Source organism: Zingiber officinale, chromosome 9B (genome assembly GCF_018446385.1).
Source record: "Zingiber officinale cultivar Zhangliang chromosome 9B, Zo_v1.1, whole genome shotgun sequence".
Lineage (NCBI taxonomy): Eukaryota > Viridiplantae > Streptophyta > Magnoliopsida > Zingiberales > Zingiberaceae > Zingiber > Zingiber officinale.
Window position 1 is genome coordinate 59541641 of NC_056003.1, and position 72089 is coordinate 59613729.

The 72089-nt window shown below is 36.4% G+C and overlaps 2 protein-coding genes across 2 annotated transcripts; one reads left to right on the forward strand and one right to left on the reverse strand.

Moving 5' to 3' along the window:
* Window positions 1–3388: 3388 nt before the first annotated feature.
* LOC122024601 (RNA pseudouridine synthase 6, chloroplastic-like) lies at window positions 3389–46556 on the forward strand. Its single transcript, XM_042583258.1, has 10 exons — window positions 3389–3529; window positions 4040–4372; window positions 13690–13818; window positions 15623–15877; window positions 16033–16114; window positions 36417–36532; window positions 36617–36671; window positions 37263–37374; window positions 44144–44313; window positions 46028–46556. The coding sequence occupies exons 2-10, from the start codon at window positions 4116–4118 to the stop codon at window positions 46301–46303; spliced, it is 1452 nt and encodes a 483-aa protein (XP_042439192.1). The 5' UTR covers window positions 3389–3529; window positions 4040–4115; the 3' UTR covers window positions 46304–46556.
* Window positions 46557–52759: 6203 nt separating this feature from the next.
* Window positions 52760–57814, reverse strand: LOC122022527. Its single transcript, XM_042580551.1, has 5 exons — window positions 56903–57814; window positions 56402–56492; window positions 55300–56315; window positions 53051–53155; window positions 52760–52973 (listed from the first exon to the last, which is right to left on the reverse strand). The coding sequence occupies exons 1-5, from the start codon at window positions 57785–57787 to the stop codon at window positions 52881–52883; spliced, it is 2190 nt and encodes a 729-aa protein (XP_042436485.1). The 5' UTR covers window positions 57788–57814; the 3' UTR covers window positions 52760–52880.
* Window positions 57815–72089: the final 14275 nt, after the last annotated feature.

A 72089-nucleotide genomic window follows, 5' to 3' on the forward strand; every position in this document is an offset into this window, starting at 1 on the left:
CTGTAAAACCCTTTAACATGCTAAACATATATTTATCAGAATCCAACACCTATCGATCCCAATTGGGTTCACACAACACTCACTGGTTGTTGTTGTATGTTAATGTCGTGTTTTCCCCAGGAATCATTGTCCTTCCATTCTTTCGATGTGGCATTCCTTTGGGGATAGATATCCTTAGGTTTACAAGGGGCATCCTAACTCAAGAATCCCATGAGGTTGACATGGTGATAGAACATCTTTTGTTTGGTAATTTAGTTGTCTATATTTTTCTCAACTAATCCTGAAGGTAGACAATTTTTCCATGGTTCGGTTCACCAATTGGGTAAATCCAGAGCACAACTTATCCACACTTAGAAGCATATTTTAGGATATTGTTCCATTTGGAATTCTAAGTTTGGTCCTCTTATTGTTCCTTTGAGTACTTCACCACAACACCACACCCCATGGGGGACAGTATAACATCTTTTGTTGCCATCACTTAAAGTTGATATAAGAGAATTCTCCATCTTTTACTAGAATGGTGATGGGACTGGATGTCTTGACTCAAGTTTGGGTCTTAGATTTGCTTTATGGGTCGATGACGACTAACTAATTGCAAAATTTGTCAAATAGAGTAATGCCTCTCTAATGGTTGGTTGATTCAAGGACTGAGAGAAAGCTCATCTACAATGAGGAGGTGATCTCGTAAAGAACTCCCAAGAATCATAATCTTGAGGATCATACTCGTCATTAATATGAGCAAATGATCTTGGGTGCCATGATCCATAAAAGATCGATCCTCATCAAGAGACAAGGATGGAATTAATTGAATAGAGGTGAGAAGAAGATGCAGTCATCCTTCTATTGTGTTGGCGGAACAACAATTATCTTCCAAGATGCAATCGGCTCCTCCCATAGTAGTTCATCCCTTGGAACACACTATGGTAGTTAAAAAGAGAGGAGAAGAGAGAACTCAAGAAAGAAAGAATGCTTGAGATCTAGAATGGGAGATCTCAATAATGTATTAACATTATTGTATTTATTATATTTGTTTATTTGTAAGAGATTTCTCCACCTTTAATGAGGTCTGGGGTTCGAATCTCGACAAAGTCGAGGTAAATACCTCCCTTATGTGCTAGTCACTATTACAAAGGCTAGTAGCCGCCCGTGATTAACCTCCTCCGTGTTGGCTTTGGGACGGGTTGGCGGGGGCGCTGGGAGTGAGTGTATTCGCCTTTTTTTTGCCACAAAGAACAAGAAAAATATTATTATATTTATGGTCACTTGCACTAATGGTTAGTAGTCACCCGTGATTTACGTCCTCCGTGTTGGCCTAGGGACGAGTTGATGGGAGCGCTGGAGGCGAGCGAATCACTTTTTTTTTTTACCACATAAGAATGAGGAAATATAGAGGTTCTTGAGAATGATCCATTTGATGGATCATAGGCCATGAAGTAAAAGCTTGGAAATTGTCGAACTACGTAAAATTATGTAAACACCCGCGTTTGTCTTTTTGTTTGTGTTCTTGTTATTTTTGCTGCATACTTTATTTTTGTGGAACGCTAACATTGTAGGAAGTAGTACTCACCCCTCTACCATATTAATCACATCGACACTTGATGATTTTTCGAAAGTGATGATAGCCATGCTAAAAGAAGACTAAAGAATTGAAGGCTAACGTTCCCAATGATATTCTAAGCGATTCTAAGCCCCTCTATAATCTTGATTTAAGCTTTTTATTGTGTTCCATTATAAATCTCCCAAGAGTTTATCAGAGGTTTCTCCATCTCTGAAAGAGTTCTCTAAAGGAGAAAGAATAGTGTCGGTTTAGGGATGATCCACTTGAAAGAATGATAGGTTGCCGAACCATGCTACATCTTAGGGTATTTATTTATATTCTTCTCTTTATTATTTTCATTGCTTTTGATTAAATAATCAAACTAAGATCTTGAGTAAGCATTGTGAAATCTTAAAGATAAGTGATGTTCGTTATTCACCCCTCTAACTTAGCCACATGATCTTTGTAAGATCTTCTCTTCCAGACGAGGGTTGTTGATGCCTCAACATTGAAGATGTTACAATGTTGCGTCATGTTATGCTAACACTATAAGCCTTCAAGGTTGCTTCACTTCCATCATATAATAGAAATTTTTTCTTATAAAATTCTTGTTGTCTTTCTATTGTGGTATTCAAAGCTATCGCAATAGGAAAAAAGTGAAAGAGAGTTTAAATGAAACTTAGGTCATTTAGATAATTAAAATTTATTTTCTTATTTGTTTAAGTGTAGAACCAAATACTTAATTTCTTTCTTTTTGAGATTGTGCACTCTCTTTAGGGTAACAATTAATGGGACACCATTTTTCAAAAATTAATTAATATAACGTTCCAATATATTTTTTGTTTAGAAAATATTCTTACTCTAGTGATGTTATATAGGTATGACATAGTTATTATAACGTGTTAAAATAAATCAACTCAATATTTTTTAATTCAACTTATCAAAAAAAAAAAAAAAAAAACTGTGCATAGGATGCAGGCCAATATAGAAAGATCTAATTTTCAAATGATTATAATTTTTTGATTCAGATATCAAATCGAAACTCTATTTGCTCTCACACGTAGCTCTTTCATACATTTATATTTGTTACCGAGTAAAGCTCATAACCATCAAATTTCAGTCCAAAAATATCTTTGAGGACCTGAACATAATTTTTACTATTTTTAATAATTTTTTATGATATTTATAATACTTTTTGACAATTTTACATATTATATTATGAGTCAAAGAACTATCAATATAAATATCTATTTAGTTGTTTGAGTAATTCTCCTTTTTATTGAATAAATTTTTTTTTATAAAATCTAAAGAACAATTTTTATCTTTTTCTTAAATTTTCTTCATCGTTAATATAATTATTATTCTATCCGACATTAATATAGAACATTTTTATATCAAAATATTGTTTATTATTTATATCAATATTACTTAAACTCATTTTTATTTATTCAATTGTGGCATGACCACTTCAAAACTATTATAACAACTTATTATATAACTGTTATAATATTGTAATAACTAAATCATAACTTCTACTAAATGTTGAAGTAATTTTAACTAAGGTAAACGATTTTAATTAATTTTGAATAATTTTAATAAAGTTAGTAAAAATTATTTTAATATAATAATATTTTTATACAATAATTTTGATTAATTTAAATTAGTTTATTTTCATCTATTTTAATAGTTATTATTTAAGTTAAATTGATATATTTTAATAAATTATAGTGGCTATAATAATATTAATTAAAATAAAAATATTTTTGAAATAAAAAATACAATAAAGTGCTGTTTTAATTTTTAATTTTAATTTTAAAAGGAGCAGCATTTTAAGGGCGCCTGCCTGCAAATATCCGAGTCACGCAAAAGATGGGTTCACTATCCTTTTAGATTCACTTGCTCCCGCCGTCGCCGCCACAGCCGCAGCCGCTGTCGCCGCCACAGCCGCAGCCGCTGTCGCCGCCACAGCCGCCGTCGCCGTCGCTTCCGTTGGTAGTCGTCTTCATCCCTTATTAAAATGTCTACCTCTGCCTCAAATCGATCCCTCGCTCAAGTGTTTTGTTTTTGACATTCAATAATCCATCTATGAGAAACCAAAACTAGAGGCAAAGAGTAGACTTTTTTTTTTATCTAGTTGACTTCTTCATGGCTAAATTGACTGTTGAACAACTAGTTTGAACATGTAGCAAATAGTGCCTTTGTTCTTTTATTATCTGTTCCTCAATATGAAGCTTCCTCTTGAATGGAAACTTTGAGACAAATCCCAGAGATCTATAATCAACATAAGTAAAAAAAAAGCAATAATCTGCTTACAATTATATATAACAAACTGCCTTTAATTGCTTGTGGTGGTAATTATATCATGTTAATTATTAGGTTAAGAATATTTTCAAATAATTTATTTTTTCATACCAAATTTTACCTTCTTGTCTAGATTCTTACATGACACAATTAAGTTGTCGAGGATTACATCATCTATATGACTAATCTCTTTTATTTCAGGTGAATGAAGCATATTCTAGCACCTCATTTCAGAGCAGGGTGGAAACAAGAACAGCATTAGGCAAAATAGAAGAGAATGATTGCTTCCTCATCTGGTTTTAATTTGATTCTTTCCAGCACATTGATCTCATCTATATGGAGGTCAAGTAGTCGTTGTTGCAGAGCTCTACATTCTCAAATGACTCTTGCTAACTCACTGAATGCGGGCTCTAACCACAAGTGCCATCACAGTCCTACAGAGCAACAACATTGGGTTTTGCAAAAGAAAACCTACATTGCACAGTCGACATTAGTGAAGGCATCTACCCTTGAAAGTGTCTGTTTAACTAATGGGTAATGCTTTTCTCCCTATTTGGTTGTATTTTCTTGATCTTGTGTTAGCAGGTGGTTTTGAATTTATTTATTTATTTTTTGGTTAGCCCTTATAGGATAATAAATGTGGTTGAACTCATCCATGAAGATCTAGAAGCTTCTCCTTAAGAAGAGAAGAACCATAGAAATAGATCTAAGGTGGCATATAATAAATGTAACCTTAGCTAGTTCAACTCGTAGTAAGGTGTCATGATTATATCGCCTTTCAAGTATTATGAGCACCTACTTCGAATATGTGATGCCAAAAGAGATGTTTGATGGCTCCACTTGGGATATAATATTACATGTATCATCCACGGTCAACTTGCCAAGTTAGAAGTTAATTTACTATGGGCATTGTTGGATGCTGAGTGGTTTCTCAACACTAACTAGTTAATGTGGTTGTCATCAGTTATCTATACGGAATCAACAATGGTTTATCTGATCTTTTTCAGGAAATCAGACATCTCATGAAGATTTAAGTTTAAAAAAACCTTAGAGAATTAAAAATTAATTAGAAATGTGTTAGATCTCACCAGAAAATGAACAACATTAATTGACTGTTAGTCAAATTAAGAATGCAAATGGATGATATTATTTGAAATTTGGTAAACCCAATTAATATAGCACTTTTAACTAATTTCAACTTGAATCCTAGAAAACTCACATGGAAGAAAGAAAGAGAAACTTGGTATCTCACTTGAATCTCTTATGTTATCAAAGCTTGACATATATTGCTCACTTGAACCTCTCATATAACCAAAGTTTTGAGACTTATTGCAAATTCAAGCATCACTTGTCAATCTTATGGCAACTTGCCAAACATGCCTCATCCATCTTTCTCAATCACTATGGATTCGGTGGGGTAAGTTTGTTGTTGACTAAAGTGAATACATTAATCTCTCTTGATTGTAGTAGCCTACAACTTTTCACTAAATAAAACTTGCTTCAAATGTAACTATCAAGTAAGTAATAAGAAAATTTTATCAAAATAATTTAATAATGTAGTGCAATTTGGGTATTCTTTTTTTTTTAATAAATTTGATATTAGATTCATTATGTTCTTATTTTTATTATTTACAAATGCTATATTAAGGAATCTGATCTATTATTTATTTATATGTAATAGATATATCATGGTTTGTGATACCGAGTGCGGAATTTGTTATTTCACATGTTGGCCGGTACTGGATGGAGCCATGAGGCAGCAACGATCTTGTGATGGCCACATGGAGACCTCTACAAGGCCGCGAGGCCACTGTGACCTCATGGCGACAGGACAAAGACCTTTGAGAGGTCGTGAGGCTGCTATGACCTTGCAGTAGCCACACAAAGGTCTCCATATAGTACCACTTGTTATTTTGCTTATTTTATTTTTCTTTTTTGTTTCCTCTTTCATTTTCTTATTTTTTTACAATTAATTCCTTTCTTTTCAATAATTTCTTTCCCTCTTTCATCTATTTTTCCCCTTCCTTTTAAGGATGAAAATAGAGACAAATTATTAAGAAAAGTATCTATGACAATTAAATATTAATAAAATATTTTTTATATTTTAAGAAGTATTGAAACAATTTCGGTATGGCACAATACAATACCAAAATTGTATTCTTCCGATCATAAATAGAAACTCCAACATAGCTTGAAATTTTAAACCTTGAGATATATCATGTAAAGTGTAATATGATTCTATTAGATAATGATATGATATTATTAGTATGATATTATTGATATTAGTTTAAATATTTTGTGCAATGATATGATACTGTTAATATGATATTACTGATATTAGCATAAATATATTGTGCAATTAATCTATTTTTATTATTGAGATTATGTATTATTAATAAATAATGATACATGCATCCTTAAAATATTAGAACATCTTTTGTAATACAATATATAAAATAAATAAACTTTATCTCTTTTTGTCTTTTTGTTGCTGTTAACCATTGCTTGGATTTTTTTTTATCTTACTCCAAGACTAATACTGATTTTGACAAGTCTTTAGTCTTTAGTTGAATTTGGAATGTCTCAACTACTAATCGTCCTGCTATGTTTGTTCTCCATATGAAAAAAATTGTATTGGCCATTGATACGGGTTATGGCGAGTGGGTTTAGGAGATGACGTGGAGGTCAAAGCAAGATGAGGTGGCGGTCAAAGTAGAGATAGAGTGGTATTCGTTATTTGGTTCTGCTGATCACTTAGCCTCGGAATCCTTAAATCTCGTCCGTGTAGTTCCAAAGCAGAACGCTCGTATAGGGTCAATCAGTTACAAGCCTGGGAAGATATAAGAACTCTAAGGCCTTATGATGAAAATAAGAAATAGGGCGCTGGGTCAGTTAATAGTCGGTTGGACTTAGAAGAATTCGGCCGGATGAAAGGTCGCTTAGGCTCTATGTATTTAAGCCTTATATAAAGCTCTTAACATATGATCGAGCGGGCAAAGGCCGATCGAATGTAAGACTTTCTATGGGCGCTCGACCGGGCAAAGCTCGGGCGGGCCTAAAGGTAATTAACCCTATAAAACTCTTAATATACGATCGGCCGGGCAAAAACTGATCGAACATAAGGTTCTTTATAAACACCCGACCGGGAAAGGCCCGAGCGGATCCAGACATACTTAACCTTATATATATATATATATATATATATATATATAGCTCTCGATATGCGTTCAGCCGCGTAAAGGTTGAACAAACATAAGGTTATCTATGAATACCTGGTCGGGCAAGACCCGAGCGGATCCAGAGATACTTAACTTTATATATATAGCTCTCGATACGCGTTCGGCCGGGTAAAGGCTGAACGAACATAAGCTTCTCTGTGAACTCGGCCGGGCAAGGCCTGGGTGGACCCAGAGATACTTAACCTTATATATATAGTTCTCGATACGCGTTCGGCTGGGTAAAGGCGGAACAGACATAAGGTTCTCTAAACACTCGGCCTGGCAAGGCTTGGGCAGACCCAGAGGTACTTAACCTTATATATATATATATCTCGATACACGTTCGATAGTGTAAAGGTTGAACGGATATAAGGTTCTCTGTGAACACCTGGCCATGCAAGGCTTGGACAGACTTAATAACATTTTGTCTCATAAAATTCTTTATACATACACTATCATTCGGATGAGGATAGATTGGACATATGACTCTCTGTATATGCCTGACCTATTAAAGGTTGGACGGGTTTAAATTATCTGAAGGTATAGTACTCCTAAAATATAGTTCTAACATACATGCTTTATGACCCCAAGTAAACTTATGGTATAATAAGGGTATTATATTAGTTTCTGAACAAGTTTTTGCAATATTTAATGTATGATTGAGCAGATTAATACAATGACAAGTAAGATAGCCTGCCTGGTGGAGCGGCTAAGATGTGTTGGCAAACAGCATACAACATTTTGACAGTCTGTCATAATTGTCGGGGAATATTCCCTTGAAATCTCCTTTGAAAACTAATTGGTTTCCCATTAATGAGTTAGTTATAATTCTCCTTCAACAACTTCAGTAATGATATAGAGCATAAACGACAAAAGAGGTACATTTGTGGGTAGAAAAAAAATTTCTCAAAACTATCATGAAACACCCAAGTTGTACTTTCTTCTATTACCTAACAAACTCTATCAAACCGGGGACCACTTCACGATTGCGGAGGTTATGTGAGGTGGTATAAAAAGGAGAATTCTCTCCGCTGGCAAGGTACGCAAACATTTACATATGAAGTCTTACTTTCTTGCACTTTCGTTACTGTTCGTCTTCCACTTTTCAAGAGAGGAGACTGACTTGAGCGTCGGAGAGCCTAGCTAGGGGTTCCATCTCGGTCTTAGGTCACTAACGCTTTGTTGGCTCGTCTGATTGTGCGCAGGATCGTTGAGGAGTTCATTCAGATCTCGAGACGCTCATTATTCTTCAACCAACCACCTATCAGAGCCAGCGCACCATCTCATAGCCTTCAGACAGGATCAAGTTTGGCGTCGTCTGTGGGAATCTTCGCCTGAATCTGAAGCTTTGCGATGGAGGCTGGAAAACTCAATATCGTCACCTTAACACAGGAAGATCTGGAGTTGTTCATCAACGCCAGAGCGCAGAGGAGGTTTGGATTGAACAATCAGTTATCAAATTCTTATGACAACATATTATTTGCAGATTTGGTATCCCACATAAGCTGGTTTCTGATAATAGAAGGAAATTCTAAGGCAGAAAAATTCAAGAATGGTGTTTGGAATATGGTATTACCCAAACCTTCACCTCTGTGGCTTATCCACAGAGTAATGGGCAAGCTGAGGTAACAAACAGGAAAATTGGCTCAAAACTATATTAGATCATGTTAGAAGAAGTTGGGTGGACAAATTACCTAGTGTTATGGGCATATTGCACAACTCCCCGAGAATCGGGTATAACTCTTTTTCATTTGGTTTATGGCAGTGAGGTCGTAATCCCGATCGAAATTGACGTGGAATCCGATCAAAGGCGCTTATATGACGAAAATAATGTTGATCGGCGTCTTATGAAACTCGACTTGATAGAAGAAGTACGGGACTAGGCAGCAGCTTGGCTTATATTATATCGTTAAAGAATGAGATAAATTATAACAAAAGGGTTATTCTTATATTCTTTCAGGTGGGCGATCTAGTCTAGAAACATATCAAGCCGGTAAGATATGTTAATAAGCTGGAGCCACAATGGGGAGGACCCTATAGGATGGTACAAAAGCTCATCTCTGGTTATTACTATTTAGAAGATGTTGAAGGCCAGAGATTAGATGGACCTTGGAGTGTCAATCATTTACAACCTTATAGAGCTTGACAAGTATGCCTATAACTTACTTTGTATTTTGCTTAATATATTTAATGAAAAGTATAGGCGAAATTATAACAGTCAATCAGTTGTGATAAACAGACGACTGGAGACTTTAAACCTCACAGTCGATCGGTCGCATCAAACAGACGGTCAGAGATTAGTCGATTGGTCGCTTCAAACAGATGGCTGGAGACTTTCAACCCTACATCGATCAATCATGATAAACAGACGATCAGAGACTTTAAACCTTCCAGCCGACCGTCACATAAATAGACGGCTGGAGATTTTAAACCTTACAGTCGATCGATTGCGTTAAACAGATGACGGGAGACTTTACATTAAACAGACGGTTGGAGATTTTAAACCTTACAGTCGATCGATGGCGTTAAACAGACAACGGGAGACTTTAAACCTTACAGTCGATCGATTGCGTTAAACAGACGATCGGAGACTTTAAACCTTACAGTCGATCGGTGGTATCAAACAGACGGCCGGAGACTTTAAACATTATAGTTGATCGGTCGCGTTAAACAGACGGTCGGAGACTTTAAACCTTATAATCGATCGGTCGCGTCAAATAGATGGCCGGAGACTTTAAACCTTACAGTCAATTGATCGTATTAAATAGATGGCTGGAGACTTTAAACCTTACAGTCAATCGGTTGCGTTAAACGGACAGTCGGAGACTTTAAACCTTCCAGTCGGTCGCATTAAACAAACGACCGAAGACTTTAAACCTTACCGTTGATGGTCGTGTTAAACAGATGATCGGAGATTTTAAACCTTCCAGTCGATCGGTCGCAATAAATAGACGATCGGAGACTTTAAACCCTATAGTGGATCAGCCGCTTTAAACAGATGACCAAAGACTTTAAACTCTACATAGTTAAGCTCGACTTTAAATTTCATAAAGTTGAACTATGACTTTAAATCATATTCATTCCAAATATCATCAAAGATATAAATATCCGATCGGTTTACTTCGCTCGGCATCATAGATCCGACCGGTCTATTATTCAGTCCGGGAATTCATCATGAAATATTTACAAATATCTGATCTATTTATTTCGTTCGGCATCAGAGAGCCGACCGATTTATTATTCAGTCCAAGAATTCATCATGAAATGTTTACAAATATTCGATCTATTTATTTCGTTCGGCATCACAGATCTGACCGACTTATTATTCAGTCCTGGAATTCATTATGGAGATTGTTTGCATCTCTTTCGACTAAGACTTGAAGAAGAGGCTAGTGATATGGGTTATGACAAGTGGATTTAGGAGATGACGTGGAGGCCAAATCAAGATGAGGTGGTGATTAAAGTGGAGATAGAGTGGTATTCGTTATTTGCAAGTCTGTTGATCGCTTAACCGCGAAATCTTTAAATCTCGCCCTCGTAGTTCCAAAGCAGAATGCTCGTATAGGGCCGACCAGTTGCAAGCCTTATGATGAAAATAAGAAATAGGGCGCTGAGTCAGTTAATGGTCGGTCGGACTTAGAAGAATTTGGTCATATGAAAGGTCGCTCAGGCTCTATGTATTTAAGCCTCTTAACATATGATTAGCCGGGCGAAGGCCGATCGATCGTAAGACTTTCTATGGGCGCTCTACCAGGCAAAGCTCGGGCTGGCCTAAAGATAATTAACCCTATAAAACTCTTAACATACGATCGGCGGGGCAAAGGTCGATCGATAAGGTTCTTTGTGAACACCCGGCCGGGAAAGGCCCAGGCGGATTAGAGATAGTTAACCTTATATATATATAGCTCTCGATAAGCGTTCGGCCGGGTAAAAGGTGAACGAACATAAGGTTCTCTGTGAACACTCGGCCAGGCAAGGCCCTGACGGACCTAGAGATACTTAACGTTATATATAGCTCTCGATACGCGTTCGGCCGGGTAACGGCTGAACGAACATAAGGTTCTCTGAGAACACCCCATCGGGCAAGGCCCGGGCAGACCCAGAGATACTTAGCTTTATATATATATAGCCCTCGATATGCGTTCAGCTGGGTAAAGGCTGAACGAACATAAGGTTCTCTATGAACACCCGGTCGGACAAGGCTCGGGTGGACCCAGAGATACTTAACCTTATATATATAGCTCTCGATATGCGTTCGGCCGGGTAAAGGCTGAACGGACATAAGGTTCTTTGTGAACACCCGACCAGACAAGGCCTGGGCGGACCCAGAGGTACTTAACCTTATATATATAGCTCTCGATATGCGTTTAGCCGGGGAAAAATTCTCTGTGAACACCCGACCGAGCAAGGCTCGGACGGACTTAATAACATTTCGTCTCATAAAATTCTTTATACATACACTATTGTTCGGATGAGGATAGATTAAACATATGACTCTTTGTATATGACTGGTCTATTAAAGGTTGGACAGGTTTAAATTATCTGAAGGTGTAGTACTCCTAAAATATAGTTCTAACATACATGCTTTATTACTCCTCAAGTAAACTTATGGCATAATAAGGATATTATATTAGTTTCTGAACAAGTTTTTGCAGTATTTAATGTATGGTTGAGCAGATTAATACAATAACAAGTAAGATAGCCAGTCTGGTGGAGCGGCTAAGATGTGTTCAGCAAGCAACAGCAGACAATATTTTGACAACGTGTGATAATTATCGGACAATATTCCCTTGAAATCTCCTTTGAAAACTAATTAGTTTCCATTAATAAGTTAGTTACAGCAGCGTTCTCCTTTAACAACTAATGATGTGGAGCATAAACCACAAAAGAGTTATGGGTAGAAAAAAGATTCCTCGGAACTATCATGAAACAGCAGGTTGTACTTTCTTCTATCACCTAACAAACTCTAACAAATCGAGGGTCACCTCACGATTGCGGAGGTTATGTGAAGTGGTATAAAAGGAGAATCTTCTCCGCTAGCAAGGTACGCAAACATTTGCATTTGAAATCCTACTTTCTTGCACTTTCATTACTGTTCTTCTTCCACTTTTCAAGAGAAGAGACTGACTTGAGCGTCGGAGGGCCTAGCTAAGGATTCCCACCCCGATCTTAGGTCACTAACATTTTGTTGGCTCGTCTGATTGTGCGCAGGATCGTTGAGGAGTTCATTTAGATCTTGAGAAGCTCATTATTCTTCAACCAACCACCCATTGGAGCCAACACACCATCTCATAGCCTTCAGACAGGATCAACCATCATAAAATTTAACCCCATTTGTCATGACCCGTCTCCCAATCCTAACATGTGAGGTGGAATTCACTTGTCATCAAGACTATTCCATTAACATCTTATGTGTTGGATATGACAAGACATCATAAGGTGCATTCATATGATACAACCCAAAGTTAAGTATCAATGATTAAACATGTGTAAGCATGTAAAATATGCTTGATTTTACAAGTGAAAATGTCTAAAAATACTAAAAAAAAAAGGGTACATAAAAGAACTCGTAAATAACTGAAGTAATTAAAAAGGTAAACGACAAACCCTCACGGGGCAGCGAATAATTTCTGAAAAGTCTGAGAACAGATTGTGTCCCAGAGCAACCTAAGGTCTTAGTTTGACACTTGCTTTGGTATATGCTGAGTAAAGACAAGAAAATATGTTAGCTAGGGAAGTAGCTAGTAGGAATGCTACATATTTCACATATAATAGTAGGAAAATGAAAAATATATATATATTACAATATGTATGAAAGCTAGCAAGGTAAAGTGTGTGGTATTGTCTGATTAAGCTAACAACACTATTTAGTAGTTGATGAGCTCAACTATCAAAATAGTTATCCTTATAATTTAAACATCTAATATGTAAAAAAATATTATTACTCAGATTTTTTGAAACTCCAAACTAATAAACAAATAGTATTATAAACACATGCTAATATTATATCCTTTAGGTAAAGTTAAAGGAACAAAATCATAATCGAACCTTAGACAAATTTGTAAATTTTATTCATAAACTGTTTATAAGTTTTTTGGATGAGTTAAAGTTTTCAAGTTTCTTTTTGTTTTATATACTGCTTTATATCGAACCTCTTATAGAGTCAAATATTGATCATATTTGCGAACATTGTATTCATTTGCATCCCTATTGGTGAGCAAGCAACTTGCTGAAATGCAACTCCGCACAACTAATTTGCATAAGAGAAGGATCAAAATAGGAGAGAGCAAGTGGTGTAGGAAGGAGATTGTAGTCCATGACAATTTCGTCTAGTGCTGGTTTCAATTTTGGTCACAGGCTGAAATATTTAATCCTTTGTTTAATGTTATATGTTGCAATCCTTCCTTGGGACTCCGCATGGAGGGAGATTCGTGCACCGGGCTGCCCTTTTTTTTGTTGCAACGAAAATCTATATTCTATATACGCTACTTTAGAAAACTAATTTATTCTAATACTTTAAACATTTAGTTTACACTTTGTAGTCCAATGTTATGAGTCATTTTTATGTTTGTATAAACAAACTTGACTCTACTAATGATATCTATCTACTTAATATACACTGTTTTGGTTCAGGTATCCAGAGTATAGTCGATTGCTTCCATGCCCATCACACAATCAGTTTCCAAGAATTGAGCACCTTGTAGTCCTAGAAGAAGGATTTATTCTTGATTATATATCTAAAGCATTGAATCTTCCTCCTCTGTAAGTATATTTCTTTACCTTGTTAACAGGGAGTCTATATATATAATATTTATGCCCATAAATATTTATTATATCATATAATGAACAGCTAGCTGTACTTGTTCTTGATATGTTGCAAAAAAAGGCTTCTCGAGCAATCAAAATGAGGAACAAAGTTAACATGTCTATTATTCCCTGCTGGTTATGATATCATTGCTATATAAATTGGGTCCACTTTCAGTAGCTCAACTTTTCAGAATATGAAACTCTGGTGTGAATTAATATGATACCATAGCTAGGTTATGATTCTAAAATCCTTCATTTGCTCTTTCTTGGGCATTTCTTTGGGTTTTCTCCTGATTCTTGTTCTTGGATTTTGTCCAAGTTTAATCCATTGATGTGAAATAATAATCGTGAGATACAAAATGAAATTAACTTCCAATTAGTGATTTTTTAAACATATTTTGGTTCACGAGATGGATAAGTATCATTCACCTAGATTAAATGATGGAGAAACATGTTGAAACAAAACATGCCTAAAAATGAATTAGAAGGATTTGCCCTTGAAGTCATTTGTGCATAATATCATTATTATCATCGTCATCAGGTCCATCAAGCCATGTTTTCCCTAATTTATTAAGGGCCTTTAATATTATTACGTCATTGATAAACTCTAATAGATCAATTAGATTATTTTTTATTACAATAAATATTTTCTTTATTATCCCTTAAGTTTTCACTTTGATGGATTCAACTCTTCAACTATAGTATCTATTAGCCTTTAAATATGTTCATATCATCACAATTTTTTTCTATCATTTTATCATCTATTGGAGATACATTGAACTTCCCAGAGATGATTCGAAGTGGCAATCAATATCTATTGGCACGACTTAGCTGGATTATTCTAATTGTCAACTGATATTATTCCGAAACAGACTTATATCACTTGTCACCCATGCTGACATGATTTCAGTCATAATCATAAGGCATAACCTATATCATTTGGTATTCTGGAATTAGCCAAGAAATAAAGATTCTCGTTCAATGACTCATCTTATCTTTTGATTGCGCCTAACAATCACAAGAGAGATGAAATACTATAACGAGAGGTGAGTGGAAGCACCAACTTCAGCATCAACAATAACAAAGAGGAGTGTCAAATTTAGAAAAATCAATTTGTATCCATATCCTATATCTATGCCATGCCTATTAGAGTTCTAATGTGTCATTCTAACTCTCATTGATATACTTAGGGACTTACGAAGAAATTAATTCTAATACTAGATATCATGGGGAATTATTTAGTTTAGATCTTGGAAAATTATGAGGTTGATCTCGTTAAGATTCTACAAAAATCATTGCTCCCATCTTGTTAGGTATCAGGATTCTAAACCTAAACCACCCCATATTTTGGTGTCATTATCTATTATTTGTTATATTTTCTTTAACTTGTTATTCAAATTTTGTAAATTGATTTTAAAAGCTTCTGTAGGCTCAAATTTGAAAATAAATAATCTACACGAAATAAGATTCTCGAATCAAAACTCTTGACACAAATGTGCTTTGAAGTATGTTGGTGTGTGCCAAATATCGGCATGAGATGGTATTGAAATCATATCACTTTCATAAAATATGGAAATGGTATGTAACAATATTTAAATTTTGGCAGATTCTACATAATCTACTTAGATATTTTAGATAAATCCCATTACTCCATTTCATGATATTGCTACAATGTTTTCACAGTAATTATAGAAGAATTTGGGTGTCAGGTTTTCTTCTGTTATCTAGATGATGATAAACTACAATTTCATGTATGAAGGTTCGTTGCAGATCTCGTCCATTTTGGAGCTGTGCATTATGCATTGGTGTGCCCAAAGCCACCTCCAACCGCCACTCCCGAGCAATTTCAAATCTACAAAGAAGTAACAGAACCTTCAGTATTGAAGAAGAGATCATCAATCAAAGGGAAAACTGTGAGAGAAGCACAAAAAACATTTAGAGTTACCGATGCAAATCAGTTTGTTGAAGCAGGAACCTACTTGCGTGTGCATGTACACCCAAAACGCTTCCCTAGGTAACTCTTTAAGTTTACCTTCACTGTACTGATATCCAGTTTTGTAGGATATAGTGTTTTTGCCAATAATATCATACACCAAATGATGATGTATATTCCAATTTTTCTTTGAAATTGTTGATCTGCATTTTTGAATGACATGGAAATGCAATCAGGTGCTATGAAATTGATTGGAATTCGAGAATAATCGCAGTTACTGATACATTTGTCATCCTTGACAAACCTGCTGCAACTTCAGTATGTAATCTCTTTTCTTTCAGCACCCTATATTTGATCCATCTAGAATGTATGTATAGCAGCTTCCTTACTGTTAACTCCTTATTTTGATGTAAGCTGGTCATATATAAAAATATAGATGAAGAATATAACACCAAATATATGATTCTTACTAACACCTCCCTTGTTTTTGATGAACGGGCGGGTTTAATACTTGAGCTCTTCCTTACCATATTTATTAAAGTAAATGGGCCGTCGTTGCGGAGGCGTCGCCGGAACCTAGCGGTCGCTACAGAGGCGTCACAGGAGCCCCGAGATCACTATAGAAGCATCACGCGAGCCCTACAGCCTCTGCAAAGGCGTCGTGAAGAGCCCCGTGGCCTTCGCAAAGGCGTCGTACAAGCCTCGCGGAGGCCTCATGCGAGCCCGCTAGGGCGCGGAACAAGAAGGGCATCGCGAGACGTGCGGCAAGGTCGCGCGAGGGAGGTAGGAAACTAATTTAGGTTTTAATTAAAGTTATATTAAAATTTCAATCACTCCTAGCTATAATAGAAATAATCTCAGTAGGTTTGATTAAACCAACTATCTTATTAACTTAATATATTTATTTATTTACCATATGAGGTGCCACAATCTCATTTTTTTCTTTTTAAAAATTATTTTATATATTTTTTAAATATTTAGATTAATTTTTAATTTTTAGTTAATATATTTTATATTTTAAAAAAATACTAAAATCATATCAACACGGCATGATACAGAACAGAAACCGTATTGTTTTGGTTATAGACTGAAACTTTGATACGAGTCGAGATTTTAAACCATGGTTTTTATTGTAAAGTATGGATGGCTTCTTTGCCTCCAAGCAGCTAGAGAAGCCTCCTCTTGATAGATATTGTTTTATCTCATGTAGGCACTTATACTATTTTTATGACATATTCCACTATGTACTTACACTATATTCCTCTTGTCAAATATTATATTTGGACCCTTGATACAAGCATCTCTAAACATGTCTAATAACATCCACTATTTTTCTCATCATGTGTCCCTCACTTTGCCAATGTCATGCTTGCTAATATTTCTTTCACATTGGCAAAAGCAATGGGCATTACCTCCATCTGCTCTTATAGTCAAACCTTCTAATCTTCCTGTACAAATCCTCAAATGTTATTTGAGTCGAACTAATCCTAGAAGATTATGCTTAGCTTAGTTTATCTGATCGTAAGAGTCTTGAGTATTAGTTTGACATTTATTTACAGTGTTATAAAGGTGCTTGTGTATCATTCTCATAAGTTCATTTAAATATTTGACATCCTAACGGATTTGTTGTATACTTGGTTTCAAATATTTCAATATTTTTATTAAAACTATTCAATATAATTTCTTATTGAAATGTCATTTTTGTAGGATCGGTGCACATGTGAGAGGGGGTGAATCACGTGACTTTTAAAAATTTATATTTTTTCAATTTTATAAAACAAGTACGTAGCGGAAAACTAAAAACAAAAATAGAACACAACCACAAGAACTCGAGGAGTTATTCGGAGCCTTCGGCGACTCCTACTCCAAGACCCACTATCCCTCAGACCATATCGACGGATAATCCACTAAAAATCTCTTCCGGAATTGCCGGAAGAGGGAATCGAATACAAAATATAGAAGGAAGGGAAGTGTAACAACCTACACTCCCTTTTTGCAAGTAATAAAAAGATTTACAATAATAGTAAATTATTACAAACACTATAGAATCTGAGCGCGCTTGTGTGTCGGTGTTGGTCTGCTGGCAGCGGTTGGATGTCTCGGAGCAATAGTGCACCAGCAGGGCAAAGTCGTAGCAGGAGAAGAATCGTTTGAAGATTGTAATTCAGTTATTCCTTTGTGCTGCTTGGACTGGCCTCCAACTCGAAGTTTTATCCCTTCAGATTCGGTCGCAATAAACAGCGCGAACATCAGCTTTTATCCATTCAAGGGCGCTTTTCATGCTCTCCAAGGCGCCTCTGAAGCACTATGAGGCGCCTCCAGCGCTCTCCAAGGCGCCTCCCCGCTGCGACAAGTTTATCCTTGAGCATCCACGCGAGGGCACCTCCACGCCACTCCGAGGCACCTCTATGACCCTTCGAGGCACCTCAGACACTGTTCATCCAAGTCTTAACTTGGTTTTTGCTCCTGCAAAAATATGTTAGGCTAACAGAAGACTATTTAACCTGCAAAACAAAGTTAGCATAATTTATAAGCATTAGTAATTAGATCTTGTCTTCCTGAGACTAGGATCTAGTCACGGTCTTAGTCTTGGTTTCTAAAATGGGCCTAAATTGGACCAGGGCATAAAGTCCCTAATTGGGACTCGCCCTCACTGGATCATCTCCTCCCGTGACTTATCTTACTATACAGAATCGCTTAACTTCATCCCATCAAGTCTTCCCGCCAGTTGTCAGGTCCGCAGACCCAACTGGACTTCATCCATCAGGTCCCGCGAATCTGACCAGACTTTCCGTCAGATATCGGGTCACTCCTTGACCTATCAGAATTTCTACACCAGCTATCAGGTCCCCTCCAGACCTAGCTGGATTTCAGCCTGGTGTTAAACTCATCAAGTCCTGCACACTTGGTAGAAAGGTAACGATCACGTAACATCTAACTTTAATCCATTTTTCATTAATAAAAACTCATGTTTAATCATTGGTGCCAACTACACTAACAATCTCCTCCTTTTTGATGGAATGACAAACTGAGTTAAAGTTAGAAAAATATGCAAAAAGAAATGGAAAAAAACGATTTAAGAGAAATTAATTGATCTTGAATTTCTGTTTTATTGTCTTAATCATCTTAGGGTTAAGTTTTCAAATTTTCCCGATTTACCTTTGTTTTTTCCTTAAACTCTTACCCTCCACCTTTGGCATTCATCAAAAAAATATGCAACTAAACAAGAGAAAGTATAAAACAAGTAAATAGATGAAGTGAGCACATCAAGCAATAAACTCTTCAAAGGTAAGATTTTTCATAAGAAAAATTACAAGTTTATTTTAGGGAGGATTTGCCAAATATAAAAATTTCAAGTATTTTGTAAGGCAGTTTTCAAAGCACAAGTTTTAAAAAATTATTAGGAAAGTGCTTCAAAGAAATTTGCAAACCACTTTTCAAAATATTTTTTAAAATAATTCTTCAAAGTAGTGTTGCAAAGTAATTTTAAAGTTAATATTCAAAGCAACTCTTAAAGTAATTTATTACTTTTCAAAACATTTTTCAAAAAGTGTTGCAAGAATTTTTCAAAACATTTTTCAAATATAAGAAATTTCAAGTAATTTTCAAAACAATTACAAAAGAATTTTCAAACCAAAATTTTGCAAAAATTTGCAAGAAAAAATTTTTAAACATAAAATTTTGTAGCATATTTTCAAAGGGAAATTTTGAAAAAAAAAATTATCAAAGCAGTTTTCAATGTCTTTTTCAATCCAAAATTCAAGTAATTTTCATCAATTTTTTTTAAGTAAAATTTAAGCATTGTAAAGCATTTTTCAAAAATAAGTTATTTTAAAGTAATGGTTTTTCAAGGAACTGGTCAACATTTTTCAAAATACTTTGCCGGTAAAAAAAATTTCAAAGTAAAATACTTTGAAAGTAATTTTCAAATATCTTCCCCTTAACCTGTTATTACTTTTAGAAATAATATTCATTTAAAAATTATTCTTAAATATCTAACCTGGAGTTACTAACTAACTACTAGAAAATAGTAGCGTTCACTTGGTTAATCAAGTTAAGTATACGTATTCAGTTAGTTATCTATTAAGAAGAATTACTTAACTTGATCGTATTTTTCGCCCAGACTTATGTTGATGCACTAGCAAAGTCCTAAGGATCTTACACCATTCTATGTTTTTGAAGATACTAGCAAGGTAACCCTAATGTGCTTGTGAGATGTTGGCTGCTAAAGCTATAGGATCATGTTGTCTAAGGGAAGAGTTAGACTAAGTCCATAATAGTTTTTGAAAACTAGAAAAATGGGGATTTTTAAAAAAGTAAAAATAGAAGTGACATAGAAATTTAAAAATTATTTAAAGAACAACACATCCTATCTTTTAATTAGATATTCAAGGACAGTTAAAAATTATCAAAAGAAGGTAATTAATAAGTAACTCGCAGTCATATATACTGAATAGGTCAAGTAGATAAGTCAAGTCAAGCAAACAATATATACAAGTGCTCTAAAGAAAATAATGTCTAATCATCATCGGCAAGTGGAGGTGGAGGTTGGTCAGTCACACGTAATGCCTGGCCTACATTTGCTAGTCTATCTGCCTAAATTAAGTGGTCATCTCGTCATGAAGAGAGGTGAATCCCTCTGATACTGATTGTTGGATCTGTGTGAAAGACGGCTCATGCCTAGTAAGGCGCTCGTCTATGGAAAATGAGGTCGAAGGTTGGGTCGTGATCGAAAGAAGTGCAAAAAACTCGTCAAATGTAAACTCTGGCATCTCTTCCTCCGTAGCCGCGGCTGCCTCGTCGACCTCAGGAATAACTGGCGAGATGCCCTCATCGGCCTCATCCGGAACGACTAGCTGAAGACCCGCTCTCCAAGTCAGTCCTCCTGAGCAGTAACCTCTATATGCACTAATGCAAGATGATGCTGACCAATCTCATCATACTCGCAAAGGGGAGTGAATGTACTTGGGGTCATATCTACTCCTATGGTCGAAAACATGAACATCAAAATGTGACAATAGGGCATATAAACTCGTCCCCTAGTGATGAGGCTAGATGTATGAATAGCCTTCTAAAACATATATAATGTAATGTCGATATCTAACATAGTGCATAAAGGAAGAAAGAATGAGATGGTCGCATCGTCGCAACATCGCGAGATGTGTGATCAGCAAAATGCAAATGTCAAGGACTCTGTATAAGACATAGTCCTGAACCATGAGAGAGATCTAAAATCAAGCAGAGTAGGTACTCTCTTCCTTTTGTTGTGTGAGATTCTTTTATGGCACATCAAGAAAGCTATAGTACAGCACACCCACCTCTTTTCTCCTGTGAGGATTTTGGATACTAGAAAGGTCGGATGGAGTACTATCTGAAGACCCAAGTAGATATGTGGATTATCATCCAAACGAGCTTCTCCCTACCAAACCACACCGGAGCACTTGTGTTATGCGAAAAATGGGACACACACATGATCTTCTTTTTGAATTTCTTCGGCTTGTCCTCCTTGAGATTAGGACATTCGTGCTTATAGTGTCCCTTTTTGTTGCACCTATAGCACGTGACGTTGGCTTTGTTACTATTGGAGGTAGACTTTACCATCTTTTGCAGATCCTTCTTGGTAAAGTCCTTTTTCCTAGTGAACATTTTTCTTTCACTAGGTGTTCCTCATCATCTGAGTATGAGTCAGACTCATTTTCTGGTTCAGGTTTGGTTCTGGACTTTGTTTCTTTGGACAAACCTGCAAGGAAAGCAATACCTTTCTCGGCCTTCTTGGAGTTAGTTTGCTTGTATAGTTCTAATTTGCAAAATAGTTCGCCTAATTTTAATTTAGAAAGATTCCTCGAAACTTTATAGGCATTCGCAATTGATGCCCATAATGCATTTCAAGGAAATGAGTTTAGGGCATACCTTATAATGTCTCGATTCTCTATCTAGTGGCCAATCATGGGAAGTCCGTTGAGGATGTTCTTGATCCTCACGTATAGTTGGTTTGTCGTCTCTCCTTCCTACATCTTAATATTAAATAAACTATTTAGAAGAAGGTCACGTTTTGTTACCTTTACATCACTTGAGCTTTCGTGCAATTTAATCAATCTTTCCTAGAGTTCCTTGGTGTTCTCAAACGATTCAACCCGGTTAAGTTCTTCCTTGGTCAATCCACATTGAAGGGTGTTTACAGCTTTGAACTCGATTTGCGTCTTCTTTTTCATCTCTAGGTTCTAGTTTTCTAGGTCGAGAGGTACTTTTGTAACTTTATTTATTGGCGCCTTGTATCTTCGTCGAATGGTGAAGCACTGATCAATATCAGTCTTCAGGTATACCTCCATTCTTTTCTTTGAGTAGGGGAAATCGTCTCCGCAGAAGAGTGGAGGGCAAGCAGTGTTGTACAACCTTCGTTTTGGACCATGAGAACCTTGCACACAAAACATAAGCAACAAAAAATCCCAAGACTAGGTCTTGGATTAGTAGTGTGGGAAATGATAAAGATAAGAAAACTCGATTGGTGTTGCACCAATTCGAGCAATTCAAAGAAATTGCAACGAGAAAATTATCTGAAGAGGTAATTATACCAATTCAGATAGATTAAAAAAACTTAAAGTTGAAACGAAGGAAAACAAAAAGAATCCCCCTTCTCAATTGGTGGTTGCACCAATTCAGAGCGAACAAGGCTCTAATACCACTTGTAGGATCGGTGTGCACGTGAGAGGGGGTGAATCACATGACTTTTAAAAATGTATCTTTTTCAATTTTATAAAATGAGTATGCAGCGGAAAACTAAAAATAAAACAGAACACAACTATAAGAACTCGAGGAGTTACTTTGTTTGGAACCTTCGACGACTTCTACTCTAAGACCCACGATCCCTCAGACTGTATCGACGGGTAATCCACTAAAAACCTCTTTCGGAACCACCGGAAGAGGGAATCGAATACAAAATATAGAAGGAAAGGAAGTGTAACAACCTACACTCCCTTTTTGCAAGTAATAAAAAGATTTACAATATTAGTAAATTGTTACCAACACTTTAGAATCTAAGCGCACTTGTGTGTCGATGTTGGTTTGTCGGCAGCGGTCGAATGTCTCGGAGCCGTAGCGCACCAGCAGAGCGAAGTTGTAGCAGCAGAAGAATCGTTTGAAGATTGTAATTCAGTTATTCCTTTGTGTTGCTCAAACTGTTCTTTTAAAGAGTGTTGAGCGCGCCTCCAAACTCATAGGAAGCTCCTCCAACTCGAAGTTTTATCCCTTCAACTATAGTCGCGATAAATAGCGCGAACATCAGCTTTTATCCATTTGAGGGCGCCTTCTATGCTCTCCAAGGCGCCTCTGAAGCACTCTAAGGCGTCTCCAGCACTCTCCAAGGCGCCTCCCCGCGACGAGAAGTTTATCCTTAAATTTCATCCATGCGAGGGTGCCTTTGCTGGATCTAAGGCACCTCCGCGCCATTCCGAGGTGCCTCTATGACCCTTCGAGGTGCCTCAGACACTGTTCATCCAAGGCTTAACTTGATTTTTGCTCTTGCAAAAACATTAGTCTAACAAAAAAATTATTTAACCTGCAAAACAAAGTTAACACAATTTATAAGTGTTAGTAATTAGATCCTTTCTTTCCGAGACCAAGATCTAGTCACGATCTCTGTCTAGGTTTCTAAAATGGGCTTAAACTGGATCAGCGCCTAAAGTCCCTAATTGGGACTCGTCCTCACTAGATCATCTCCTCCCGTAACTTACCTTACTTACCATATAGAATCACTTAACTTCGACCCATCAGGTCTTCCCACCAGTTGTCAGGTCTGCAGATCCAACTAGACTTCAACCAGTTGTCAGATCCCGCAGACCCAGCTGTACTTCCCGTCAAATATCTATCTAGACTTCTACACCAACTATCAAATCCTCCAGACCCCTGAATTTCAGTCCGGTATTAGACCCATTAAGTCCTTCACACTTGGTAGAAAAGTTAAATCACACGACATCTAACTTTCATTCATTTGTCATTCATCAAAACTTAGGTTTGATCATTGATGTCAACTGTACCAACAATTTTAACCCACTTCTTCCAATTCTTTATATCTAGTAAGAGTACTCTTTATTAATAGAAGAAAGGATTGCTATTTGATTAAATTGCTTGTATGCTTTTCATTTACATGGGGGTTCCATTTAGGTTTTGTATTTATGTCATTCTTATTGCATATTATCTTATGAAGCACATGCCTTCTTTTCTCCATGCCTAGTTCCCTTACACTGTTTCTATCCTATCTACTATCTACTGTATTCCACCTAAGGTGTTAGGCACACTTGTTTTGACCATTATTTACTCTTAACAAAGATGAATTATCACCTAAAGCACAGTTAAGTACCTAAAGCAGTTATGCGAGTCTTCCTTGGTTATACTTGGTTTCTGAAGGGGTTAGGCCTTGTATTTTGATGCTATGTGGGAGTTGGGACCTCATCCTCTTGGCAAGAACATAGTAGGTGACAACTGTTTATTCATAGTGAAGACATTTCCTACTAGCATTATGTATCGACTAAAGATCAACTAATAGTTAAGGATCGAAATTACATGTAGTCCATCGTTGAAGTTGTCATGAGGTTTGAGTCTCAATCGATAAAGTAGTTGCACTTAGGTGTGACCTCTTTCTTGCAATATTTTGCAATGTATTGCACCAAATCCATCTGTGTTACAATGGATCCTAAATTCTCGCATAAAATCTAGAATTATCCTCTCTGTGTTATGGTTTAACAACTTTTGCATTAGATTTGCAACCTTTTATTTATTTTTTATTCTTAGCTTTTACTATTCTACTGTTGGAGCCCAACCTCGCTGATGCAAGACATTGACTGTGTCAGCTTGAGATTGCAGGTTAGCTTTGGAGGTGTGTTGAGAGTGGATTGTCTTCGGGATGGTATTTGCCTGAGTTGGGAGTCATGACAACCAAAAGACTTCGAGAAGGCAAATGGAGATTTGGCAGCAACAGTGGGTTTAGGCAGTGCTGCTGCAAGGTGGTGTGCCAAGTAGATGCACAAAGGTGGGATCTGTTTTTATTGGGAACTGCATGTTGATTACATCATCTTGCTTGAGCAAGAGGCTAAAGATAGCAAGTCAGTGGATGGTTAGAGGGATCATCGCATATGAGGTTTGCTGCTTAGGAATTCTGACATGCAGATCTTGGGTGGATTTAGTGTTGGCGAGGGAAGAAGAGGTCCTGGTGATGTGATTTGTCTTTGCAGTCATTGTTGTTATAGGGAAATCAGAATTCAAAGAAGGCATGGTAGTCAAATCTAAAGTGAGTGCTAAAGGGCTCCGAAGTAAGTGTGGAATCTGCTAGCAGGAGCTACAACACAAGGATTGATGCCAGTGCGCAAGAGAGCTTGGTGTCGGTGTCCCTAAGTCTGAAACATACTCGTGGAGGAGGAAATTTTTGTGTGGGTTTTGCAGGAGGTAGCGAGTACTGCCTACAAGTAGCATGCAAGGGTGCAATCCTCTAGGAAGTGGCATATCTGTTGGTGCTTGATGATGTTGAAAAAGCAACATGGGGATAAAGATTGGTGGCTAAGAATTCCTAGGTGTAGAGATTCTAGACTGAGGCCTAGGTGGAGGTGGCCGCTTGCAAGATTGCAGCTGGTTGTAGGTCTGCACAAGGACTTGATTGGAGGACTTGCAAGTGGTGGAAAGTGTGTGAAATGAACAGGGTGGTCACAAAGAGGCGAGCACCAAGAGGAGTTTGAGTACCAAGAGCATGGAACCCGATTTGACTCTAGTACCAATCGATGCAACATGAAGTGCAAACAATCTATCTGATATAGATTAAATCTTAGAGCTCAAACTTAATTTTTTTGTTAATTCGAAGATTATGCAACAAGAGGGGCTGGCGGTGCCTTGAAAGGCGCGGGCTCAATCTTGGAAATAAATCTATCCTTGCAAATTTGGTAAATATTATCTATATATTAGATACCATATCTGTATATATTAGTTACCATAATATCGGTATATATTAGTTAATATATATCTGTCAATTAGACTAATTGTCTAATTGTAGTTTAGATCCCTACTTTGTATATAAATATGACTCACTATTCAATAAAGTGGGTGTATTCTTTTTATCTCAAGTAACATAGTATCAGAGCCAAATTAGGGTTCTATCCGCATTACCCCTTGTTTGCACCGCTACTTTGTTTTCTTCTGTCCACGTCAAAATTAGGGCGCTGCCTCCCACCGGCTCTTTTCCTTCTCTCGACGACCACCGGCTCTCTTCCTTCTCTCGACGATGCCACCTCCCATGGCCTCTCCACTGCGCCACTCTGTTCCTTTCTAGCAGTTGGCAATTTTGTTTTAGTGCCATGTTTGAAGCGTTATCATTTGGAACATGTAAATCTATCCGTGTGCAACAAAGCTAGTCATCGCCGCCCCTTCTTCCCTTATTCGTTCACCTCAAATGCCTACGCACCAATCTGACAGTCTTCTAGGCGTGTCAGGCGGTTCTCGCTTGCTACCTCGACGTCTCCACTAATTTCCTGGTTAGCCACTTCGTTATCTTCGTGCGCTTCACCAAGTTGTCGCAAAAGGTGTTTGCCAATGTTTGTCCCAACATCTTCCACCTCATTGGACATCCCTTCGAGAAGAAGTTCTTTGGCCAACATAACCTCTGGTGGCTTTAGAGATACCATGCCTAAAGCTCCAATGAGCAGCAGCGATCACTGTTCTCCTCATCGAGCAGTCGCCATCGCTGCCCTCCCTGGACATAGTTTCTTTGTGTTGTCATCGTTACCTTCTTGATCATCAACTCGCCGCCCAGCAATTGCTGTGTCTTGGTATTCCTTCAAATTCTTCTCATATGTGTCTTTGTTTGGGATAATGTCTTATGATCAAGAATAAGTCTTCTGTTGTGATGGATGTGGTACCTGTAATGTCTAAGATCACAGACTATAAGCTAAATGGTTCGAACTACTTAGATTGAGTAAGACTATTCGTCTTTATCTACGAAGTATTGACAAAGATGGTCATTTAACCAATGACCCTCCTCAAGATGATTAGAAGCAGACATGACTCAAAGAGGATACTCACTTGGTCCTTTAGATTCAGAATTGTATTGATAGTGAGGTAATTAGTTTGATCAATCATTGTGAATTTGTTAAAGAAATAATGGATTACTTAGAATTTTTGTATTCTGGAAAAGGAAATCTCTCTCGCATGTACGAGGTTTGCAAAGCATTTTAATGTGGGGAAAAACAAGATCAACCTCTGATCAATTATTTTATGGCATTCAAGAAGACATATGAATAACTTAATATACTACTGCCCTTTAGCTCTAATGTGAAAGTTCAACAATGCCAACGAAAGCAAATGGCTATCATGAGCTTCCTTACTAGTCTATCTCCTGAATTTGAGTCTATTAAGTCACAAGTTTTCTCTAGTTCTTAAGTCTCCTCTTTACAAGATATATTTAGTCGTGTTCTTCGTACAGAAAGTACCACACCCATTCAGCTCGGTAGTGCTTTGGTGGGTCGCAATACAAGTTATATGCCTAGAAGATCAACTAGTCGCAGTGGAAACAAAGGAGGTAGTTCACAAGACTTTGAAACTCGAACGCCGAATTCAAGTAGTATATTGTGCAACTACTGTCGCAAGCCAAATCATACAAAGTTTGAGTGTAGAAAGCTTTAGTATAAAAATCAGCAAAAACGCTTGGCCATATTGCTTCCACTAATGGCGCTTTTGATAAATCAGTTCTTATCTCTGCAAATGAATTTGCCAAGTTCGCAAAATATCAGGAGTCACTCAAGTCTTTATCTTCCTTTATCACTGCTATTTCTGATTCAGTAAACAAATCGTATGTCTTCTTTCCTCATCCTCCAAATAGGTCATTGATTGTGGTGCCATGGATAATATGACAGGTAATTCTAGTCTCTTTTCTACTTTTCAGTCGAAAGTTAACACTCCTACTGTTACTTTAGCCGATGGGTCTCCATCTTGTGCTGATATTTGACACTATCAATCCTACCCCCTTGCTTTCTTCGCCCTCTGTCTTAGATTTACCTAGTTTATCCTTTAATTTGATCTCTATCAGTCAACTAACTCGTAATCTTAACTGTTCCATCTCATTTTTTCCTAATTATTGCTTATTTCAGGATCTTTTGACGAAAAAGATTATTGGTAAACGACACGAGTTTGGAGGCCTCTACATTCTTAACACATTGTTCTCAAATTCTTTTGCTTGTTTGAGTATTACTTCTTCTTTCGAAGCTCATGTAGGTTGAAACATCCATCTCTCTCTTTGCTAAAAAAGCTTTGTCCATAATATGGTAAGGTGTCTTCATTAGATTGATTGTGAGTCGAGTCAGTTTGCAAAACATCACTGTCTTAGTTTGAGTCCTAGAGTAAATAAATATGTTACTATTCCTTTTGAATTAGTTCATTTTGATATTTGGGGCCCTTGTCCTATTTTGTCTAAATTTAGTTTTAGGTATTTTGTTATTTTTGTAAATGATTATTCTCATGTAACTTGGTTTATATTTAATGAAAAATCGCTCTGAGTTATTTTCTTTATTTTGTACCTTTTGCCCTTAGATTAAAACTCAGTTCAATGCATCCATCCGTACTTTACGAACGCCTAGTTTATTCTAATCTTATATAAGTCAAAATGGTATTCTTCAGAAAACCTCTTGTGTTGATACTCCATCCCAAAATGGTGTGGCTAAACGTAAAAACAGACATCATCTTGAGACTGCACAACCCTTTTATTTCAAATGAATGTTCCCATGCCTTTTTGGGCCAATGCAGTTTCTACCCCATGTTTTCTCATTAACCGCATGTCATCCAAAGTTCTTCACGGTGAGATTCCTTACAAAGTCATTTTTCCCAATAAGTCGTTTCTTATTAACTCTAGGATATTTTGTAGCACTTGTTTTGTTTGGGATGTTCATCCGCATTTCATTAAATTAGATCCCAAGTCTCTGAAGTGTATTTTCCTTAGTTATTCTTTTCTTTGAAATAAGTATAGGTGTAATTGTCCCAAATTAACAAATATCTTGTCTTAATTGATGTTATCTTCATGGAAGACACACCTTATTTCCCATCATCACCTATTCCAACTCGTCAAAGGGAGGAAGATGATTTGTTGGTATATTCTATCACATCCTCTACACCCGTCCCGGAATCAACTTCATCAAGCCACCTATTATTCAAGTCTATTCTAGGCATTAACCTCCTTATTCATGTCCTGCATCTACTACTTCATCATCAGATCCAAATTCAGTCGCGATCGATGATCTTCCTATTGCTTTACGCAAAGGTAAACATTGCTTATCCTACTTCTTCTTTTGTCTCTTATAATGGTTTGTCGTCTTTCTCTTTTTCTTTTACTGCTTCACTTGACTCTATCTCTATTCCTAAAACTGTCTGTGAGGTCATATCTCATCCTGGTTGGAAAGATACAATGATAGAAAAGATAAATATTTTAGATGATAATGGCACTTGGGACTTAGTCAATCTACCTTTAGGGAAATGGACTATTGGATGCAAATGAGTATTCATAGTTAAAGTTAATCTGGATAGGTCAGTTGCCAGATTAAAAGCTCATCTTGTTGCTAAAGGCTATGCTTAGACCTATGGGGTAGATTATTATGACATTTTTTCTCCGGTTGCAAAGATGACATTTATTCAATTGTTTATTTCAATGGCCATTACTTATTATTGGCCTTTATATCAACTTGATATCAAGAATATTCTTTTTCATGGTGATCTTCAAGAGGAGGTTTATAGGGCAACCTCCTTGTTTTGTTGCTCAGGGAGTCAGGGCAAGTTTGTCGTCTTCAAAAACCTCTGTTTGGTTTGAAACAGAGTCCTTGTGCTTGGTTTTGAAAATTTAGTCATGTTATTGAAAAGTTTGGTATGATGAAAAGCAAGTCTGATCATTCTGTGTTCTACAAGCAGACAAGAGCTGGTATCATTCTATTAGTTGTATATGTGAATGATATTATTATCACTAGAAGTGATACTATAGGAATCTCATTTCTTAAATCTTTCATTCATACTCAGTTTCACACAAAAGACTTAGGGGTGCTAAAGTATTTCTTGGGTATTGAAGTTACGAGGAGTTAAAAAGGTATATTTCTATCTCAGAAAAAATATGTCCTCGACTTATTAACTGAGATAGAAAAATTAGGGACAAAGCCTTGTAGTGCTCCAATGACTCAGTATATGCACCTCACAAGAGATAGGGAACTATTTGAACATCCTAAGAGATATTAAAGGGTTGTTGGGAAGTTTAATTATCTTTCTGTGACTCATCTAGATATTGCATATTATGTTAGCATTTTTAGTCAATTGATGTTATTTTCAACCATTCATCATTGGGCAACGTTAGAGTAACTTTTGTGTTACTTAGAGGGAGCACCTGTATGAGCTATCATATATAAAAATTATGGGCACGCTCATATTGAATGTTTCTTAGACGCAGATTGGGTATGTTCCAAAATGGATAGAAGATCTATTTCAGATTATTGTACGCGAGATAATGGAAGAGTAAAAAGTAAAACGTTGTATCACGATCCAGTGCAGAGTCAAATAATATAGATATATCAACTTTTGACCGAAGATAATGTGGATATATCAACTTTTAACTGAAGAACAACTTAAAATTTCAGTACCAACTAAATTATGGTGTGATAACCAAGTTGCTCTCCATATTGCATCAAATCCTGTGTTTCATAAGCGAACTAAGCACGTTGAAATTGATTGTCATTTTGTTTGTGAGAAAATTCAACAAAGTTTAATTTCTATAAGATATGTGAAGACTGGAGAACAACTCGAAAACATCTTCAGAAAAGCTTTAAATGGGGGTTTTTTAGGTTGATTATCTTTGTAACAAGTTGGGTATGATTAATATCTATGATCCAATTTGAGGGAGAGTATTATCTATATATATTAGTTACCATAATATCAGTATATATTAGTTACCATAATATCAGTATATATTAGTTAATATATATCTGTCAATTAGGCTAATTATCAATTAGCTTAATTATAGTTTTCTAAAATACTGAAAACAACCTCTTGCAAAAAGCAGGGTAAGGTTGCGTACATTGGATTTTTCCCCGGGACCCCGCATAGCGGGAGCTTCATGCATGAGCTGCCCTTTTTTTTTTAGTTTTTAAAAAATAGATCTCTAGTTTGTATATAAATATGCATCACTATTCAATAAAATGTATGTATTCTTTTTATCTCAAGTAACAGTAAACAAATAATCAATATCTAAATAACTTAATAAAATTGGACCTATTCTTTACATCACATACTCCTCAAAATATTAATTGAATAACCTAATTGGATATGACTCGATCATATTAAATGTTACAACTCATAAAATTTAAGATTGTCTTTTATATTTACATTTTAGTCTTTGTAGGGGTAGGATTATTTCTAAAATTAAAGTTGGCCTTTTAAAGCGACCCAATCCCATCATACTATATAATCCAATTATTGATATTTTGGGTTTATAGATTTATTCTTTGTGAGTCGTTGACTTTGTTAAGTATTCTTAGTGCTGAAATTCCTTTTGATACTTGCATCTCCTATAATTATAGTTATTAGAACTGAATCAAAAAAGCTCTAGATCACTAGTGAACTAGTCAAACCAGTGGTTAATTGGTCGTTTTTCATATCAAGTAAGCACGTTGAAATTGATTGTCATTTTGTTTGTGAGAAAATTCAACAAAGCTTGATTTTTATAAGATATGTGAAGACCGGAGAACAACTCGAAAACATCTTCAGAAAAACTTTAAATGGGGGTTTTTTGGGTTGATTATCTTTGTAACAAGTTGGGTATGATTAATATCTATGATCCAATTTGAGGGAGAGTATTATCTATATATATTAGTTACCATAATATCAGTATATATTAGTTAATATATATCTATCAATTAGGCTAATTTTCTAAAATACTGGAAACAGCCTCTTGCAAAAAGCAGGGTAAGGCTGCGTACATTGGATCTTTCCCCGGGACCCCTTATAGCGAGAGCTTCGTGCATGAGCTGCCCTTTTTTTTTTTATAGTTTTTAAAAAATAGATCTCTAGTTTGTATATAAATATGCATCACTATTCAATAAAATGTATGTATTCTTTTTATCTCAAGTAACAGTAAACAAATAATCAATATCTAAATAACTTAATAAAATTGGACCTATTCTTTACATCACATACTCCTCAAAATATTAATTGAATAACCTAATTGGATATGACTCGATCATATTAAATGTTACAACTCATAAAATTTAAGATTTTCTTTTATATTTACATTTTAGTCTTTGTAGGGGTAGGATTATTTCTAAAATTAAATTTGGCCTTTTAAAGGGACCCAATCCCATTATACTATATAATCCAATTAATGATATTTTGAGTTTATAGATTTATTCTTTGTGAGTCATTGACTTTGTTAAGTATTCTTAGTGCTGAAATTCCTTTTGATACTTGCATCTCCTATAATTATAGTTATTAGAACTGAATCAAAAAAGCTCTAGATCACTAGTGAACTAGTCAAACCAGTGGTTAATTGGTCGTTTTTCATATCAAACTAGAAATCAATTCTGCCAACATAGATAAGAGCTAGAAAGCAAGTTAGTAAACTTAACTATTTTAAAGTTTCAGAGAGATACAAAGTCTCAAAGAATTATATATAAATAAATATCCTTTGTATAGTTAAATCTAAATGCTGACAAAAGGAATTTGATGGCTGAACTTGGATGGTTGTGCTTTGTGTCAGAATAAGGTTTTAAAATAGTCTATGCCCAACTGTTGGCCACAACTGCAATGCGAGAATACAACAACTAGGGTAGAGGGAGAACAAGATTGAAGTACATTGCTTTAGGTGTTTTATCAGTGTGAATGGTGGTGTCAAATGGTGTGTGTCCTTAGCTGTGAGAGTGAGAGGTGAGGTGAGAGGAAGACTGTGTCAGCTATGGCTTTAAGCGTTCAAACTGACCATGGTGTGTGATGGCATTGGTGGATGACGACATAAAAATGAGAGATTATAGATGGGAGAGGGAGAGATCAAGAGGTGTGTGACAACATAAGCTACGACTTTGGGTGTTCTTGTTGGTGCTATGGTAGCTTGCGTCAACGCTGGTGGATTGCGATGCGCAAGATCAAGAGATGAGAGACAGGAGAGATCAAGAGGGAGAGTAATTTTGAGACTGAAAATTAGATTTTTAAGTCTATAACTTGGTTAGGTTCCAAAATTTCACATAGGTTTACATGGGTGTAAACCTAGTGGAGGGATTACCAATAAAATTCAATCAAGTAACCAATCAACTGAAATATAATTAATTAACTCAAGCAACTCAGTTGACAAGGGAGTTGACTGAATGTGAGGTTTTGGTGAACAAAAAGGGGCATTCCGGTGCACGAAGCTCCCGCCATGCGGGGTCCCGGGGAAGGATCCATTGTACGCAGCCTTACCCTGCTTTTTGCAAGAGACTATTTCCAGGATTCGAACCCATGACCTTTTTGGTCATATGACAACAACTTTACCGTTGCGCCAAGGCTCCCCTTCATAGTTGAGTGTTGATGTAGTCGTTGGAGGTTCAATGATCATTTGTACATGAGCCAGTTGCCCATTGGAGCCTTGAGAGCTTTGAGCATAAAAGGTTACATAAAAACATTCTTTATTCTTTAGTGAACATGTGCTCACATGGACTTTCAATTCAAGTTGAAAGTTTTCGTACACAACTCATTACTAATTTTTTCTCCCTATGCTTTTCATTTCATCTTTTATTTGATAGTTGTGCTTCATATGATCATCCTAATATTGCAACTGTAAGAGACTTGCTCCGTTGCCTATTGTGAAAAAAACCAATTTAATGGATTTGCAAGGGTGATGCACTGGACATGCCATAGGCTGTGAAGTAGGAGTGGGGTCTCTGAACCTCGTAAAAGAGTCGTGTTAACATGGTATGGTTTTACTCTTAGGTTTCTACTTCATATAATACTTGACATGATCGACTAGACTCACACATGAGCTCTCACGGACATCTAACACTTGAATTGTAGGGTTTCAACTATTCATCTATCCGTCTCTAGTCAAGTTCAAGTCTTATTTGGATTGGTGTGTGCCTCTATTACATTGATTCTAATACAAAATTGGTAAACGAATAGTTAGCTCCTATAACTTAATCTAACTTGGTTGTATTCACTAAAATTATTTATTCCCTTTTAAATAATAATTAAAGTTAATTTCCTGTGGCTCAATCAAAGCAAGTTTTACAACCTATTAAACATAAAAAAAGGGCAGCCCGGTGCACGAAGTTCTCGCCATGCGTGGTCCCGGAGAAGGATCCATTGTACGCAGCCTTACCCTACTTTTTGCAAGAGGTTGTTTCCAGGATTCAAACTCGTGATCTTTTGGTCACATGACAACAACTTTACCATTGCGCCAAGACTCCCCTTCTTACAACCTATTAAACATAATCATCTAAAATGAGGAGCAATGATGGATTTAGTGAACTAAAGGATGATGAGAAGAGGAAGAAGGAAGGAAAATACTTAATTGCTCAGTCACCCTTTTTGGGCATCATCAGAGTTGATACCCTTCCAAGTGCTGAAACAAATACATGCATGATTTGTATTGCGTGGCTAATTGAAATAAGTAATTTTTCCTCGTGACTGTTGGTGCAATTAACCTCCAAGGTTTTAATGTCCGACAAATATGTTTAAATGAGCTTGATCAAGGGAAGTCCTAGTCACAGCTAGGCAAAGGTGAGAAGTCAACCAAGTGACTAGTCCTAACTACGGTTAAGCAAGGAAAGTCCTAATTATAGCTAGGTAAGGGAAATCTCGGTAGATCGTCGAAGCCAGGTGGGTTCGATAGGTTGCAGGACCCGATATCGAATCCCTGGTGGGCTGATCCAATGTTGAGTCTTGGTGAGTGAAGCCAGGTAGAGAAAAACCTAGGGGGAGGTAACCTTAGGTCCTAGTGAGTGAAGCCAGGTGGAGAAAACCCTAAAGGAAGGTAACTCTAGGTTCTGGTGAGTGAAGTCAGATGGAGAAAATCTTAGGGAGGGTAACCTTAGGTAACGAAAAGTCTTGGAGGAGTGAACTCCAAACAAGGTTGATCGAATGGTCGACCGGACCAGCGGATCTCGGTAATTCTAAGTTTAGTTTTACCATATGGTTCTGTATTACTATTATTGCTATTGGCTAATGTAGTATTGCAGGAAAAGTCTTAGTGGATCAGGGATCAGACACTAAGCAGAGAAAATCCAAACAGGTCTGGAGGACCAATGTTTGGTAGGTAAGTTGAGGTATGAAATTGGAGCGAGGTCGTGTTCTAGAAAGGAACAAACCCTAGGTCACTGATCCAACTGAAGAAATCGGGAAGGTTTTCAAGTTGAGATAAGGACAGTGTTACTGTCTTGTACTATTCATGCATCTTATTATATTACTGTGCTAACCTTTGTGTTGCAGGGAATTGTCTAACTCTGTTTTGCAGGGAACAACTTGATTGGTCGACCGAACACTGGGATCGGTCGATCGAACAAGGTTAACTTAGACCAGAGACTAGTTCAGACCAAAGCAGAGCAGATTCTGATCAAAGCTTGATCAATCGACCGAACCAGATGATCAGTCGACCAGACCTTGATGATGTGGCAGAGATCAGACCAAGCTGAAGCCAAGAAGGAAACCTCGCTGATCGGTCAACCGAACCAGTGGATCGGTTGACCGAACGATCATCTCATTAAAGCAACATTAAGTGCGAATCTCGGCGAAGAGGGAAATTCACTGTGCAGTTGACCGAACAAGGTGATCGGTCGACCGAACCATTAAAGATCATAAATACTCGAAGATTGGATCTCAGCAAAGAAGGAAGGGAGGGTGTTCAGTTGACCAAACCCGAGGATTGGTCAATCGAATGGTAACGATGCTTATAAAAGAAGAGCTTGAGATCCAAGGCTATGCATTAGTTTAAAGTTCACCTCTTTGCTAAATCCTTGTTCATGCAATTGCTCTGCAACACTTCTTCAAGCAAGCTACTACTCCGATAAAGTGTCGACGATCTACAATGCTTCTTAATTGTTCAGTATATTTTTATTAGCTTGAATTGTACTTATTTACTAGTAAGATAGTAGGTTGTTACTATCTTACATCTTTCATTGTACGAATTATTTCTTTCCGGAGATTTCGGAAAGAAGAATTATAGTGGATTGCCCAACGGTGCGATCAAGAGATTGCAGGTCTTGGAGTAGGAGTCGACCTAGGCTCCGAACCAAGTAACCGAAACGAGTCTTTTATTTTCCACTGCACTGCTCTTATCTTAACGGTTCAGAAGAAAAGTTTTTTAAAGGAACAATATTCCCCCCCCCCCCCCCCCCCCCCCCTATCGCTCCCTTTCGATCCTTCAGTGACAACATGGTTTCAGTTTCTGTATAAGTGCAATGCCACATTTTGTCCACATTGACCATCGCAAAATGAGATTTAAACTATGAATTTTTCAATAAGGTAACATAATTGGATATGTGCAGTATCTCTTCCATGTAACTCATCCGTTCGAAATTCGTATCCAAATTTATTGTTTGTTATTGTTGCTTATATACTTGGTTGAGCTATTAAACTAAGGTCAATTCTGCTTTAGGTAGGAGGGACAGCAGATAACATTGAAGAATGCTGTGCCACTTTTGCTTCTCGTGCCTTAGGCTTTGATGCTCCACTGAGGACCACCCATCAAATAGACAATTGTACCGAAGGCTGGTTAGTTTTTTCTTGAACTCATAAAAAATGTTCTTTCATATAAGTGCATTAATGTTTAATCAAATGAAATTGCTGTTTTTGCAGTGTTGTATTCGCTAGAACAAAAGATTTCTGCTCAGAATTTCACAGCATGATTAGGGTTTGTCTTTAAACACTTCAGTTCCTATCTATCTATGGGTATTCTCTTTACCTTATGCTATTCAACAACACATCTATATTGGTAATGTATTGGAGATTATAAAGTTATTTAATTCAAATTAGGAATTAATTTTTAAAATTTTAGATTTTATAAAAAATTTTTTTGGTATATCCTCTAACTTAGGGGAATAAATTAATTCAAACAATTTTTGATTTGGTAATTATCATATCTAGAGTGTATTTTTTCCACGTTTAATTATGCGCATTTAACTATAACATTATTCTTTTCATAGAATGTTTTAGTTTTCAATTTTTTGGAGTTAGAGCATTTAAAAGGGATCCAATTTTTCCACGTTAGAGCATTACTTAATTATATGAGGATTTCATCTCAACAAACTTGATTATATGTTTACAAAATGCAGACAAACTTTCTTGAAATATATTGGTTTCTGATCAGAATGGTAGGGGCAGCTCATAGCGTCATACAAAAAATTTGAAACCATGCAATTGTCTGGTTTAGTATGTATTGTCTCAGTATGTCTTGCTTATTGTGATTTTTCTAAATTCTTAAAAATTCTGATAATAAATGCAGGAAAAACAGGTCAGAAAGTTATATCGTGCTCTTGCTGCGGCACCTGTACCCATTGGAATAATTACACACTACATGCGTCCCACCAATGTCGCTCCAAGATTAGTTTCCGAAGGTAATATTAGAACCTAAGCATTTAACCATGGAATCAAAAAAAGATTGTTAGAACTTGTCTACTTTTAGTATTAAATATTGTTTGTTACATGTAATATTGTCTTTCAGACCAGGTTTGGAACCTTAATGTTGTATATTGATGGAAATAAATTTACTGATATACTATTTATTTCACCATGAAAGACAGAAAAGTCTGAAAATTTAATAATCATAATGTACAGACCATCCAGGAAAATGAACAGAAAAGAAGAAAAAATTGAATTGATTCTAGTTAGACTTGTATTTTACAATATATTGAAACTAGGGGTTTATCCATCCCAATTTCTGAGGACCAAGTGATGATTCCAAATAAAGTTTGTCTGCATTTTGTAAACATATAATCAAGTTTGTTGAGATGAAATCCTCATATAATTAAGTAATTACATCATATTACATATAGGATCCAAGCCTTACTATGCCTAAGCTAATGAACCATGCAAAGCTAATAGCCAAACTTATAATTATTTGAATCCTTAAGTATGGATATTGGTAAATCACATAATATGGCATTCTAATTTGTCTTTCATGTCTTGCTTATCACCTAAAATGGTAAATCACCTTGATCATCTTGCTTGGTAAAGATATTAACAATTTGTTCTTGAAAGTGGAGTATGGCATATTAACTTAAACAATAACTCTAAGGGTGTGCTTGGTTCAAGGTTATTGTTAATAACCTTGGTGTTCTATCCAAGGTTATCAATAAAAACCTTATTTGGTTTAGGTAATGAGCATTTTCGAGTAATGATGCATGCCTGACACGTCAGCAAGTGGACCCAGAATACGATTCCCTCGTAAAAGTGGCGTTTTCCTTGATTCTAGGGTTAACGGGAATCCAATCGCGAGGGTGAGTAGCAAGCAGTGAGGGCGGTGTTGGCTCGGTGTCGCCGCCATTCCTTCGTGCGAAAGGCTCACCGGAGCTGGAGGTAGCATGCAGCTCACTGGCTGTCAAACGCGAGTAGCAAGATGGACGGTCGTTGAGCGCGAGCAAAGGTGGTGTTGGCCGAGGCAGTGGCGGTGAGTGCATGATCGCGTGCGTGCAGGACAGCTTTTTTTTTAACTTAAGTTTTTTTATTAAAATTTTGATCAATTGAATCAATCAACTCATAACTATAGTTGAGATTAACTAAATAGATATGGTCTAAAGGCTAATAAAATTATCCCAAAAAAATCTAAAATATTATTCAAATTTATTTATTTATATATATCACCATTAATAATGATAATATTATTATTATATTTATTATATTTTATTTTGTTAAACTAAGTTGTACACTAAAACCTCCAAACAAATAAGTTTTTATTGCATTACCTAGATTGAAGCAAACAACATTAGGTTATGTTTTAATCCTCATAATCTTGGTTATGTAATTACCTGATAATTACGTAATCAAGGTTATGCATGATAACTTGAACCAAACGCACCATAAAGAAATTGATATTTAAATTCGTGCCTGCAAATAAAAAAAAAACAACCTACTCTTGCTGCAATCTCAGTAGGGTTACAACAAAACATTAGCAACGGAAAATAACAAATGCATAAGCATGCATACCGCAGTGAACGTGATTCCCTTAAGCTCCTAGTCCATGACATGTGATCTTTTTGGTGGATTATTTATAATTCTCTATTTTTTTTCCTCTTCGGTTAAATGTCATAGTTGGAGAAACCTGTTACAGATCGTCCAAGGGTAGCACAAGAGGCTTACAACAAAATTCTAGGCTTTTACAAGAAAGCACAAAATGACAATGTTTTTGTATGAAGATATGAACTATTGTATATATGATTTGTGGCCTACGGAACCCTTAATTTAGCCTCTTCCATGAATTGCTTCGTTCGATTTCATTGACGTCACGCTCATATGACGATTGATTGCACCTCCTCTTGAATTGGTATCTAATCCAGCGATTGTAGTTTGTTGATATTGTCTTACCATAGCATCAAGTGATTGAGAATCACTATGTACTAGTTTTGGTTAACTCAAACCGCTTCCCATGGATCATGATCGATGTTGAATGCTTCATTTAGGGTCTATCGGTCAAGTGCCCATAGACTTCAATCAATTGCTCATAGACTTCAATTGACTGATCAACAGATAGCTTCATTTTTACTTCTTTTGAAGTCAATTAACTAGTCGACTTAGCCACCAGTTGACTAGTTAACACTTTCCAATAGATTGGTGACTAGAGGAGAATCGTCTCCTATTGTTTCTTGAGTCGACCAACCAGTCAACTCAGTCACCAGTTAATTGGTCAACATTTCCAATGGGTTGGCATGTTGACTACATTCATTTAATGGCTGAGCTCGCCTAGATTGAAAACCCCCCTCTCCCCATGACTACACGCCACTCCACTCGCAACTCACATGAAATCTTACTGTGCCTTAAGGTCTTCTCCCGTCAAGCTACTCATCTCTTGGATGCACTTTACTCTAGACTCACTCCACTTTACCTTCGCCTATGTAGTTCACCTCCTTGGTAACAACACTCTTCTCTTTCTCCTATAGTCATCTCATACCAATTATCTTTGAACTCCACATACCTTGAGCCATCAAGCACTCCATGTATTTTGTCTAGGTCTTTCATGACTTCACACACACATGAAATACAATGATAAACCTACCTTAAACTTTTTCAATAATTGTGGCCTTATTAAGGCAAATTATTAGAACTCAATGTTCAGATTTCCAACATTAATTATCTTTCTTAAAACTAATTTAACTGACATATTAGACCTTGATTCAATGGGATTCAATGTGGTTCTTAATAGTTAGTCATGTTTACAATTATGCCTCTTACATAATATGTATTAGTATCATTAAATTTAATACAACAAAAACCATGCATTATCTCACTAGGTGGGTCGGCTATATGGATTCTTTTACGCCATTTAGCGCTATCTCCTACTATATCATCATATATACTTAAATAAATTTTATCTTATTTTATTGTTACTAACCAAGTTTTTTTTGGTCTTCCTCTTCCTCGTTTGATATGTATGTTTGTCATAATTTCACATCGTCATTTATTGGTCGTCTAAGTACATGCCCGTACCATCTTAAATATATCTCTCGGAGTTTTCTCTCCATAGATGCAATTCCGACTTTCTCTCTAATGCTCTCATTTCTTATTCTGTCCATTTTCGTATGTCTGCACATCTATCTTCAAATCCTCATCTCGGCAACTCTCATCTTTTGCTCATGTGCTCGAGTCATAGTCCAATATTCAGCTCCATATAACATAGCGGGTCTAATTGTGATTTTGTAGAATTTTCTTTTAAGTTTTATAGGTACTTTACGATCTCATAAAATACATAACGCTCTCCTCCATTTCAACCATCCTGCTTGTATTCTATGTAAGACATCTATCTCAATTCTCCATCATTTTATAAAAAAAATCCTAAATATCTAAAGCTTTTGATTCCGGGCAACTCATCATCTCCTATCTTAACAATTGTCTCATTATGTCTAACATTGCTAAATTTAAATTTCATATATTATGTCTTTATTATACTAAGCCTAAAGTCTTTCCCTTCTAGTGTTTCCCACCAAGATTCTAGTTTAACATTTACTCCTTCACGTGTTTCATCTACCAAAACAATATCATCTGCAAACAACATGGTCCACGGTACTGCGTCTTGAATGTGTGCAGTGAGCTCGTCGATAATTAGTGTAAAAAGATAGGGACTTAAGCTGATATAATCATATCTTTATTGGAAATGCTTTAGTTACTCAACTTGAAGTTTTTACTCTAGTCGTTACATCCTCGTACATATCCTTAATTAGTTCAATATATGTTACGCTAACACCTTACTTTTCTAGAATTCTCCATATAATTTCTCTTGGACACTATCATAAGATTTTTCTAAGTCAATGAATACCATGTGTAGATCTTGTTTTTGCCCCTGATATTTTTTAATTAATTATCTAAGAAGATGTATAGCTTCTATTATCGACCTTCAAGGCATGAACCCAAATTGATTTTTAGTCATCGTGGTTTTCTTCCTTGATCTTTTTTGTATTACTTTTTCCTAAAGTTTCATGGTATGACTTATTAGTTTAGTACCCTTATAGTTTGCATAATTTTGTATGTTTCCCTTGTTCTTATATAAGGAAACTAGAGTACATATCCTCCATTGATTAGGCATTTTTTTCGTTTTCAATATCATGTTACATAATTTTGTAAGTCATTCAATATCTTATTTACCTAGATACTTCCATACCTCTATCGGAATATTATTTGGTCCAACGACTTTTCTATTATACATCCCATTTAAAGCTTGTTCTACTTCTAAAGTTTGAATTCTATGTTAAAAATTTAAATTTTTATGCTCATTTGACTTGCTTAAATTACCTAAATTAAGTTGGTCACCTAAACCTTCATTAAAAAGTTGATGAAAATATCTCTTCCACCGCTATTTTATTTCTTTATCATTTGCTAGTATCCTATTACATTCATCTTTAATACATTTTATTTGGATAAGATCTTTTGTCTTTCTTTCTTTCACTTTAGCTATTCTATAAATGTCTTTTTTCATCTTCTTTTGTATCTAATTTTTGATATAATCATTCAAAAGTTTCATTCTTTGTTTCATTCACTACTCTCTTAGCTTTTTTCTTGACTATTGTATATTTTTTTAAGTTTTCTTCATTCTTACAAATATATAATTCCTTATAAGCTATTCGTTTTTCTTTTACTTTCTCATTACACCACTAAGATTCCTTACTTAGTGGTACATGTCCCTTTAACTCACCGAGTACATTCTTAGCTACTATTTTCAACTTTGATATCATCTTATCTCATGTCGTATTAGAATCACCATATATTTCACCTACTGCTTGTACTCCCACCTTTTCCTTAAATGTATTTTGCTTCTCATCCTTTAACTTTCACCACTTAATTCTAGAAGTCGTGTATATTTTTCTTTCTATTGATATTATGTTTGAGACGTATATCCAATACTACTAACATATGTTGGATAATTAAGCTTTCTCCAGGATGACCTTGCAATCTTTACAAATTTTTCTATCCTTCTTCCTAACCATAAGAAAATAAATTTGTGATTTATTATTTTCATTTTTGAACGTAACTAAGTGTTCTCTTTTCTTGAAACCCGTATTAGCTAATATAAGGTCATATGCTATCGTAAAATCTAATATAATTTTTCCTTCCTCATTTCTCATTCCAAACTCATAATCCCCATGTACTCTCTCATTTTTCACTCCGATATATCCATTTAGATCGCCTCCTATTAAAACCATTTCATTTGATGAAATGTTTTGTAATATTTCATCTAAGTCGTCCCAAAATCTTGATTTGGTAGCATCATCTAATCCTATTTACGGTGCATATACGTTAATTATGTTCATAGTTTCTTTCATCACTATTATCTTAAGGGCTATAATTTTATCCTCTTTTCTAACTAGTCCTACAACTTCATCTTTTAATGAACTATTTACGATAATACCCACTCCATTTCTTGCTTTACTCTTTCTTATGTATCATAACTTAAAACCCGAGTTCTCTATAAGTTTTGTCTTCTCGCCTATCTATTTTGTCATTTATACACTCAAAATACTAATTTTTCTCTTAATCATCGTATATACTACCTCCATTTACCAGTGAGAGTTTCTATGTTATATGCTCCAAATCTTAGATTATTAGTTTTCCTATCATATTTGTTCTTATCCAATCTATGGTGTGAGAACTCTTGCCTATTTAACACTACACCCAAGTTCTCATGGAGATGTAGCGGTCCTTGCCGATACATTACAGTCGGACCCTGCAACGCGAACCTTGCATTTTAGCACTACACCTAAGTTCTAGAGATATAGCGGTCCTTGCCGAGATGTTACAATTAGATCCTGCAACGCGTTCCTTTCGGGGAACAACCTGCACAATAGTTTAATGGATCCATTTATTGAATATTTATCATAGTTTTAACACTTCTTAGCAATCTAACGCAGCCCTCCTCTTTTATCCAGGCTTGGAACCGACCATGACTGGTTCGTCACGGACGAAGTTTATCATTAAATTTAATAAAATATGAAAATTATTATTTCTATAATGTGATGAGCCAATACTAGATAAGGCTGTGCCAATGCGTTGCAATGTGCTATGCATGACTCCATACTGATTGTGCTTGTGCTTGTGCTAGGCTTAAATAAGGATGGTCCTTGAAAAATCTAATAATAAAAAAATATAAAAATGCACAAAAACAAATGAGAAAAAAAAGTTAATAATATTCTAAATTTTCAATAATTTTAAGGATAAAAAGGATAATATTAAAACAACATATTAAAAAGTCATAAAAATGGAATTGGGCCATGGTAGGCTCACAATATGATGTGCTTGAACCTTAACCATGTGACACAACTTGACTTTGTATTAGCTTGAGCACGATGTGGGTCTCAGACGAACACTTGGAATGGACCTGTAGGTTTCCAAGCCTCACGATGTTACGTATGGCCCATTTTGTGTCAAGCTAGATCAGGAGCTTGGGTTGGTTGACATTTCAACTTCTGAGGCTACAAAGAGCATAATACATCGGAAACAGTCATCAATATGAATTACAAATTACATGCTTCAATGTTATTGACTATGTTGCTTTTAGAGATCATGGAAATATTAAAATAACTAAATAGTGAACTAGATACGTACGTCCATATTCTTATCATCAAATTTTGTCCTCATAAGTATCTTGCTCTAGTACTACATGATAAATTTCCACTTTTGCAGATCCCATTGGTGGATGGCATCTTTGCCAACTAGAAGTTCTGGAGTGTAAGGAGGTTCCATGGCCAGCTAATGAAGTATTTAAAAATCACAAAGTTGAAGATTGTGGGTGGCCCTCCAAGAGAGTTGCCTATGAGTGTACAGTTAATCTCTTGACCGGAAAAACTCATCAGGTATTTCTATTTGTTTTTGCTCTTCTCATAAAAACTCATCAGATATTTCTATTGGTGGCTCATCATGTAGTTTTCTTAGCATTTAATTTACTTGTTATTTAATAGAAGCTTTGGGTAAGTTGCTTAGTTTGTAGTTTCTTTTGCTAAGTCTTCTATCCCTAAATAGGAAGTCCCATGGTAGGGATGGCAATGGCACGGGGTGGAGACGGATTTGTCATCCCCATCACCGTCTCATCCCCACTTTTTCGGATTCGGGGAATCCCCGAACCTAAATCATCGAAGATCAAATTTCCATCTCCGCTTTCATCCCTAAATTAATTTTATATTATTATTATTTTATTATTAATATTAATATTAATATCAGTTTTAATAATAATTTTATTATTATTATTTTTAAAAAAATTAATATTAATATTTTTAAAAATAATATTATTATATTAATAATAATAATAATAATAATATTATTATTATTATTATTTTCGGGGTGGGTTTGGGGATGGGGACAATATCCCCATACCCATCCCGAACCCGTCCCATCCCTAAAAAAAATCCCCGAATAAATCAGGGATCCCCGTTCCCATTTCGGATTTTTACTCGCGGGGAAAATTGTCATCCCTATCCCATGATTTGAAATCTCGTTCCATGTTAGGCAAAACGGTCGAAATGTAACGTTCTAGTAAATCACCAAAATTTGATATCGCTTAGCATTAAGGTTCGAAATCTCAAATGTCGTAGTTTTGGTCTTTAACCGGAAACATAGTATTCTAGTATCATGTCAAGGCTCCAATGCATGATATAGATAACAGATTAGAGGCAATAAAGGAAGGAGACATTGTCACTATTGAGTGGTGTTGAGCTTCTGTAATTTAGCGAAATGATATGTTTCGAACGTTTCTCCTGGCATGATTCAAGATTTAAAATCTTGTTCGCACGGACAATGTATTCTTCCTATGCTTCATCTCCTTCCTTCTTCAATTCAAATCCATTATCAGTACCATGCACTGAAACATCGACACAATACTGAAACAATATTGTTCTAGTTAAGGACCGAAACTTTAGCACGACTCGAGATCTTGAACCTTAGGAAGTCCAAAAGAGTAACTTCAATGCCTCTAGAAACCTCTCAAGTTTGACTTGAGATATACACTTGATGCGTAAGCCTATTACCATCAGTGCTATTGGTTCATAGTAGTACAAACAGGAACCTTTGTCAGAGCTAAATGCAGAATATGAATTATACTAGAGTAGTGTTATCTAACCGAAAAGTAATATCAACATAAACGAAGACAGCTTCTATGCCCCACCAGAAGGAAAGTAACAAAATTGCATCAAATTGATGGCGCGGACAATCGGTAAGCAGATCACACATGATCAAAATATCACAAAATAATACAATTATATATAGAATTTTATTGGGTTGATCAAAATAAGGCTCGTATACGCTATCATGTAGTATGTCTCGTAGGAAAATAATGTTGTGATAGATGTAAAACAATTTATAAAAGTAATGAAACTAGATCAAATCGGAGTTGTTCATTTACTGGGAAATCATATGAACTTATGCATGACTCCAATTCGTCATTAGTGTTTGTCATGTATGCTACTGGCTTAGTTATGGTCTCGATCTTGAAAACCTTTTTGTGTTTTGCAACGTGAATTCAATCATGCTCTCAGTTGTGTCGTAGCATTCAATAACTGTTCGTGTGTAATGCAGATTCGAGCACAGTTTGCTGCTATTGGTGGACCTATTATTGGGGATTCAATGTACACACCACCAGTCATGGCTAGAATGGCCAATCCTTCAGTCGACCCATTCGGAGGCAGTTGTAAGGAATATGAAAGTGAGGACGAAAAAATGGCAGCCATAGAAGAATGGATTGCACAGCATGGGAAAGAGCCAAATGCAGCTATTGGTCTCCAAGCCTCACACATCTCATGGAACAATGCTAATTGCTCTTACGAGGCTGGTGATCCATGGTGGAGATTATAGCACCACAAATTTGGAAAAGAAAAAAAAACCTTCAACAAATTTGGGACAATGTAGAATTATGTTTTTCCATAATTGAGACGATCAGAGCACATAATACTGTAAAATCACAACAGCTTTGTTGCCTTTTGATATTTTTTTTTATCAGTAAATGTAAACTTTCATTTCATGTACAATTGGGCTAACCCAGAGTCATATTACATTTGCCTTTCTGTTATGCTTTGTTTATTTGGAAGGATAAAAACAAAAATTATTGAAAGATTTCCACGGTGGAAAATTTTTTTTCCTTATGTGGCAAAAGATGATTCGCTCGTCTTCGAAATTATTTTTTCCTTATGTACTCTGCAAAAAAGGATGAATTATTTTCATTTCTTTTATTTACCTAATAGACCGATTGATTCATAAGTTCATCCTTGGATCATTTTTTGATTAATTTTTTTTTGTTCAAATTGGATGGAAAGCAATTTTCTTCCGACAAATTGCAAGCCTAATTTCTCACATTCACGACTACTTTCTCCCATTTGCAATTGGCCTCATGGTGGAGGGCGGCCTCACACGATCATGGATGGCAATCCCTTGAGGTGATCTCATGGAGTTGCCTCGTGCGACGACCTCGTGGGGGTGCCTCGCGCGGTGGCCCATGGTCTTTTTTTTTTTTTGTTTTCTTTTCCTTTCCTATTAGAGTTGTAAATGAATTAAATGTTCGTGAACAAATTTAGTATTCAACTTAGTAAGCGTTTATTTATGTTTGTTCAATACACACAACATCGATTAAATAAACAAGCTTGAACAACTCGTTAAACTAAATACAAAAGTTTGAACACATATGTGTTCAACTCATTAATGTTCATGAACAATATTCATGAACAATGTTCGTGAACAATATTTATGAATAGCATTCATGAATAATATTCATGAATAATGTTCATAAATAAAACTCTAATTGATATGCTTAAAATGGACTAACAAATTTGAATTATTAAGCTCAATAATCAATCAAATAATTAAAAGTTTCAAACAATCTTGAATTAAGAACTTAATAACATCTAAATAAACTAATCTCAAGCTCATAAAAAATAAACCAAGTCAAGCTTCAACAATCATTTCAATGGTTTAGTTCATTTTATATTCAACTTAGCTTGGCTTAATTACCTTATCAAATAAACTTAAACATCTCAAAACTTAACTCGACAGAGCTTATTTACAACCCTACTTCCTACTCCCTTCTCAACGCAACTTTTTCTTTTATCTTTCCTTAGGGATTTTTTTCTCCTTCGAATTTTTCTCCCTCTCATTTCCATCATTCAGAGTAAAGAGCCTTAACAACACCTTTTGCTTATCACAAAAGGAAAAGGAAAAGGAAAAGGAAAAGGAAAAGACCCGCTTGATGTGAGTCAAATAAACTTTTGGGGTATTATTAAAAATAAAATTTTATACATCTACGTTTTTATATTATGTATGATGTTTTGCTTTGATGTAATGGAGAAAAAGATAACAATGCTCATTCCAATTGATCCAGTATCATTGGCCTCTCGATTAAATATAGATAGATAAATCATGAGAGATATTTTACCCTAGCACAACAGCCTTTGCATGACCCCAATAAAGTATTTTGCACTCATTGAGAATTGACCCCAAGATTTACTGGAACAACAATATATGTAATTACCAACTATGTCAACCTATGGGGCCAGTTTCAAAGATAATTTCATTGCGTGCATGCCATATTTAATAAGCCAATGCTATCCTTTTAGCTTTGTTTTGCCATGATGTACCTTGCACTTCATCTTTCAACCATTTGAGAGAATTTTTCACTGTGTCGTATGTCTTTTAATCACTATTCAATCTTTTAGAACTAGAGTTTTCGATTTCTTTCGATACAGTGCACATTGACCATCCGTTTCCGCAAATAAAATCAAGTTTTTAATAAGTAACTAGTCTTTTACACCCAGCCATATGAATGTGTACTTGGGAACTAGTTGGGGGCTCCATGTCTTTTATACAACGATTTTTGCTACCTTTAGGCCATAGAATTCATATGCCTTTGTCGTATCAAATTCACCGTCTTGACACAAGCTAACTAGTGGTTGAATGGGGGTTTGTTCAGTCAACTATAAGATTGTCCCTAATTGTTAGCTAGGAGTTGAATGGGGGCTTGTTCGCTTCCCACAATAACTATAGGATTGTCTCTAAGTTTTGCAATTCGTTAGAAAAGTACCAATAATCTATAGAAAAGTACCAATAATCTATTGGTACTTCTATGATGTAAAGTGTAGTCTTCATCTATATCCATTGTTGTTGGAGGGTGATCCACCATAATGATTTAGATAGATCATATGTTATACCAATCAAATAAAAGAGTCTAATATAGTGGTTAAACCTATTATGTTATATAATACTAAATATTAAGATATGACTTGATCACACGAGCAAAAGATAAGAATCACAAAGATACACTTTTCAATGCCATTGTATGTTTTCTAATTACCATCCAATCTTTTATAGTTCACTAGAGTTTTCAATTTATTTCCATACAATATGCATTGACCATCCTTTTCCACAAACCAAATCATGCTTTTAGCAAGCAACTAGTCTTTTACACTCAGCCATAGTATTGGGGCAAAAGGTAATAACCCTCACTCTATGTGCCCTCCAAGACTACCTTATGTGATCTAAAAGGGAGGTAAATTACGGAGAGTTCTATCCAACAAAGTGACCCTTTGTATAGAGGGCCAGGTGACCTGCGATGTATTTCGCACACGTTGAGAATCAACCCCATGACCTATTGAGTCAACAACATATACAAATACCAACTGTGTTAGCACGTGGAGGCACTCAGCCATAGTATGAATGTATGCTTGGGAACTAGTTGGGGGCTCCATGTCTTTCATACAAGGATTTTTGCTAGCTTTAGACCTATAGAATTCATATGCCTTTGTCGTAACAAATTCATCGCCTGGACACCAACTAGATAGTAGTTGAATGGAGGCTTGTTTAGTTCCTACAACAGCTATAAGATTTAGCTCTATCCAACTCAATGTCGTCGTATGTTTTCTAATCACTATCCAATCTTTACAATTTGCTAGAGTTTTCAATTTCTTTCCATATAGTGTGCATGGGCCATCCATTTCCATAACCAGATCATGTTTTTCGTAAGCAAGTAGTCGTTTACACCCAGCCATAGTATTAAACTATTAATGCATGTTTGGGAACTACTTGGGAGCTTGATGTCTTTCATATAAGGATTTTTGCTTCCTTTAGAGCCATGGAATTCATATGCCTTTGTCGTATCAAATTCACCGCCTTGACACCAACTAGCTAGTAGTTGAATGGAGGCTTGTTCAATTCCCACAATAGTTATAAGATTGCCCCTAATTTTTGCAATTCATTAGAATAATACCAATAATCTATTGTTACTTTTGTAAAGGGTGCAAATGAATTAAACTTGTTCACGAGCTTTTTGAACCGGTTCAAAAAATATTTGATTCATATTCAACATTATTGAATTTGAGTCGAACTCAAACATATTCGATAATTTTTTTGAGTCAAATTCAAACTCATGATATTTTATTTGATTGTTCATGAGTTGCACGTAAGATAAACTCAAATCAAATTTTATTTATTTTTTTCATAATTTTAATGTAAATATGCCCAAATTAAGGTTCAAATAACTCAAACCGAATTCAAATTTAAGTTATTTCAAGTTGTAATTCAATTCTACTCAATCAAGGTTTTAGCAACTCGATCTCGGATTTCATTTTGAACCGAGCTTGAGTCATATCATTTATATTTTCGAGCTTCAAAATGAGTTCAAACATCACATATATTTTCCAAGCTCAAACTTGAATATAAATTTTTTTTAATACTATTTGGGTCAATTCTATTAGTTTGCATCCCTACTTCTGTATCCATTATAGTTGTAGGGTAGTTCTTCACAATGGTTTAATAGATAGATTAATAGCTATACCTATCAAATAAAAAGGATCAAAATATATTTTTGTTAAGTTGGTGTGCTTTATTTGAATATTTTCAATTATTTTTTTAAAAAAAAGAAAAGAAGTAACAAATAGGGAGAGAAGGATGGGACTCCATTTGAAATTTAAGGGGCAATGTTGTAGTCATATTCCTTTGAAAATATTGAAATGGATTTCACTATTTTGAATGAAAATAACTTATATTTGGAAGGTATTTTGATCAACAAAGTTCTCCCAGTGTATGAGTTGTTGTCTCGGTGCCCTAAGCTGCTACTCGAATAAGCTTCAGGTAGAGTTTGAAGGCTACTATTACTAATAGGACCAACATATTAAACTCTATCCTAACCTTCTCCCCATTTTCACATCAAAAATATAACAATAAGCATCACATAGAGGAGATAATGATAGGAGCTTCTTTAGTTAACATTAGTTATAGTCATAATAACAATCAACTGTGGGATCATTTCGACATATCTCTAAAGATGGCAAAGAAATGGTTTGGTGTTATAGTTATAAGAAAATTTTCCAAGGAAACATGTCACATAAAATCACATGATACAAATACTTTTCTGAGATGATGCTATCTTTTGTAAGTAACAAATGTCTTATAAAATTACTATTCAACCAAGTCACTTCAAATATTTTAGAAAACATAATTAATTAATATTCCTTGAAACTTGCCAAAATTTAATTAATATTTTTACATGTGTTAAAATAACATTAATTTTTAATATGTGGAGTACTAGTAGCAATGCATAATCATACTTTTTTTTGTAATGCCCCTATTGGATAGATAATAATTGATTTATTATTATTATTATTATTATTATTATTATTATTATTATTATTATTATTATTATTATTATAAAATTTTCATACTAGTCATACTTTTTTTTTTTATTTTGTTCATTTTTAAATATATTTTTTTTAAAAAAAAAATGATCATTTCATATAAAAAAATAAATATTTTGGTAACCAAACCTTGGATCCTATAGTGTTCCGATCCAACAGTGCTTGGGCACCCAAACTTTAACAATTTTACTACTAGAAAAGCCTCTAGTGATGGTCTTAGGCATGAACGAAATATTTCTACAAATTAAAGACAACATAAGTAATTTCCTTTTGCTTTGGCTTATAGCAATGTCAACCTTACTATAGATGGCTCGTTGATACCCAAGTATCATATCAAAGAAGAGTTATCTTTGTCAAAAAAATTTCAACTTGGAATGAGCTCCCCGCTTGATCCTTGCAGATAGTTGATAAGGTCTCCTCCTTGTGGGCTTTAAGTTCCTTTTGGAGTGACCTCACCTTTTCCTTTGATCTAGCTAAAGTGACAAAGTTTTTGTTGTGTCACCTTCTAAAGGATGAAAAGTCATCCCAAGAAGCTTTGAGTATCTTACTAGATTTTGACTTAAGTTTACCTTTGGTTTAACCTGCCTTCTTTGAGTCCTCAAAGATCATTACATCCTTTTTATCGAACCTTCTAATTTTCCGCATTATCTTCCTTACAAAATTTGTCATCTCGCTAGTAGAGATGTCTCCCTTGCTCTCGATCTCAATCTACGATTTGGATGTGGTCTCCTTTTTCTTCTTCTACGACTTCTTTTCTACAACTAAAAAAAAGATATTTCTCTTTTTGACCTATATTTCCTTGTCCATGCAAAATTTGAATTCACAAAAAAAAAACTCATCTAATTTAATCTTTCAATACTTTTTAGGCATGCACCATGAACGGCCACAAAGATGATTTGGCCCCTTAACTTCATTATCTATCTCCCCTTCCTAATTTTGGATTTCCTTTTGGAATTCATCGTTAGGTATGCTAGAATTTGGCTTTCAACTTCCAATCATTATACTCAAATTATTAGAAATTTCTTCTAAGAGGAACTTAGAATGTTTTAACTAGTTTAGTCTAGACTTATGCAATTCTGATCGTCATATAAAAGAAATATAATTAATTCATTGATCAATTATTTTAGTTGGGCACGGAGCTTTGCTACAAATTCTCCTTTTTACGGACTGGTTTGCAAGACCCTCCCCCTATTGCCCCCTAACTTCCAAGTGCTCCGCCTCTCGAGTGCCTACCCCTTCAGTTTCAAGAGTGTTCAACTTGCCAATCACTCATCAACTTCCAAATGCTCAACCTCCTAGTGCTTGGCTTCCCAGGCAACCGACTCAGCATCGCAGGCTCATAAGGCTTTGCTCGAGGCCATGATCAAAGCAGCTTCTAGGTAAATTACTAGCAACTTATCTTTTATAACAATCATCAAAATAACAAAGCAAGTTGCCGAAGAAACTTTGCAAAACCACAAGTCAAAGCAGATGATAAATAAATGAAGATGAGTTATACAATACAGTATCATCTATCCTACAAAATCTGAAGAAACAACAGCCCAATGTTGCTAGAAACCGTACTTCAGTAGGAACTACACCATCTTCCTAGAAGACTACCGGAATAGGAAGATGACCGAACCAACGATTTTTGGATCGACTATGCTTTTCTCAATAGAGAGAAGATGCTGACCCCTCGATATATTAAATTAAACGTAAATATAATTAATTACAGAATCCAGAAAAACCATGAATAAACTAGAAAGAGCAAAACCTTAACTTGACCTCTCCCATATCATCTCTAGTTCGTGCTTCTCTTGTGGAAGTGTCCTTTCTTCAACACTTTCAGCAAATGTCACCCTTGGACCCTACAGGGATATCGACAAATCAATTGAGGCAATTGATGATTCAATGTGAGGAAGTACAAGTATGCGAGAGCTCTTACAGGAATTCGGCAGTGACCTCTTAGGTCGTCAAACATTTGCTTGCAACGTTTCTTCGCTGTCTCTTCTGCTCTTAAGGCCCTCAAACAGGCTCCTTGCAGTAGCTCCTGATATAAAATCATTACTACAAATTGTAATTTATATCACTAGTAATTGTAACGGAGCATGGTACTTTGAGCATCCATACATGGTTCCAAAACTAAGAAAACAACAGCAACTGAAACTTTCTAGGAGCAGATTTCAAGAGTAAATGCTAAATATTAATAGATAGCATATGAATTGAAAGTGAACTAAACGAATACAGATCTTTACTACTTTAGCATGAGTGTCGCAGGAAGGATGCTAGGTCATCAATAGAAGAACTCTAGTTTGCAACTAAGCATAGGGTGACAAACATTCTCCACTTTGGACATCTCCAACAACCTCAATTGCTTTTCTCACAATTGTCCAATTTTAAGCACCCAACCTCCTTCAAACCCAACCCCTTTGAAACAATGTACCCCTCCACAACACACGTCGTCCCACAAGACATCCACCGTAAACACAAGAACTTAATCTGGCTCACCTCAGACAAGTTACTTGCAGTTGGATCAAACTAAATCCACCCTAAGCTTCACCCATCCTGATTGAGCAAACATACCCCAAGTCAAGTCACAACCAACCAAATTCCTACAACTTTAGCCTGCACTAACCCATCATCCAAAATCAATCTGAGTTAGGAACAAAATTCTGGCTAACTCCATTGTCTGTTATGATCTAATCAAAACTGATTGGCATAATCTATGGAAAAGTGGTAAATATAGAGACTAAATGGAGAGAGGGGAAGAAGTCAATCCACAATGCATCAAGTTCATTGGTCAAAAAGATACTGAAGGCATTAGCCAAGCAAGGAGAGTAAAGCTTGGAATATCCTTGAGTGATGAAGTATGTGTTTGAGTCTATGGGCACGAATTTTAAAGTTTAAAACTCAGTAGTAGTAAATATGGAGGCCTGATATTATAAGCTACAGATTAAAGTTTAGACTAAAGTGACAGAAAATGTTCCCAATGTTAATGAAAGAAAAAGAAGATCTGAAGGAAAATTCAAGAATGGAGAATCAATGAGGGAGGTATGAGTTAAATGAAGAACATAATCTTCAGCATCTCAGGAAGAGGGTAAAAATATGTACTGAAGGTACGAGCTAAATGGTTAGAAGAGGATTGCCAATGGAGAAAAACATGAGGCAAGGCGACTAGAGGTGAGACACTAGGAGGTTAAGAAGTCATTTATTTTAGAGATACAAGTAGTCCATACAAAGAATTCTGAGTGCCAAATGCAAACTCCTACAATGGGAGTAAGATCAACTAGAATATATCAATGCATTCAATTTTTAGATGCCCTTAGTGCATTCAATTCCTTAGATGTCCTTATATTGGATATTGGAGATAGATGTGTCTAATTTTCAAAATCACACCGCAAGTGCATATGATGGGTTGTATGACTCCCCTTGCATGACATTACTAACTTTAGGGAACTATCTCGATGCTTTAAAGAAAGTATGATGCCTTTTGTGAAAAGAATAAAAACGTTACCATGGGAATTATTTCTGACATGTCTAACTTATTAAAAAGATAACCAGCATCCACAAAATGGCTTATTTGAAATTTCAATTTGGGAAGATTAAATATTCCTTCAACCAGGTAGAGTAGCATATGAAGTGAGTGGAAAAAATTTTCCATTCGTTCTGATCTAACAACATTGTTGTATGGGTATGTCAAGAATTGAGGAAGATGAAAAACAAAAAAAAACAAATGTTGTACTACGGAAAATTGTACAATCACACTATCTGAATAGCCTTAACCTACTTTGGAAAATTATTTCCCTACTTTGTCCAACTTTGATGAGGACAATCAAGCCAAAAACATGGCCTCTCTCCTATCATTCTCTTGGATAAAATCAGGATGCAGATTCCTACTCCACTTTAACAGAATTAATGCAGATAAATATACAAAACTAGATATGAAGCTCATCTTCTCGTTGTACTTCCAGAAATTTCTAAATTTGAAGAACCTGATGTTATTGTAACTAAAGCAAACATAATATGTTAGTTCAATATTAGTTTAAGATTGTATGATTACTTTGATATTGACATTTCTTTTTTATGTCCTGTGAAATCCAATAAAAAATGTAGCTCACAGGAACACAAGCAGACATGTATTTGAGCACAACAGAAGAGTCCTGGTTCTAGAATATATAGAGAGTAGAAGGTTACCTGATTGAGTTGAAGAAGCACACTTGTCCCAGCACCAACAGACCTCTCAACTAGATTTCTGAGTCCTGTTAATTCCTTTATTAGACCTAATATTATCTCATCTGCCTGTTCCATTTGTTTTCTAGAGAAGTCAAATGCTCTGTCTGAATGAATCCTAAATGAAACACAATCCAAACATAAGCAAATGCCCTTGCAGCCTCTCGTGTGTTTTTTCATAATCCCCTTCCTAGGAGCAAGTTCATGCCTTTCTAAGGAATGAGGGAATCCCCATGGAAGCATCCCTGGACGAGACTTCCTATCAATCTGTAACACATGACCCAGCATACTTTGGTCAAACTTAGGTTTTCTTGGCAAGCATGATAGAGCTTGCATATTACCAGCAAATTCTTTAGATAATGCTTCATGAACAGCAGGGGGGGAACAAGATGGAGAGCACTGAAGCTTCGATTCAACAATGGAATTATTAACAAAAGATTCAAATTTAACCTCATTATCGTTCATTCGCCTTTGATCAACCAAGTTGATTCTTGGTACCCCAAATCCATTAAGAACCCCATCCAAAGGAATGAGTAAGGAACTTGCACTTGTTTCAGCAATTGCCTCAGGGCTTGCATTTGTTTCAGCAAGCTTTTCATGTCTAGCATTTCTTTGAAGACTTTCTTCAGGATTTACATTTGTCTCAGTTATCTTCTCGAGGCTTGCATTTATTTCAGCAATCTTGTCAGGTCTAGCATTTGTTTCTTGAATTCCTTCAGGACATGCATTTGTTTCAGCAATGTTTTCAGGTCTATCATTTCTTTGAGAAATCTCTTCAGGACTAGCATTTGTTTCCGGAAGCTTTTCAGGGCTTGCACTTATTTTGTTTTTCATTTTATATGAAGTTTCGTTTGGTTCCAGTGGAATAGAACATTTTAAGCCCGCGACCAAAAGCTGGCCATTCTGCACTGACTTCCGATCTTCCATAAAATTATCTTCTTTCATTGGGTAATTCTTGCAAGAAACGACTTCTTTGACATCTTTTGGGAAAAAAAAAGATCAAAGATCAAGAAAGAATGTACTACCTAATATGGAGTTTGAAAAAAGACAAAAGACATCGTCATACCTAAATTGTCATTTGCAAGATTCATAAGGAAGGGCAGCAGCCTTCTGTAACTGAAAGAACTTGGATTGCGGACCAGCTTTGAACAGGAAAACTGGGCAGATGCATGAAAATAGATTACAATTAGCTAGTCAGTTTCATAATGAATAGCTTATAGCAAAATAGTAGCAAACTAGCAACGATGTAGTATGATTTTTGAAACGATCATATAAAAAAACTATTGTGATCACGATGCTACTGTGCATAATTAGTACGAATCAACAACTAGAACCAAGTACTGGTTCGTTGTAAAGGTACCAGTTCACTGAGCAGATAAAAGACCTTTAGCGCTAATTGCGAAGGACTTAAGTTCAAAACCACCTTCACCAAAAATAGATGCTGCTTCCATATAAATTATCACAAAAAGTCATGATTATTTGCTAAGAAGAGGCCAAATGCCCTAAAGTGATACAAGAAATATTTGCAAGAAGGGGTAATCAACATTCAAAGCGAAACTAAACTTACAGGTCTGCTTTTAGTATGATGGGCTGATTCAAGCTTTCCACCATAGCCGGCCTGTGGTACATCTGTTATTCGGTTCCTGTTCAAAGTATTGTTTTCCATAGAATTTTGGGGATCCGGCGGAGTTTTTTGGAACATATTCTCCTCTGGCACATCAGGTATGGTTTTAGGAAGAAGATCCAGATCCAAATTTCCATCAGCCTTGTTCTCTAGCACAGTTTCGAGTTCCATGATATTTTGGTTATCCGGTGGAGAACACTGAATCAGATCCACCTCAGGCACATCTGGTTGCTCCACCCCCTTCTCAGCTTTCAAGATTAGCTCCTCCACAAGCACATCAAGCCTGCTTTCATCCATGGCTTCGACTTCCATGCAATTCTGATCGTCCAGCGGCGTTTTCTGAATGGATTCCTCCTCGGGTGCATCTTTCTGCTCAACCGCCTCCTGGATCCGTTCTTGCTCAGACACATCAGGTTGTCCCACCGCCTTCACAGCTTCCTCCATTGGTTCCTCCATAGGGACGTCAGGTTTGCCCGGCATCTCCTCAACTACGCCACCTCTCTGACGAATTTCGCCCACTTCCCCATCATCATCCTTCAATTTCTCCCGACATATAGGCACGATGACGTCTGTCTTCTGGGGCGATACCTCAACGGAGATGGATGCAGGGGAGAAAATTCTCCTAGCTCGAAGATCCTTGATGAAGGCGCTAGAATCCGCGTCATATGCAGCCGAGGAGCGATCAAGCGGGCGCAGCGCAGATCTCCGATCGAGTTCGGTGCGGACAAGGCCGGATCGAGTACGGCGGACAAAGATCTCCGCTCGGCTTCGAGTGAAGACGCCTTGAGCCGGGGGAGCAGGTCGCGTTTGCCTCTTACTCTTCGCCATGGATTAGGGTTCGACGGCTGAAGGCGGCAATGGGGAAAAGGCGAGGGCGCTAAATAGGAGGGAGGGAGGGCGGGAATGGTTAAGGCGGGAAGCGGAAAAGGCCGTCAGGATCCTGCGTGAGTGGAGAGACAGCAAACATGGATGCTCACATATTAGATAAAGATTCCCGCCCATGGTGCTGGCGCCATGATTCTAAAAAGAAGACAACTATTTTTTATTAAAATTCAAAACCTCAATGAAAATAAAAAATTGACATTTTATTTATCTCGTTAAAGTTTATGATTAAAATTTGATAATTTACCGACAAAATAACATAAATTCCCTCCAGGTTTTTGTATATAAAGTGATTGTGAAAGGATTGATAGGTCGTCTCGTACTTTAGTACAATTATGATAGTGATTTCTTGTATTTTATTTGATCTTATTTGAAAATTAGAAAGATGGTGTAATGGATAAGAGGTTATACTGTTGACTAATAAAAGATCGTGAATCAGAGAAAAAAGGAGTTTCTTCTTCTCTACGCACACCAAAGAGAACCGATAAAACATTAGCACCAAAATCAAGGAGAGAGGAGTCTCTGACGTAAATTCTCTAACGCTCAAATCAGTATACTACCTGAGCAAGAAAAGGGAGAGATGAACAAAAAATATGTGTAAGTAAAACTATCATAAGGTGTGTACCTAGCCAACAGAGAGGACCCCATTTTATAGGATCTCTCGTAACCTCCGCAATTATGAGATGACAGAGAATATTGAGTGTTAGAGGTTGGCGAGTAAGGGAAGATATACAACCTGTAAGATGTATCATCATCATCCGAGGAATCTTTTGTTACCCATCTGTGTACCTCTTTTGTAACTTACGCCATTAATGAGATGGTTGAAGGAATATGCTATCGTAATATGTCGACTGATGGGAAGTGTAATCATCTTCGAAGAAGGTTCTAGTAAATGCTCATATTATAATAGAGGAATATTCTCTGAAAAAATGATTGTTACTTTGACAAGCTGTTATGATTCTCTGACCATGTTGTCTGCTAAATGTATCTCTATCGGATCTTTAAACTGGCTGATTGTATAGCCGTCCTTCCCTTAAGCCGCTCGGTTATGCACTAGGTGATGCTGAAGATATGCTCTAGAAGCAATATGAAGCTGAGTCCCCTAGATCTGATCGATTCTATAACCAATCGACCATATACCGGAATACTTGTTTCTGAGAAATAGGGAACTGAGTCTCAGGATATTCTATCGGTACTTTAAGTTGGCCGCTCAAATAATTGAAGACTTGCCTTTGAATTGAGAAATTGAGATCTAGAAGCCCAGCTAAGTTTAAGGAGAATTGCTTTACACTTTCATCTTCTATACATATGAAAGAAGGGCATGTTGAGCTGTATAAATCTGACTAGATATATTATCGACTGGCTATATGAAGGAGGACTGACATGTGAAAAAACTCATAGGGTCGACTAATAGTGGAGTCGACCGGTCATATGCTGAGAGATTTATATTGAGCGGGAAGCTGGATCCCCTTACTCCTAACAGACGTAAGACCGACCAACTTTGTGGTAGGTCAGATATCCCTTAAACTCGGTCGGCTAATGATAGGATATATAATACATGTCTTAATACAGGAATGGAGCACTAGGTCTCCTGGGTCCGACCGACTCATGGGTCGGTTGTTCTCATACTAAAGGCCTTAGCGTTGGGCGAAGAGCAAAACCCTGCATAGAGTAACACACTGGCTGTCACCTCCTCTTGACTTTGATGTCATATCACCTTGACCTTGGCTGTCACTTCGTACCCAAGTTTGCCCGCAACATCCTATATCATTGTTCATGAAGTTCTTTGTAAGTTGGATGTAGCTTTTGTTGAGACTCGTTGGCCAGCTAGAAGGGGGTTGAATAGTCCTGGAATATTAAAAAAAATAATAAACCCTTTTCGGACATAAAAGAGCACTTACATAAAATGAAATAAAGAAATAACTAAAAGATGAGGCTCGCAGATTTTACTTAGTTACAACCGAGGAGATTGTTAATCTAAGAAAATGAATCACACTAAGTATTTCCTTCAGGCGGAGAAGCCTCTTACAACAGTGAAAGCACAAAAAGATGAAGCTAAACTAACAAAGTGAAGCGCTCAAGTGTTGGAATTCAAATTGCATGTTGTTGTTAAGCTTCTGGACCAAGGCTGTATATATAGCCTTGGTCGGGGCGCCTGGAAGGGCTCCAGGCGCCTGGAGGGGGATAAAATTTTATCTCCTTCACAACGGATCACGGTCAAACACGAATCTGGATAGAATCACGTCTTGGGCGCATGAAATCACTCTGGGCGCCCAGACTGGTCCGGGCTCTCTGCTCCGGTGTTGTTCTCCTCGGTCCGGGTCTTCCACTCCGGCTCCACTCGCTTGGGTGATTTCAGCCCACCGAAATAAGGCTCACCCGAACCTAATTTTGGCCTTCTCCTCGAGCAGGCTTCCCCTCCGGCTTCTCGTTCCTTGAACGTCGTGCACGTTTTTCTCGTCCATCGGTGTACTCTTCCGTCCCTCGGATGCACCGAGCCCGTCGCCACCCTTCCCGTATCATTCTTCTCGCTAGTCGCGTCTTCCGCTCGACTTCCTATGCTCCTAAGCTCCTGCACACTTAGACATAGGGATCAAAAACCAACAGGACCTAACTTAATTTGTTTGATCACATCAAAACAACCTCGGGGTTCCAACAATCTCCCCTTTTTTTATGTGAGCAACCCAAGTTAAGCTAGCGTAAACATACATAAAGTTAAAACAATAAATTCTACAATAAAGTGCAAAATTTTTTAAAATATTTAATTTGAAAATCTACCTCCCCATAGACTTAATCTTTTCATTCTCCCCCTTTTATCACACAAAAATGGGGTACCAAAAAAATCTAAGGGTAATAATTTTGAAAAACTTTGAAAAATTATTTTGATATAACAAAAAAATTTCAAGGGAAAATTTTCTAAATTAAAAAAATTCTAAGTTAGACAACTTTGCAAAAAAATATTTTTGAAAAATTTCCAAAAAAAATGAAAAATTTTCTCAGTTAAACAAGTAGAAATTTTGGTAAAGTAGATCTGATATTTAAAAAAAAAAACTTTTAAAAGAAAATTTTTAAAAAAAATTATGCAACATGTAAAACACATTTTGGGAAAGCACAAGTTGAAAAAACTTTAAGTTAAAAACAAATGAGAAAATTTTATTTTTAAGTTAAACAGATTTGCATTGAAAAAATTTAGAATTTTCCAAAAAAATTAAATAACTATTCAAAGCATTATCTAATTTTAATTTTATTGTTTTATCAGTAAGTCAATTAAATATTTTATTTCAATATTTGGCTTTCAGGCTGTGTCGAGGCTCTACACCTTAATTATTGAATCATCAACCACTTCTAGATAAAGCCACATAAGAAAATTAAATGTTGAATGTACTCTCTGAAAGCACTAAGTCCAATTAAAATTTTTAATTAAGACATGACTTCGAAACCTAATAAAGGTTTCTTCCAACTGGATTAATTAGAAATTTCTTAGTGATATATTTCTTAGAAATATTTCTAATTTGTCCTTTGTGATATCTAAAATACCAATTTAGACTATTGAATTTTTTGAAACTTGTGTTATATGAGCATGCATTATTTTTCAAGTTACTTATTTCTTTTTGCAAAATATCATCTTCCAATTTAATCCTATCAAATTCTTCTAATGGGCAAGATTTTGCTCGAATCAATTTCAAATTTTTAATTTCTTTTTTAAATTTGCAACAATCTTTGGTTAATAATTTCACAAAGTTAAATAACTTGTAAGGTGGGAGAGATCGTACCTAACTTACCTTATCGACTTCGTTATCCGTAGCTCCCCCTGAACTGCTGCTTGCTTCCGATGTAGCTCCTCCTTCATCGATTCTCATTTCAGACGAGCTTGCTTCATGTTTATCTTCTTGATGACTTGCCATTAATGCAAGTTCGGAGAAAGCCTCGACTTTTGATTCGAACGATGTATCGTTCCATGTCGCCTTTAGTGTCTTATACTTGTTCGTTTGGACATGCTTCTTTCCTTTGTCCTTGTCCTTGTTCCTTAACTTAGGGCAATTGTCTTTGACGTGCCCTTCTTCATTGCAATGGTAGCATCTAATCGTCCTTTTCTTTCTACCCCGCGGATGGTTAGTTTTTCTTGATTTATATAACTTTTTAAAACGTCTTACCATCATCACCATTTCCTCGTCGTCGAGAGAAGATTCTAACTCATGTTCGTCTCTTATTACCTTGAGAGCGATGTTGTGCTTCAGCTTCTTCGTACCTGCACATCTCGATTCATGCACTTCAAATGTCAAAAATAATTCTTCTAAGGTAATAGATTCTAAGTCCTTAGAGATATAGAAGGCATCTACTAGTGATGGCCATTTTGTATTCCTAGAGAATGCATTAAGAGCGTACCTTAGCGAATCTCGGTTGTTTGCCATTTCTCCGAGAATCGAAAGTCCGGTGATGAGCTCCTTAATTCTCGAGTGAAGGTGTGCAATCGTTTCATCTTCTTCAAATCGCAGGTTGGTGAGTTGGTTGCAAAGTAAGTCTCGTCTCGCGAGCTTGGCTTCGGACGTCCCTTCGTGTAGCTCAAGGAACTTCTCCCAAAACTCCTTTGCTGAGTTGTAGGTGCCAATTCGGTTGACTTCTTGTGGCGGAAGGATGCTCAGCAGATGGAATTATGCTTTTCCATTTGCCACGTAGTCGGCCTGCTCCTTCTTCGTCCACTGGTATTCTTTCTTACCCTCGGGTTCTACAAAACCGAACTTCATTATTAAAAGTAATTCAAAGTCAGTTTTAAAAAAAATACTTGCATTCACTTTTTCCAACTAACGAATTTCCCTTCGAACTTTGATGGGTATATGCTCGGTCCGACCATTGATTCGGTGCTTCGATCGGCGGCTAGTCCTCCTAAAGCATCCTAGCTCTGATACCACTTGTTGGGATCCGTTGGCCGGCTAAAAGGGGGGTTGAATAGCCCTGTATAATTAAAAAAAATAAACCCTTTTCAGACTTAAAAGAACACTTGCATAAAATGAAATAAAGAAATAAACTAAAAGACGAGGCTCACAGATTTTACTTGGTTACAACCAAGGAGGTTGTTAATCCAAGGAAATAAATCATACTAAATATCTCCTTCAAACGGAGAAGTCTCTTACAGCAATGAAAGAACAAAAGATGAATCTAAACTAACAAAGTGAAGCGCACAAGTATTGAAACTCAAATTGCTTGTTGTTGTTAAGCTTCTGGACCAAGGTTGTATATAAAGCCTTGGTCGGGGTGCCTGGAAGGGCTCCAGGCGCCTTGAGGGGGATAAAATTTTATCCCCTTCACAACGGATCGCGGTCAAACGTGATCTGGATAGAATCACGTTCCGGGCGCCCGGAATCGCTACAGGCGTAAGGGTGCACATATCCGGATGTGATAGTCAAAGTCAAGGTGAGATAGCGGTCAAAGTAAGGGTGCACATATCTGGATGAACCACCTCTCAGAAATGAGGCCCCCAATACAAACTTGGTCAGACTTTAACTTGATCGGGGTCACGAGATGCAGCTCCTTATATCTTATGGGCAAATCCCTTAACATATGATCGGTCGTCCTCATATCCGATTGGACTTAAGGGACTTAGCTCCCTATTCTTACAATGCAACTCTCAGTATACGGTCCATCGGCCTAAAGTGCCAGTTGGACTTAAGGGCCTCAGCGCCCCCACTTAGTGCTAATATGCACAGAATAAATCCGATTAACTCCTACAAAGGTTGGACACATGGGTCTCAATTCCTTGATTCTATAATACAACTCCCAACATATGGCTAGTTGGCCAAAGAGCCAATTAGACTTAAGGCCACTAGGCCGATCGAGCTGCCTCTAAGAAACAACATTGTCAGAGAATAATAACTACTTGACAGAGAAAATTCCGCCACCAAGGCATATATAGAAAACGAAACCTTCCTGTAAGGGTGTTCATGCAGCTTCCATTACCTGGCGTTACTTGGCATATTCTAGCATCTTGCATTCTCAGCCACCTCATTAATACAAGGGTTACAAAAGATGATTCATGTGCATAAAATGGAACCTTCCTCGAAGGATAGTTGTACATATTCCATTACTCGACATATTTTGAAACTAGACATATTCTGACACCTCATGATTACGAGGGTTACAAGGGTCAATATTAAAAGGGGGGTCTTTTCCATTGGCTAGGAACATTTTGACAACATTAGAATACACACATATCTACTATTCATCTTCTTCTCCATTTTTCACTAGGGTGTTGTAATTGACTTGAGCGTCGAAGTGTTTGCGCTAGAGACTCCCTCTCTAGTTCTTGTTCTAACGCTTCCCTCTACTCTCTTTGCGGTGTGCATAGGAAGGAGTGTCACGTGTCATCTCCTCTCCATCCTAGAGTCTTCTCTCAATCAACGACAGAGCCATTTGCCCAACGCATCATCTGCCCAACACGTCATCTCCACCGTTTTTAGACAGGAATAAATTTGACGCTATCTATGGGAACTTCCCTTGAATCTGAATCACGGAGATGAATGAGATTGGATGATTCTGTTGGATCGTGAAAGTCGATAGAGGGGGGAGGGTGAATATCGATTTAAAACTTTTCAGAAAAAAGTACGCAGAGGAAAGTATGAAAATGAAACAATTCTAACACGAGGACCTTTTACTTGGTTCGGAGCCTTTGGCGACTACTACTCCAAGACCCGCACACAAGAGTACTTTCGATAGGCAATCCACTAGCAATTCGAATATTGATTACAAATTAAAGTACAAGAATGCTAATAAAAAAACAATAATAATACCGACAAAAAGGAAAAAGAGAACAATGCATAGTCGGAGTAGCTACGCAGCGTCGCAGGAGCACAAGAGAGCAGTCTGTCAGTTGTTGTTGGAGCTTCAGCCTTGACCCTCCTTATATAGGAGGTTCGGGGTGCCTGGAACCTTCAGGGCGCCTTGACCATGACGTACCCGATCTAACAAGTGAACTCCACGTGGCATAGCTGTTGGAGTGTATACTAAAAGCCTAACTTTTGTAAATATTTATTTTTGAAATAAAAGAATCATATTGGTCAATATCTGTATTTATTGTTAAATATAATTGTTTAATTAATTTATAAAGTAGATAACATGGAGTGTGGTGTCACACTCAGGAGATCATGTTGTCGGTTCTCTATAAATTATAAACAATTGCTCACGACTAAGATGGAAAGGAACAAACCATCAGAATAGTCATAGTGTAATTAAGTATTAGTTTATCTTGACTAATAAATTACACTGATACACTTTAAGTGTATTGAGTAGAACCATTTAGATAAGTTCTTTTTATACTGACTTAGTAAAAGAACTAGACCTTAGTTATTATGGAAGTGTGTGCTCTTAATCCTAATATAATAACAAGCACATATATTTAATATTTATTTCTTTGACTTATCAAAGGGTGAGGTTTAGCTCGATAAATCAATATGTCCGATAAGTTGGGAAATGATATTACTTATAGTGTGTGTTGTTGATTATAGAAGAAATCTGTATCCTAGTTATCTAGGTTGAGAATGTCCCCAAGAGGAGCTCATAAGGATTGTCATGTTATACCCTGCAGGTGGACTTAGTCCGACATGACAATGAAGTTGAGTGGTACTACTCTTGGAGCTAGATATTAATTGAGTGAGTTGTCAGTAACTTACTTAATTAGTGGACATTCGTAATTTTAAACACAGGGAGACTAACACACTCATAATAAGAAGGAGCTCATAATGTAATTTGGGATTGGTGCGGTAGTGCGATAATAACTCTCTAGTGGAATGAGTTATTATCGATGAACCTGAGTTGTGTGTTCGGGGCGAACACGGGATACTCAAGCTCATCGGAAGGCCAAAACCAATTTCTCCTCTAGGTCCCTGTCGTAGCCTCATTAGAGCCTCAAGTCCATCCAAAGAAAGGCTCATCTTGGTGTCCAAGAAAGGGGTCGGTCCATTGCTTGGTGACCAAGCAGTGGCCACCACATCTCCTCTTAAAGGGTCGGCCCTATTGTTTGGTGACCAAGCTGTAGGGGCCGACCACAATATTCACACAAGGAGGGTTGTTTTTAAATTTTTAAAATCTTCTCTTTGTAGAAAACTATAAGTTTTAAAAGAGAGATTTTAATTTTAAAAACTTTCCTTATTTGAATTTGGCCACATATTTTAATAGAGAGTTTTAAAAGTTTTAAAACTTTCCTTTTTTAACCATCCTCATGGTTTAAGAAAAAAAAGGAGGAAGATAAGTTTTAAAATTAAAATTTTCTATCATCATGTTAAAAAAGAAAATTTTATAAGAGAAGTTTTAAATTTTAAAACATGGTTTTAGTTTTTAAAACTTTCCTTTTTTAACTCTAGGAAAGAGAGCTTGTAAAATTTTATAAGAATTTTTTCTTCTTGTAAAATTTTATAAAAAAAAAAATTATTTTTTCTTTCCTAAATATGGTGGTCGGCCACCTTGCTTGGTGCCCAAGAAAGGGGCCGACCAAACTCAATCCTAAACCAAATAGGATTGATCACAACCATTGATTTGGTGATTGATTCAATCAAGAGGAAAGAAAAGGAAAAATTAAAAGGGAAAAGGAAAAACTCTTGGATGATTTTATTTTTTGTAAAAAGTTTTTCCTTATTTGCCTTGGGCAAGTAATATAAAAGAAGGGGTGAGGGGGCTTCATGAGACACAACTCTTATTCTTTGGCTTGGAGACTCTCTTGGTGGCCGACCCCTCTCTCCCTCTCTTCTCCCTTTTCTCTCTTTTCTATTGTGGTGGTGGTGGCCGAATATTACAAGGAGGAGAAGCTCTTTTGGGTGGTGTTCATCTTGGAAGATCGTCACCCACACGACGTCCAAGGCGAGGCGAGGAATACGGCAGAAGATCTCGAGGCCATTAGCTTACAAAGAGAAGGTATAACTAGTAATTTTCTTCCGCATCATACTAGTTATTTTCTTTGTAAGAATTCTAAATACAGGAGACAATTAGATCTAGTTTTTCGAATAAGTTTTTCGAGTTTGTGTTTCTTCTTTTTCGAATTTGTGATTCGATTGTTCTTTTTGGTTAACCTAGAGTTATTTAAGGAAATTAAATATTAGCTTTCCTTAAAAGGCTTTGACTAGGCGGTGGTGGTTGCTCCCATATCCAAGAAGGCCATGTGCCTCGTCATGCAATCCTGGAAGCCAATTTTGAAAATTAATATTTAATGGAATTAATAACATAGGTGGATTTGAATCAATAGTGTTAAGTTCCGCTTACGATTCAAATTTAAACCATTAAGAACAGATAAGTTAAATTTGGAATCAATGATGTTAAGTTCCGTATGCGATTCCTAATTTAACTTCTAAAGAACACAATAGGTTATTTAAAGAAAGGTTCGACACTTGTACAAAAAATTTTTTACAGTGAAACCGGTACATTTTCTTAGGATTAACCAACAATTGGTATCAGATCTAGGGTTTGCCTCTGTGTGTTTAGAATTCAAATAGGTTATGCACATGTCATACATAATTTAGGCAGGATAATAGTAGGATGTGCTAACTCTTTGGTTGTAGGCTCCAACTATTATGGCTTATTGATATTATGTGTGATTGGACCCTTGGACATGTCAAGGGCATTATTTGTGTGCATGATTGTATGTATAAAATACAGCAAGAGCTGTATTATTTTTAGAATTTTATTTTTTGTTCGATCTAGAATACATGTACATTCCCTCGTGGAATATATGATCGATATATATAAAATTCTATTTTTGTCGCGGATCGGATTCTTGCGAGGCGTGGTACTTTTGGACCACCAAAGGCGCAGCGGAATAAGAAGCAAGATGGATGCGACGACTCGACCTGATGGCGGTGGCTAAAGATGGCAGCAGCTAGGGTTGGAGCACATGGAGGACAGCAACAGAAAAAGGCCATAATAGTTGGAAAATAATTTTCGTATTTATTGCTTTTATTTACTGTGATGTGTGTGTATGCATTTGATGTATGCTAGGATAGTTTAAAATTCCTCATTTTAAATAACTAAGTGGGAGAGGGATTTTAATAAATCCTATGGTCTCCATTACTGGTTTGTAAGTGATGCAACAAACTTGCGTGTTGACTCTGAGTGCCTCCCTCCACAACGGATGGGTTTGTTGCGGATCACTAGATCAAATTTCCTTAATGGATGGTTATAGGAAATTATTTAGGAGTGTGTGATCTTCTCCAACTGAAGGGGCACAATCCTATTTAATGGACTTATTAAGTAATGGTATACACTTAGACACATTTAATAGTATCCTCCCCAACGGAGTCATTTCTATTGTATTATGTGACCAAAGTGAAACAAACTATTAATTTTATTTGTCATAAAGTTAGGATGACAAGATAATAAAATTAATGGGTCACACCATCCTCTTACAAATGTTGAATTTGTATACGTCCACACTAACGTGGCATGCAATATTCACGATGATTTGAGGTGTTGGTTAATTTAAAATAGTATTGTTTGAGGAATCAATATTATTCTAAATTTAGAGTCTTGACCAAAGTTTATTTTTGTGATTCTTAGGATGACTTTCAACCCACTGGCCATTATACTGAAAGAGAACAAACTTACTGGTCCAAACTATATAGATTGGAAAAGAAACCTGGATATTGTTCTTACTGCTGAGAGCTATAAGTTTGTACTGACTGAGGTTTGCCCTGATACACCTGACGGTGACTCTACCTTAGAGGAGATTGAGTATCATAAGAAATGGGTAAAAGCTGATGAGATGATGCGGTGTTACATTTTGGCATCAATGTCAAATGTATCGCAACATCAACAACAAGATTTACCAGCAGCTTATGATATAATGAACAATCTCAAAGAACTCTTTGGGCACCAGAGTCGGACTGCTAGGCAAGAGGCAATGAGAAAATTAATGACAGCCACCATGTCTGAGGGGACACCCGTAAGGGATCATATCCTCAAAATGATGGCCTATCTGAATGAAATACAAGTTCTAGAAGGAGAAATCGATGGGGAAACCCAGGTCGATATAATTCTCCAAACGCTACCCAGAAGTTTTGAGCAGTTCCGCCTGAACTATAAACATGAACCTGATCCCCGAACATATGACGAATCACTCCAAGATATAGATACAGTATCTTGGCAAAAGGCAATGAATTCCGAAATATAATCTATGTATTCTAATAAGGTCTGGGAGCTTGTAGAACCACCTGATGGTGTAAAAGCCATTGGATGCAAGTGGATCTACAAAAGGAAAAGAGGGATAGATGGGAAGGTAGAAACCTTTAAAGCAAGGCTTGTTGCGAAAGAGTATACTCAGAAAGAGGGAATCGATTATGAGGAGACTTTTTCACCGGTAGTCATGCTTAAGTCTATCCGGATACTCTTATCCATTGCCGCTCATATGGATTATAAGATTTGGCAAATGGATGTCAAGACAACTTTCCTTAATGGAAGTCTTGAAGAAAACATCCATATGAAGCAACCAGAAGAGTTCATTGAAAAGGGCAAAGAGCATCTAGTGTGCAAGCTTAATCGGTCCATTTATAGACTGAAACAAGCTTCAAGATCTTGGAACATCCGGTTTAATGAAGAAATCTAGTCATATGGATTTATTTAGTGTCCGGATGAGTCTTGTGTATATAATAAGTGTAACGAAAATGTGGTAGTATTTCTTGTACTATACGTAGATGATATCTTGTTAATTGGCAACAATGTCAAGGTATTATCGGGTGTAAGGGTATGGTTGTCCAAACAATTTGATATGAAAGACTTAGGAGAATGTGCACACATTCTTGGGATCAAAGTTATAAGGGATCGCAAGAAAAGAATGTTGTGCATATCCCAAGCTTTATATATAAATACAATCTTTACTCGTTTTAGCATGCAAAACTCCAAGATAGGTTTCTTACCTTTTAGGCATGGAGTAGCCTTATCTAAAGAGATGTCTTCGAAGACATCAAAGGAGATAGAGGACATGAAGGCAGTTCCTTATGCCTTGGCTGTAGGAAGCCTTATGTATGCAATGTTGTGTACGAGACCTGATATCTATTTTGTCGTGAGCATGATTAGCAGATATCACAATAACCTTGGACAAGGACATTGGACTGCGGTAAAGCATATATTAAAGTACTTGAGAAGGACTAGAGACTATATGCTAGTTTACCAAGCAGACGATTTGCTCCCTGTGGGTTACACAGATTCGGATTTCCAATCAGATAAGGATAATAGTAAGTCTACGTTAGGCTATGTGTTTACTCTAGGAGGTGGAGCCATTGCATGGAGGAGTGTTAAGTAGAAATGCGTCTCGGACTCAACCATGGAAGCTGAGTATGTGGCAGCCTTTGAGGCAGCCAAAGCAGCTGTATGACTCAAGAACTTTCTAATGGACTTAGATGTGATTCCTGGTTTACCCAAGATCATCACAATTTATTGTGATAATAGCGGTGCAGTTGCAAACTCAAAGGAACACCAAGCCCATAAGGCAAGTAAACATATAGAGCGCAAGTACCACCTGATACGAGACATCGTCAAATGAGGAGAAGTTGTTGTCGCCAAGATTGCATCAGCAGATAACCTGGCAGATCCTTTCACAAAGGGCCTTCCGGCGAAAGCTTTTGATCGGCATGTGGAGGGGATGGGAATCAGATGTATGACAACAGATATGGCAGCTTAGTCTTTTAGTATAAGTAGGAGATTGTTGGAGTGTATACTAAAAGTCTAGCTCTTGTAAACATTTATTTTTGAAATAAAAGAATCACATTAGTCAATATCTGCATTTATTGTTAAATGTAATTGTTCAATTAATTTATAAAGTAGATAACATGGAGTGTGGTGTCACACTCAGGAGATCATGTTGTCGGTTCTCTATAAATTATAAACAGTTACTCACGACTAAGATGGAAAGGAACAAACCATCAGAATAGTCGTAGTGTAATTAAGTATTAGTTTATCTTGACTAATAAATTACACTGATACACTTTAAGTGTATTGAGTAGGACCATTTAGGTAAGTTCTTTTTGTACTGACTTAGTAAAAGAACTAGACCTTAGTTATTATGGAAGTGTGTGCTCTTAATCCTAATATAATAACAAGCACATATATTTAATATTTATTTCTTTGACTTATCAAAGGGTGAGGTTTAGCTCGATAAATCAATATGTTTGATAAGTTGGGAAATGATATTACTTATAGTGTGTGTTGTTGATTATAGAAGGAATCTGTGTCCTAGTTATCTAGGTTGAGAATGCCCCCAAGAGGAGCTCATAAGGATTGCCATGTTAAACCTGTTAGAGTGTATACTAAAATCCTAGCTTTTGGTATAAACATTTATCTAGAAATAAGAATCACATTGGTCAAATGTCTACATTTATGATAAATATAGTTGTTCAATTAATTTATATTGTAGATAACATGGTGTGTGGTGTCACATACAGAGGATCATGTTATCAGTACCTTATAAATTATAAACAGTAGCTCACGACCATAATGGAAAGGAACAAACCATTGGAAGGTCGTAGTGTAATTAGGTATTAGTTTATCTTAACTATATAATTACACTAGTACACTTAGAGTGTATTGAGTAGGACCATTAGAGGTCGTTTCTTTTATACTGACTTTATAAAGAAACAAAGACCTCAGTTATTATGGAAGTGTGTGCTCTTAATCCTAATATAATAACAAGCACATATATTTGATATTTATTTCTTTAATTTATCAATGGGTGAGATTTAGTTCGATGAATCAATAATCCCGATAAGTTGGGAAATGATATCACTTATAGTGTGTGTTGTTGATTATAGAAGGAAACTGTGTCCTAGTGATCTAGGTTGAGAATGTCCCCAAGAGGAGCTCATAAGGATTGTCATGTTAAACCCTGCAGGTGGACTTAGTCCGACATGACGATAAAGTTGAGTGGTACTACTCTTGGAGCTAGATATTAATTAAGTGAGTTGTCAGTAACTTACATAATTAATGGACATTTGTTATCTTAAACACAGGGAGACTAACACACTCATAATAAGAAGGAGCCCAAAATATAATTTGGGATTGGTGCGGTAGTTCAATAATAGTTCTTTAGTGGAATGAATTATTATTGATGAAATTAAGTTGTGTGTTCGGGGCGAACACGGGATGCTTAATTTCATCGGGAGACCAAAACCAATTCCTCCTCTCGGTCCCTATCGTAGCCTCTAGTATATAGAGATTTATACCCACCGCATACCCACCTTCTTACCCATCCAATGGGGCCGGCCAAGCTATCTTGGAA

Excerpts from the sequence above, each read along its gene's own strand:
- LOC122024601 (XM_042583258.1), top strand. The coding sequence starts at position 4,116 with ATGATTGCTTCCTCATCTGGTTTTAATTTGATTCTTTCCAGCACATTG. Across the intron at positions 36,672-37,262 it reads AATTTCACAGCATGATTAGG|GAAAAACAGGTCAGAAAGTT; the intron begins GTTTGTCTTTAA and ends TAATAAATGCAG. Across the intron at positions 37,375-44,143 it reads TCCAAGATTAGTTTCCGAAG|ATCCCATTGGTGGATGGCAT; the intron begins GTAATATTAGAA and ends CCACTTTTGCAG.
- LOC122022527 (XM_042580551.1), bottom strand. The coding sequence starts at position 57,787 with ATGGCGAAGAGTAAGAGGCAAACGCGACCTGCTCCCCCGGCTCAAGGC. Across the intron at positions 53,156-55,299 it reads TGCTTCTTCAACTCAATCAG|GAGCTACTGCAAGGAGCCTG; the intron begins GTAACCTTCTAC and ends ATTTTATATCAG. Across the intron at positions 52,974-53,050 it reads GAGGTCACTGCCGAATTCCT|GGTCCAAGGGTGACATTTGC; the intron begins GTAAGAGCTCTC and ends ATATCCCTGTAG.